The 72,089-nt window shown below is 34.4% G+C and overlaps 3 protein-coding genes across 3 annotated transcripts; all 3 read right to left on the bottom strand.

Moving 5' to 3' along the window:
• Window positions 1–579: 579 nt before the first annotated feature.
• On the bottom strand, window positions 580–2,672 carry LOC127791487 (BTB/POZ domain-containing protein At1g55760). Its single transcript, XM_052321394.1, has 4 exons — window positions 2,123–2,672; window positions 1,703–1,848; window positions 1,480–1,598; window positions 580–1,403 (listed from the first exon to the last, which is right to left on the bottom strand). Exons 1-4 carry the CDS (start codon window positions 2,245–2,247, stop codon window positions 798–800), a joined length of 996 nt encoding a protein of 331 aa, XP_052177354.1. The 5' UTR covers window positions 2,248–2,672; the 3' UTR covers window positions 580–797.
• Window positions 2,673–25,905: 23,233 nt separating this feature from the next.
• Window positions 25,906–60,353, bottom strand: LOC127791557 (uncharacterized protein At4g26485-like). Its single transcript, XM_052321540.1, has 4 exons — window positions 60,187–60,353; window positions 59,858–60,056; window positions 59,011–59,268; window positions 25,906–26,482 (listed from the first exon to the last, which is right to left on the bottom strand). Exons 1-4 carry the CDS (start codon window positions 60,341–60,343, stop codon window positions 25,906–25,908), a joined length of 1,191 nt encoding a protein of 396 aa, XP_052177500.1. The 5' UTR covers window positions 60,344–60,353.
• Window positions 60,354–63,172: 2,819 nt separating this feature from the next.
• Window positions 63,173–68,990, bottom strand: LOC127792396 (heavy metal-associated isoprenylated plant protein 41-like). Its single transcript, XM_052322872.1, has 6 exons — window positions 68,481–68,990; window positions 68,151–68,349; window positions 66,376–66,642; window positions 65,449–65,624; window positions 65,125–65,323; window positions 63,173–63,555 (listed from the first exon to the last, which is right to left on the bottom strand). Exons 1-6 carry the CDS (start codon window positions 68,653–68,655, stop codon window positions 63,276–63,278), a joined length of 1,296 nt encoding a protein of 431 aa, XP_052178832.1. The 5' UTR covers window positions 68,656–68,990; the 3' UTR covers window positions 63,173–63,275.
• Window positions 68,991–72,089: the final 3,099 nt, after the last annotated feature.

The raw sequence follows: 72,089 nt of genomic DNA, 5'->3' as shown, positions 1-72,089 counted from the left end.
ATTGCGAGATGTTGCTTTAAGAGAACTATCCAAATGGTGCATCAAGGGAATTAGTCCTCCCGGAAGAACCCTTCCAAGAGAATATCTTTTCCGAGGGATGATGCCTTTTCTAGGAGAACTATCCTCCAAATGTATGCTATAACAACTGGCTGAAAAATAGTTACTATTGTGATCTTTCATTTTGAATGAAAAATATATATACATGGCTGAAACCACTAAGAGATTTTCGTTCCATTTCCGCTGCACTTGCATGTTTTTGAAAAAATATTTTTGAAAACCAAATGAATCTCTTGAGGTATTTGCCTAGTGCGAGCGCTTCTTTCAACTAGGACATGATCAGTTAAATGTTTGACGATGATTCCCCGACAATTCCTTCTTTAACGTACAATACTGTTCCTTGTTTAGTAGCATTTTTGTAAACAATGTTATATGTCAAATCTAAAACATACATTACTGCTCCTTGTTTAATGTACGTAGCAGAATCCATGCATATGTTTGAATCCTCATAAACAACTAAAAAACTTTGGACTTCCCACGATAAAAACTTCATATATATCTTACATTTAACATATAATTACAATTTATAATTCCTTCATTCAATCGCTTACATCAACATCGATCAATCCATTTGTATCAATCCATTTGTTTCCAGAAAACAAATATTTGTACATTGTACACAAAACCCATTGCATTTTGCACAAAGAATATCCTTTGATGCAACAAATGATCTGCACAATACAATTTCTTTCATGGACCAAGACAAAGAATATATACTGAGATGATCAATTGTTCATCTTTCAGAAGCCTTTCCAGGCAGCCAGAACCTCATGGAAGATTTCAGCAACAAGTTCTCTGTCTGCACATTGCAGAAACGAATCGAATTCGTTTCGAATGTCGAATATCTTGCCAAACTTGACGAGGTAGCTCATGCAGCTGGCCTTGAGCTTCGGCAGCTGATATAGCGAGGCATTTTGCAGCCTCTCGAGCACATTCCTGGTGTCGATATCTTCGACAAGGCTGTCGTGGCACGCCTCTTTCAGCTCCGAGATGTCGTACTTGTCAGCCGCGCGAAGAAGTGCCAGCCGGTGGGCTAGAAACTCGTCGTGTCTTATGCTACCGTAGATGTAGTTGAGAAAGGCGCGACAAGCTTCAATGGACATGTCCGAAATGTTGATGGTAGACAGCTCCTTCTCTTTGAGGTCATGCGAAAACATGCTGCTGAAAACAGGCGACCTCGCGGCGAGAACCGCGCGATGCGCTCCAATGCTGCCATCGGACGCGTTGATGGCAATGTCCGTGTGGATGCTTTCGGATAGCATTCTCCCGAGCGAGGCTATGGCAGTCGCATTCGACTGGTTTTGCGCCGATGATCCTTCCGACCAGATGGAGCAAGGCTCCCCGCCCTGCAAGGTTTTAAGGAAATTAAGTCAAAAGGATGAGATAGAATGGTAAACAAATTAAGTAGTAACAAAATCGTACTTCTGGAGGTGTGGTCTTCAAATCGAGGAATTCGACTTCGATTATGAATTTTCCGGTGAATGGAACCTCAAGAGACCAAACAAAATCGTCGTTGGTCTTGAGCTGCTTGTCGATGACCTCTGCATAATCAGAGAAAACAAAATCGTGGTTAGAAGTAAACCATCCAAATTAGTAATAGTAGCAGTAATCCATCAGGCTGGCTGTAAATTATTAGATTAATCACCTGGGTGAATCAGAGCTTTTCGATCCCCCACAGAGCAAACCACTCGAATGTTAAAGGATGCAATTGGAGGCTTATTTCTCGTAGAATTCGATGTTTCTGGGTACAGTTTAATGAATAGTAGCCGGTTCTTCTCCACTGCTAAATGCCTTCAATTCAAACAACCAAATAAGAACAATTTGTACTAATCCTCTGTTTGGCTCCCAAGAAAATTCAACAAAATGAAGAAACTAGAGTGGAAATTTCTGGGTTTTCATCGTGACCCCCCACGACCACCATCAGAAGCCCTGAAAAGACTGTCTGGACTGTAGGCTATCCGAATCTTTACATTTGATAATTAAGATCTCACTTTCCCCTGTTTTCCCAAGAGCCAAACAGATGAAAGAATAGAAAAGAAAAAAAGAGGAAGAAATTGAAACCGACCAATTCCAGAGGCCGATCTTGAAAGGATCGGACTTGCGATAGGTGCAAGAAGAGAAGTTGTCGATCCGCCATTGAGCGAGGCGCGACGTCGTTTCAACGCGATAGGCAGAGTCACTGCTACTCATCCTAGCGAACGCCAAAGCCAACGTGATTTCATGGAAGCATTCAAAGATCCTTCCCTCCAGAAACAGCTCTCCGGGCTTCCCCAGGTTGCCTCTTCTTCTTACACATATATCTCTCTCTCTCTCTCTCTCTCCGGGTCACTCTGTACAGTTCTCACAGTGAGTGTTGTGTTGAAGAAGAAGAAGAAGAAGAAGAAGAAGAGGAAGCTCTAGAACCCCACTTGATATTGATATAGATATATTACAACTAGAAAGATTTCTATTTCTTGGAAAAAGTTTCCTGCACGCAAGGCTACTGGAGTTGATATCGCTTTACGCCATTGATGGTGAAGTGTGCAGAGTTATCAGAGACAGAGAAAGAGAGACGACGGCTTTGGCTTTATAATAAAAAAGCAAATTCAGGTTGGGCGATGTTTGGATTCTGTTTAATTTATTACGACTTGCGGACGAATGCCAATGGTTGTTTAATCACTTTATATATATATATATATATATATATATATATGGTTGTGTGTGGAGAAGGATTAGTGTGTATATCTGCTCGGAGAAAAGGAACCAAAGGTTTTGTTTTTGGTGCTTTAAAGCAAAGTATCTCTTCCTTCCAAATTAACATCTACCATTCCAAGCCTTATGCCTTGTTTGTTTCCCTTTCTTTCTGCATCCTCTCGGTCCAAACATAACGCTTAAAGATGGTTTGAACATAGAATAAAATAGAAAAAATTTGTAGTAGAATTAAAAAAAATAAAACTAAATACAGGCTTGTTTAAAAATTCTTAAGATTATTGCCATTGTAGGGTACCTACTGCTCGTACCCTTAATTTCAGCAAAGAAGATAAATTAGGGGTGGAGATTTTGTCTCACTATGTAGAGTAAGAAATCGAATCCACAATCTTCTTGTACGAATATAAATTTATCGTGATCTAACCACTTGACTCATACGTTGAAAGCAAGACTTATTTACAAATTCTTTAAAGTTAATGTAGTGGGTCGTGTCATAAAATTTAAAATTTGTCATTATTGTTATTACGACGCATTCATTATTTTTTGAGTAAATAATTAATCTAAATAAAACATAGCTTTGAGCAAAGAACCTTGTTTTTGGATCAACATTTGTTTGTTGTCTTCAAAGACAAGAAAGGAGCATTGCTTCTTTATTCCATGCCCAACTTTCAGGAAACTTGCAATACAAGGAAGGCATGTAACCTTTTTATAAATAAATTTCACCCTCTTTTACTCTTATTTAGTTGGAACCAAAATTTATATTTTGTATGTAACTTAAAATATATGTAATGTTACCCGTGATAGTTCAATACTTCAAGACTTCTTTTATATTTTTTAGATCTAGAGTTCAAATCTTAAATACATCTTATTTGTAGGATGACTTAAATTGATAATGCCAAAATAAGCATTGTTTTAAAAATAAGACTAGACCGGCCAATCAGACTGGTTTAACTGGGAATCAGTGGCCTATCCAGTTTGGTTTGTATTAAAAAATTAAATATTTTTCAATCCAGTCAAAATGCAGTCAGACCAGTGAACCAGGTTGACCTTGATTTTTTTCACCCTTCACTCACTTTTAAATCTTTAATTATTAATTAATTCTTTAATAACATATATAACAATTATATATAAAATATTAATTATAGATTAGTTAATAATAACATTTCTCATAATAATATATAGAATATTAATATTTCAAATATATATTAAAATATATATATGACATCATTTGATCGGATCACTCCGGTTTAACTAGTCAGACCCACTGACCCATGACTCAATTAATAGGCTAGTATACTATCCGATCCAATTTTCAAAACATTGAAAATAAGAAGTATATGCAAAGCTAGTCCTCCTGCACTTCAGTGGGACTAAGATGATAAATTCATCTTTCCAACGATAACTACAACTTAAATTAAATATTTTTTAAAGTAATATTTATTAAAATAAGTAAAATAAGATTGTATTAAAATAAGATTGAAATATTTTTTGAACTAAAATATAGAATGATTAAGATAAGATCGAGAAGCATTTCAAAATTTTTATTAAATTATTTGTTAAATTTTTAAAATATACTAGAAGATACATGCATTATTTTTTCTTATTTGTAAAAATCAAGATAAATTTATTCGAATGGATGAGAGATAAATTTATCTAAAAAAATTCAAATAACAAGTCATGTGATTTTTTTCAAAAATTATTAGATAAATTTAATAAATATAATAAAAAATACTTTTATCTGAAATATTTTATATATCTCACTTTTTTTTTTTTTGTTTATATCTTAATTAACAAATACTACCCAACTAAAAATAATTATTGTGATCTTGCCAAATAATATTGCAATGCTGATGGCCTACGTTCCTCTTTGCTCAAGAAAAATGCAATATCTTTATGAATTCCGTCACCATTTTTATTACTTCATTGGGATGAAAAATAAAAGATTTGTATATAATTCAAAAAAATATGTGTAATTTATTTGTGAGGGAAAGCTACGTTTAACACGTGTAACAAAATCTGCTACATTAATTAAGGAATGATGTGATCTGCACGCTTGTTTGGTTTCAAACAAAATAGAATGCCAATATATTATTGAGATGGGCCATTTCAATGCAATTGGTCTAGGGTAGGTAAGAAATTGACTTCAAAGAGAGCTGATGTTTTTTTTTTTTTTTTTTTTGATGGGTAGAAAAGTCTAGGTGCATCTATAAAGGTTAAGCTGGAAACCTAAGAATTAAGTATAAGAGATAAAAAATAAAAAAATAGCACAAAAAAGGCCCAAAAGACCTCGGTCTAAAAGATCCTCGAGATACTCCCTCGACAGACTCCCATAAGGGAAGACCAAAAAGTTTCGTTAAAAGTTGAAAGCTCTCTTGGAGAGCCTCTCGTGGGGCATTCCCATGATAGAGACATACAAACATATCTTTAAGATCTTTTTCACAAATTTGGTAACAGACTAAGATCAACGAAATCTGTGCTAATCTCGAAAAATCAAGAATCCTTATCACTCACTACTTTCCTTGGCTATAAATAGAGGATGACTCATTCTCTCAACAAAGACACTCCTACCTATTCAAGAGCTCTACAATTCTAATTAAGAATATAACTGAAGCATTGGAATATTTGCATAGATAACGCCTTATGCCCTCTAATCATTCTCTATTTTGCAAAATTCTTAGAGTTTGAAGAAAAATTCTCTAGCAAATAAATTTATTATTATGTATGATCAACAACAATTAACACTATCTATAAAAAATTGATTAAAAAGCCAAACATACTAACTTTCAAAATGGTGCGCACAAGATATCAAATAGTTGGTAATAGGCGAAGTAAAGGACACAATTCTTTATACCTACTAAGATAGTGAGAGACTCTCCCAACAAAGGCTCTTGGGGCCTCTGGTACTGCCCTACAGACTATCCCTCTAAGCGAGTATGAAACTCTCTGAAAGCAACATTAGAAAAGCACAAAATCAATACCACTACAAGAGTTCCTCGCTCTGGATCAACTCGCTTCCTTTCCACATTTATTAATCCAGACTAGATAATATATTGTTTACAGATTACGTGCATTGATATTTTATTCATGCATTGTTCAGTGATTTTTACTCCCTTAGTACAAGAACATTCAGTATTTTATGAGTATTGATATTTTTGATTAAACTTCAGTTATTCTTTCATATCTATTACTTGTTGAACTTTGTAGCTCACCTTGTACTCTTCACCATTCCAGTTCCTAGCGAGGGAGTACCAGATGTGGGACCTAGCAACAGTGGCCAGTAGTGTGCGTACGTGGAGCCGCTCAAGAACTAAAGATGTCTGAGAGTTGGTGTTATTTAGTGTCTTGTCAGTTTAGGAGTATTTTATATTTTCAGTTGAGGGATTACCTTAGACAGTGATTATGGTTTTATTTTCAGTTAATGTTGATCCTCTCTTGGATCAAAGTTACGTGACAGGTTGAGTGAGACGCTTCCATTTTTTATTAGTTGAGTTATTGCTGATTTTAGTTTCAGTTTATCAGTGAGTTTTATTTAATTTTATTTCAATTTCCCTGTAACATCTCTTCTCGGGTAGTTCTAGGAGAGGGGGTGTTATAGTATTGGTATCTGAGCGATGTTTTAAGGTGTCTCCCGTACACACATAGGATGTTGGGTAGAGTTAGGATTTGTGTCTGTCAGTTAGATAAGTTTTCCCAATTAGCAGTATTCTAACTCTAAGTGGTGATGCAGGAAAATGAGTGATAGAAGTGGATGACCTTATACTCGCAGTCAGGCTGCTTCTATTCTAGTTGAAGTTTTAGTGTCCATGCCTGGCTCACTAGGGGAGTCTGGTAGCGATCTACAATAGGGTATGGCTGAGATGCAAGGCATGTTGGCAGGCTTGATAAGGGTCATCGATACCCTAGTAACTAATCAGGTAAGGCAACCACAAGGAACACAAGAAGCAGGAGGCAGTAGAGGCAATTCGCCAGTCGCTCCAATTGTTCCAGTTGTGGAGGCAGATACAGGGAGTCGGATATTAAAGGATTTCATGGCCTTCCGACCACCAGCATTCCATGGAGGCACAGATGTAACAACGACTGAGAATTGAATGTTATCGATAAAGAAGCATCTTCGTTCTATTGGTTGTACAGATGATTGATGGGTGCGACTTAGCACATTCTTATTCAAAAGTGATGCTGAGAGATGGTGGGAGGCTACTCGCCAGAGGTTTGGTAACCGAGAACCCACATGGGTCGAGTTCTAGTAAGTGTTCAATGAGGCTTATTGTTTAGCATGGGTGAAAGAGAAGAAGGTCTATGAGTTCATTGAGCTAGTTCAGGGTACCAAGATAGTGGCCCAATATGAGGCGGAGTTTATAGCCTTAACTCGTTACGCCCCAAAGTTGGTATCCACTGAAGCGAAGAAGGCTGTCAAGTTTCAAAGAAGATTGTGAGCGAATATTCGCCATGCCTTTGGAGGAGCTCAGAGTGTGTATTATGCCACGATAGTCTAGCGAGCATATACTATCGAGCGAGATTGCAATGAGTGAAGGGCGACACAAGTAGCCAGGAAGGGCACAAGTACATCTCAGGGTTCATCCAATAATAAGAAGAGGAAGTGGATAGCCGAACTAAGAAATAATACAAAGAATAATCCATAGTGGAGTCAGTGTGGGAGGAAGCACGGAGGATTGTGCCTAGCTTGGAAAAATGTATGTTACAAGTGTGGACAAGAAAGGTATAGGAAGAAAGATTGTCCGAGGAATCAAACAGCACTCCCTGCACCAAAGGTGACCTATTTAGGGTGTGGACAAAAAGGACACACAACTAACAAGTGTACACAACCACCCCAGAATAGAGGCCAACAGGAGAATCAGAGGCCACCAGTAGTTAGAGGGCTAGGAGCGGCACCTATACCACCATTACTAGTAGCTTAGCATCCACCTCCCGCGGAGAGACCCCAAGTGTAGGGTAGGGTCTATGCTCTCACCACAGTGGATGCAGAGCAAGGCGACGGTACTATCCAAGGTATTCTATCTTTATATGGTCATGATGTGCATACATTATTTAATACTAATTCTACACATTCTTTTATTGCACTACGCGCAGTATGTTATGTTCCTCATTCCTGGATTTCCTTGCCATATCATTTGATTGTGTTTACGCCGAGAGATAAGATTACGGAGGCTAGAGAAATGTTTGAGAATTGTGAGATTGAGATACATGATAAGAAATTATTGGGGGATTTGGTAATTCTCGATGTTAAGGATTTTGATTTGATCCTTGGCATGGATTGGTTGTCACGGCATTATGCACGAGTTGACTGTCGACGAAAGATTTTTGACTTCGAACTATCTCAATAGTCTGTTCTTAGATATACTGGAGTCAAGCCTATATCTATGATTCCTATGATCTCAGAGATGAAAGTCGAGAAGCTGATGCGTGATGGATGTGAAGCTTATCTAACCTTTGTGACTACTAATGAGGGAACCAAGAGGAAGCTATCCGAGGTGTCAGTAGTGCGTGATTTCTCATATGTTTTCCAGGATGACCTACAGGATTACCTCTTCGGAGAGGAGTAGTGTTTACTATTGAATTATTGCCTGGTACACAGCCTATTTCCAAGGCTTCATATCAAATGGCACCCAATAAGTTAAAGTCCTGGTTAGAAGAATTAATAGAGAAGAGTTTTATCTAGCGCAATTCATCCCCGTGGGGTGCACCAGTATTGTTCGTAAGGAAGAAAGATGGATCTTTGAGATTTTGCATAGATTATCGCCAATTAAATCAAGTGACAGTGAAGAATAAATATCCCTTACCATGAGTTGATGACTTGTTAGACCAGTTGTGACGAGCTAAAGTGTTCTCCAAGATAGATTTGAGATTGAGTTACCATCAAGTGCGAGTTAGAGATGATGATATCTAGAAGACTACTTCAGGACACGCTATGGACACTACGAGTTTGTGGTGATGCCATTTGGGTTGACAAATGCCCCAACTATTTTCATTGATTTGATGAACCGAGTTCTGCGTGATTACTTAGATCGCTTCATTATTGTCTTCATCGACTATATCCTAATCTACTCACCTAATGTGGAGGAGCATACAGAGCATCTTACTGTGGTATTGCAGAGGCTCAAGGAAGAGCAATTGTACGCCAAGTTCAGTAAAAGTGATTTCTGGCTTACTCAAATTGGATTTCTAGGTCATGTGATGTCTAGAGACAGTATTTCAGTGGATCCAAACAAAACCAGAACAATTATGGATTGGCTAAGACATATGACAGTGATAAAGATACGTAGTTTTCTGGGTCGCGCAAGCTATTATAGGAGATTCGTTAAGGGATTTGCTCGTTTATCTTCCCCTATGACGAAGTTAACAAGAAAATGAGAGAAGTTTGAATGGAATGACGCATATGAACGTGCTTTCCAAGAATTAAATCAAAGGTTAACTATTGCACCAGTCTTAGCTATACCAAGAGGTAGAGAGAAATATTTCGTATACAGTGATGCCTCTCATTCAGGTTTAGGTTACATATTGATGCAAAAGGGTTGAGTTAATACTTATGCTTCCAGGCAATTGAAGAAACACGAGGTGAACTACCCTACTCATGATTTGGAGTTGGCAATGGTAGTATTTGCATTAAAGATATGGAGACACTACTTATATGGAGAGAAAGTTGAAATTTATATAGATCATAAGAGTTTACATTATCTTCTATCTCAGAAAGAATTGAATATGAGGCAGAGACGTTGGGTCGAGTTATTTAAAGATTTCGATTGTGAGATTCTATACCATCCCAAAAAGGCTAATGTGGTAGTCAATGCCTTGAGTAGGCAAGGAGCTTCTATAGCTACAATGACGGTTCAAGAATGGAATTTATTGGAGCAATTAAGTGCTTTATCTATTTCATCCCTAGAAGATAGATTAGTTGTGAGCTATGCCTACATGAGAATACAACCTGAGTTATTTTACCGACTCAAGAACCAGCAATCAAAAGATGAGAAGTTGGCCCAGATCTTAGTTGATATTGAGAAGTTTTCTCCTTTGGGATATACTCTACGGAATTATGGTATACTCTTATTCCAAGGACATATTTGTATAGCCGAGGATGGAAATCTTAAGCAAGAGATTTTGAATGAAGCACATAAGAACCATTATACTATTCGTCCAAGTGTTGTGAAGATATACCATGACCTTAAGCGACAATATTGGTGGAGTGGTATGAAGAAAGATGTAGCTAAATATGTTTCACAGTGTTCAGTATGCCAACAAGTTAAAGCAGAACATCAGAAACCCGCAAGTTTATTACTTCCATTACCTATTTTGGAGTGGAAATGGGATAATGTTGCTATGGATTTTGTGATGGGTTTACCCAGGATGACGAAAGGCTATGACCCTATATGGGTGATTGTTGATTGTTTGACTAAATCAGCCTATTTTCTGCCTATTAAGAAAACTTATCCATTAAATAGATTTGCAAGGATCTATATTAAGGAGATCATGAAATTGGGCGGTGTTCCATCCAGAATTATATCAGATCAAGATCCTCGTTTTACTTCTCATTCTTAGGGAGCCTTACATGATGCATTAGGGTCTCAATTGAGGTTTAGTATGGCGTTTCATCCACAGACAGATGGTCAGTTAGAAAGGACTATCAGGACTCTTGAGGACAAGTTGAGAGCTTGTGTTTTAGACTTCCAAGGAAGTTGGGATGAGCATCTACTTTTGGTAGAATTTGTCTATAATAATAGTTTCCATTCAAGTATTGGAATGTCACCATATGAGGATTTGTATGGGCAACCGTGTCGATCGCTGATATGTTGGGAATAAATTGGTGATAGGGCTTTGTTAGGTCCTGAAATTGTTGAGAAGATGTTAGAAAAGATCCGAGTGATCAAAGCGAGAATGAAAACAGCCCAAAATAGACAGAAGAGCTATGCAGACAAGCGGCAATGAGATCTCTAGTTTTTGGTAGGTGACCATGTTTGGTTGAGAGTCATGCCTATTAAAGGAGTGCGAAAATTTGGCGTAACAGGGGAGCTTAGTCCCCATTACATTGGTCGGTTCGAGATTTTGAAATGGATAGGGACTTTGGCATATGAGTTAGCTTTGCCACCCCAATTATCCCATGTTCATAATGTGTTTAACGTTTTGATGTTGAGGAAGTATGTGTCCGATCCTCAGCACGTAATTGATTTTCAAACTCTTAAAGTGGGAAAAGATGTGTCTTATGAAAAGATGCCTATCAGTATTTTAGAGCGTAAAGAAAAGACCTTAAGGAACCAATCAATTCCTCTTGTAAAGGTACAATGGCAGCGACACTCTTTAGAAGATGCGACATGGGAACTAGAAGAAGAAATGAAGAATCTTTACCCCTCGCTATTCGAGTAACTAGGTACGAATTTGGAGGACCAAATTCTTTTAAGGAGTGGAGAAATTGTAACGACCCATTAGAGAGCCTAGAAGTTATTTAAGAATTATTTAATTATTTATTTAATTCTTGGTTAAGAGAATTTGCCAAGATGGCAATTTAGAAATTTTTAAATGAGTGAATAGCATTTTAATGGCATTTAATTATGTGGAAATAAATTCAAGGGCATGCTGGTAATTTAGAGATTTAAATAATAATTAGAATTTAATTATTATTAGAGATTAAGTGTGGGTGTTCCCGTGCGTGAGGATTAGGAGTTTGAAGTCTCCAAGTTAACATAGAAGAATGAGATGGCTTTTAGGGTGGCTTCCTTACGTATATATACTCATAGAAAGCCATAGTTTTCTCACACCGCTGGAAGAAAGAGAGAAAGAAGTCTGTGAAAGTTGAAGAGGAGAATTGAGGAAGTGCTCTTTGTTGAGTTCTTCGTAAGAGAGGTTTCAAGTTCAATCAAGAAATTGATCGGAGTTATTAAGGCAAGTATCCAACCCCGTAATCCTTTCTTACGGGTTCCTTAAGTAAATCCATTTTCAGTTTTCAGTACATGTATATACATATACGTATTTCCATATTAGCGTATCAATGGCTTTCTTGTGCAAGTATCTTTCTTGTAATCTTTTAACTTAGGATCCATGTTTTACAATGATCTCAGAATACCAAGACTCTTTGTTTTGGTTCCTAGTTTAATTAGACAATATGTACATATATATATAAATACATTCAATATATCACCGTACAATGAGTTTTGATAAGTTATGCATGATTTTCTCATAAGCGTTTCCTTCCCAATACGATTGTTGATTCATCTTGATGTTATTCTATATCGATTGGGATTCTTCTTCCAAGATTTCTTTCGGAATGGTGTAGTAATGATAGATATTGTTTCAAATTTCAATCTCTGTTAGCGTTTATGATTGTTAAATTTAATATGCAGTCATCCTAATGGTTTCCCCCATATCCAAATGGATTAACCAAAGTTGTGAGTGATATTCGAATGGCATGAGATGTATCCAAATAAGTTCTTAATATTATCGCATTATCCAAATGAGTTCCTTATATTATTTGAATGAGTTTCTTAGCATCCAAATGGGTCCAAGTTGTTATTGTGTGTCCTATCCAAATGACCCTTCCTCCCATTCGAATGCATATTCTTTCATCTGAATGAATTTTGAATAATCTCCAAAAGTCCGTGAGTATCATCCAAATGCTACAATGAGGTTTTTCGAATGCCCTTGAGATCTCACATTCAAATGCTTAAGTTTTGTCAAATCTATTCGAATAGGGTACTGTACCATTTGAATGAACTTGCAAAATCACGTTTAATTTCTTGAGTTTTTCCAGATCTATTCGAATTGATTTTGGACCTATTCAAATAGTACTTGTGTGTAAGCCACTCACACCCAGATTTTCATGTTTTACATCCAATTTTGCAACCAATATTACAAGAACTCTAAAGTTAAGCGTGCTCGGGAAGTCTTCATATTGCAACCCTCAAGATAAATAATTAATTAAATCAATAAATATCAGTGAATTTTGTATTTCAAGGGAAAATACGAGTAATATTTGGATTCCAAAAATAGTAATAACTTGTGCATTTCATACTTTTGTGTGAAAGTTATGATATGGTTATATGTGCATACATCTTGTGTGAGCATGGAGCATGTTATTATGTGGAGCACCTCATATCGTGTACTAGCATGTATATGAGCATTGCATTATAGTATGCGCGTCAGGCGGCTAGTCCGAGGGGATCTCATCGGTTTCAATTATGAGCTGCTCGCCTGGTGACGACCAAGGGGCTAGGGGCATATTGCCCACGGTATGTGCTTACAATTTTTATGGTTGCAGGATTTAGATCAGGCATATATGTGTTTCAATTTATATGGGCCTATGGCCAAAGTTACATTACTTGCATTTAGTTTACAGAATACATGCATTGATATTTTATTTATGCTTCGTTCAGTGATTACTACTCCCTCAGTACAGGGATAATTAGTATTTTATGAGTATCGATATTCTTCGATTAAACTTTAATTATTCTTTCATATCTATTACTTGTTGAGCTTTATAGCTCACCTTGTACTCTTCACCATTCTAGGTCCTAGTGACGGAGTACCAGATGTGGGGCCTAACAGCAGTGGTCAGTAATGTGTGTACATGGAGCCACTCAAGAATTAAAGATGTCTGGGAGTTAGTGTTATTTAGTGTCTTGTCAGTTTAGGATTATTTTATATTTCCAATTGAGGGATTATCTTAGACAATGATTATGGTTTTATTTTCAGTTTATGTTGATCCTCTCTTGAATCAGAGTTATGTGAAAGCTTAATTGAGACACTTCCAGTTTTGATTAGTTGAGTTATTACTTATATCAGTTTCAGTTTATTAGTGAGTTTTATTTTATTTTATGTCTATTTTCCCGTAGCACATTTTCTCGGCCAGTTCTAGGAAAGGGGGTGTTACACCAACGACCCTAAAGGCCCAGAAGACCCCGTTCATGCTCTTGAAGCCTCTGCCTCCTAGGATAGTGGATCCGATCTAGACCCGGTTGACCTCGCCAGCAACATCTCAGACCTTAGCTTTTGTGAAGGATTCTGCTTTGGCTGATCCCAATATAAATAAATTTAATTGTTGTAGTTTGCCAACAATAGAAAGAAAATTCAATGAGTCAGGGGGAGCGCTGTGATGTAACTTCTTATCCAAATTCTAGGGAGCCTTCTTTGTTAATGAAAAAAAAATGGGAGAAAAAGGCATATTAGTTTCAGAAGGAGCTTCTTAGTAATTCAATAATTTATGTGTGCCTCTTTTTATGATTAAATCATAGCTCCTTAGGATAAAATGTTTTGTCATCCTCAAATAGGCTCATAAATCAAAATGGGCTGATTGTTAAGAAATGTGTGTTTTTATTTAATGAAAAATATTTTTAGTAAATTTGGATGAACAAATATTTTTTAGTAAATTTGGTTCATTAATGGTGTCCAAAACCTTTTAAGATATTTTTAAGTTGATAATCTTTTAATCAAATATTTGTTCAAAATAATCGAATATTTTATCAGACATGTGAGAGCCAATTGAGTAAGCCTTTTTGTGAAAATCAATTGAGTAAGCTTTGAGAGTAATCAAGTAATGCTTAGTTCATTTTCAAAATAATCGATTACATATATAAGAATAATCAAGTAAAGAAGTGATATACTCAACTATCTAAATCCCTTTACTCGAGTGTGATATGCATTTTTCTATCATTTTAAAATTAATCAAGTAATGTGTTTTTGTAATCAAGTAATAATCGATTATACTCGAGTGAATCTGCATTATAATCAAGTATCATCTAGTTAAAAATTTTGAGCATTTTTTTACTCGAGTGAAGTTCTTTTGTTAATCGAGTAATGTTATTTTATACTCAAGTAGATATCTTATATAATGGAGTAAGGATGAGTTGAAATCTGGCCAAGTCTCTAGACTAAAAATTAATCAAGTAATAAATTGGTCATACTCGAGTAATAAATTGGTCATACTCGAGTTGGCTCAATATATACTCGAATACATAGTGTATTTAATCGAGTAAGGCTAAAACTTAGTTGAGTATTTTCTGTCAGATTTCAAAAAATATAGCTATTACATTCATTAAATGCTCTTCAGACCTCAAGTGCGTACTTTTGTGATTTTCTAACAATTGTTTAAGGTTTGTAAAGACAAAAGTTGTCAGTTTTGACACAAATCAAAACTATAAATAGTTGCTGAGGAATGCTAAAGAAGTTTACAACACAACACACAAGAACTCTTTGCAAAAGCTTGAGCAAATCTTCAAAAATCTTTTTGAAGCTTTTTACTTCTCACGTTCTTTCAATATCATTTTTTTCTATAAAATCTTAAAAAATAGTGTTGTATCTCTATATTTTTAATCTCTCTTCTGTTCAAGAGAATCATTTGTAATCACTGTTATATTCTTTTACTCTTGAGAAATTCTTTCACGGTTTATTGTAAAATTGTGTAAAGGTTATGCCTAAACTTTGAAAGGCAGTTTGGTTATGACTGAACCAAGTTTTAAAAGCCAACTTATAAAGGTTAAGTAGTTAATTCTGGTTAAAAGTTACAAGGTATAGTAAAAGGTATAATTTGTGTATTTGTCAAAATCCTTTATGGTAAACCGAAATAGTGGATTAAACTTTAAAATTGAATCACTTTAAATCTTGTATGCTACAATCTTTACATTCTTATTTTATTTTAATTATTTAAATTTTATTTTTAAAGGATAAAAAATCTTAATTTACCCTTCTTAAGCTAATAAATTCTTTGCAATATATTATGTATAATTTTACTTTGCCCTACAAAGACAAGAGATTATAATGTGAGTGGAGAAATCTACTAGTTCGGATAATTTAATGAAGAAAGTTTGAGGACGTCTTTCCAAAGATGCGCACGCAATGTGTCTTCTTCTTTATGGGATGCCTACGGAGTCAAAACGCCCTCTCTAGCACAAACAAGTCCACGTAGGATTTATGTCTGCCATCTAAATTGAGTGCATGTATATGGTCACCCTTGTGATGGTGAAGTGATTTGGAATTTTTCTCTTTTGGATTTTATAACTTTGGCTTTCCAAGTTTGGATTTTTTTTTTTAAATAATAGATTGAAGGTAAATTTGACACATACTTGAGCTAAAAATATTTCTCGAAAGTACTTGAAAAAGATCTTCAGGAGAATTGATGATACTGGACCGATCACCGAAGTCTGCCTCGAGCCAAGTACCTGTAAGGGCGGGGCTGTGATCCCCCGAGAGAACTCCGACGCTCAAGTCAGTAGAAGAAATATGCTCAAAATGGAAATTGAACCAGTAGTCAGATGATCCGTACCTGTAGAAGTCGACTTCTATTTAAAGATGGGGTAAAGCACACTCTGAAGAGATAAGATAACTTCTAAACTGGACGTTGGGGAGAATCTCGGTTGACTGAGTCAACCTCGTTCAAAATCAAATATAAAATGAATGATGAAGATATAGGTGGAGAGAATCTCGGTTGACTGAATCAATCTCGTTTAAAATCAAATATGAGATGAATGATGAAGATATAGGTGACACGTGGCACTTCTTGAGACAGGCACGTGGCGGCACCATATTGGAGATCTCCAAGGGTAGTATAGTATTTTTGCCCTTAGTAAAATATTCCCTCATCAAGAATTTTTTTAGGACAATTTTATCGAGAAGACCTCCCGGTCTTCCCTTTTTAGGTTTCTCATTTTGAGATCGATATTAGGTTTGAAATCTCTTTTTTTTTTACACTATAAATATAGAAACCTAATTAAAATGCTTCCAAATGTACAAAGAAGATTGATTCACTAATGTTATGATAATAAAGGTTAAGGAATTTAACATCTCCTTTGATGAAAGGGCATTATAAGTAATATGATTATGAATAAAAATAAATAAAAATTTTAAAATTACAATAGTTTTTAATATTGTTATTTGTTTATAATTTTACATAAAATAAATAGACATTATAAATATATATATATGTATATGATGTGATACATGGCAAATCAAATGGCTTTGAAAAAGTGGCAGCGCAGTGAGGACAGTGGACAAACTTGGTGGTTGCTTACCTACCCATCCTCACCAAATTAAATCAGTAGGGCATGAAAATATCAAGGAAGAATATGACATAATTTGACAATTACTTTTTAATTAATTAATTATTAAAAAGGAAGGAGTTGATTGGTGTGGGGGCATTCATGGAATCTTTGAAAATAAAAATAAAATAATTGGTGGTGCTTTGATTGGCAAAGTATATTCATTGGAATGGACAAGAAACGGATCCTTGTAACGTAAACACCACGACGAGTGACGACGGTGCCAAATAATTTATGGACACCCCACGCCTCACTCTTTCTTGAAATTCCAATATTGCCCCGCTTCCAAAGTTGTTGTGATCTAATTTATTTTTATTTCCTTAAAATGCATGTGGATGATGCTATTTTCTATTTCTATATAAAATTATACATTGAAAAAATAATATATATTATATAATAATATAATGTGTAAGAGTAATTTTATATAAAAAATACTTTTATCCTATTTTTTAAAAAACTTTTTTTTTCTAAAAATATTTTATTAATACAAAATAGATATTGGAAAATTTGATAATGAATGTGTTATATATAAGAAAGTGGGTTCAAATCCAAGATAAACCCAAAAGGAGGAACCCAAAGAAAAAGACTCAAGATACTAATAATTCCCGAAAGACTCTCCCAGAGGCCACTACCTAGGAGACCCTCTAGGGCCTTTCCTAGGTAGTCCTGAAAGACTCTCCTGGGAGTATCTTATGGGTCCAAGAATACGTAAACTAACTTTCAAGATCTTTGCCTAAAGATGTATAATAGACAATTCCAAAAGACTCGGACACTTTTTTACTGGACAACTTCAATCTCTATAAATAGGAAGTTATTCATTTGATCAAAGTATGACCTAAGTTGCATAGAAATGGAAATGGAAATGAGAAATGAATACAATACGAAACGAAAATAGAAAAATGTCATTTTTTGAAAAGATAAGAAATGAAAACTCGAGAGAAACATGTAAATAAGAAAATATAAATTTTATAATACATTCAAATAAATTTTGAAAATAAATTCTAGAAAAAATTAAAAATTGAGTTAGACGATTTTTTTTTATCTTTTTTTGTGGGTGGAAATGTGTTTCTAAATCAGAATAGTATTTTTAATATTTTCTTAATATTATAAAATGGTCACAAAAATTTTTAAAATTACAAAAGTAATTCAAAAATATTTATTGGTGTTTCGAAAATAGAGAAACAATGCCCCCAAGAAGTTGTTGTGCATCATAGGGTATGACCAAAACTTCACACAAATTATATTTCTATTACTTCTGCATACTCTTTCAGAGACTAACTTAAGTATCAAATAGTTAGTACGGAAAACACCTCGAGTCCCTAACTTTTTTTTGTTTTGCAAACCTCTTGAATATTAGAAGGTCAAGATGAATACTCATCTACAATTATAAATTTATTATTGTATCTAAACAACAATAAAATAATTACCAACTTTTATTGATAATAAATATGAATATAAAAATGAACCCAAATAAAGTGAACAAAAGACACCCATTCCATGAATGTTCCGCAGACTAGGCAGAGGACTGGGACATGTTCAAGTCAAGCAGACCATGCGATCTGAAAGCTTTTCAAACGAATACGCAACAATACTTAAATCAATGAGGAAGTTTAGATTTGAAGTTAAATAGTGGGAGTAATGAGGACTGGCTACTAAGCTATCATTGTTCCTATTGATTTTTCTTTTTTAATTCTTATTCGCGCACCATTGTCCACAAAAGATATTAATTAAAGGGACGCCTGTTCAACCCACTTTGTTGGGCCTAAAATCTCTCTTTCTAAATACTATTTTATCAAACTAAAAAGGAAAAGTTAGGCACAATATTCTTAAAATTTATAATAATTACAAAAATATATATATATATTTTTGATATTTAAAAATACAAAATTACTTTTATAATTTAATGCTATATTGTTGTTTTTTTCTTTACTATTAATCAAACTTAGTTATATATTAAACTCTATTTTCTATCTCTCTCTTGGTTTGCCATGGATCTTTGTGACATAATGATGATAGTTGTAACATCTACTCTCTAGGTTCATTTCTTTGAACATTTTAGTGGTGATCGATAATTATTTTTTATTTATATCAAAAGAGATTAGAGAGAAAGAGAAAAAATATGAGAGAGAATAAAAAGTAAAATAGTTATTTTATCTCTTTGTTTAATAGTGATATATGCATACCAAAATCATAAAGCCCATTTACAAAGTCAACAAGAAACAAGCCCACAACTTATAATAAAAAAAAATAAGGACCAAAACAAAGAAGAAAGCCGCAAAGATATGAGAAGACCTAGTAAAAGACTTGAGAGACTTTAAGGAATATCTTGAAAGTGTGAGAATGATCTACAATCAAAAAAGTAAAAAATGTGAGAATGATTTATAACAAACCTATAATCAAAAGCGTAAAATGAATAAGAATGATATAGAATCAGAAACTCAAAAAGCATGAGATTGATCCAAGACAAACCTAGAATTAGAAACATAAAATGCTTGAGAATGATCTAAAATAAAAAAAAAAAACACAAAAAGCTTGAGAATGATCTAGGACAAACTTATTATCAAAAGTGTGAAATGCTCAAAAATGACCTAAGATTCACCATCCAAGAAGATGAAAAACTTCCAAGACATACTAGGGTCATATCAACTCATGTTTCTATTAAACCAATGGATCATATGAATCAGTCACACGCCGTAAATGTTATCAAGAAACTCAAAAATCCATTGACATAACAAGTTCCCTCAAAGGATTAGGAAGCAAGCATAATACCTTTCTCTTGAGAGTAAGTGTCGAGGTAAGTAAACCATAAACGATTCTGAATGGTTTATCACTCAAATGCTAAACTATGTTTCTGAGTTAAACACTTGAAGTTTTATTATTAACTTGTGTTTCAGAGTGAAACACTTAGAATTTTATTAAGTTGTAAGCATTGCTAACATTATATGTAGAATAGAAAAACAATATAAAGTGACATGATAAGAAAGAAGAAGAAACGAGATGAAGTAGAAAGTCATTTTTATTGCATTCAAAACAAAGAGTACATGAAGACAATAAAGGAAAGGAAACATACATTGGAGAAAGCAAAAAAAAAAAAATCCCTAAAATCTATAACCTAGCTAAGTTGGGAGGAATCTTCAACTAGGGCATGAAAAGACAAGGAAAAAGCTCTAAACAGGACTATCAAAGAGGAAAGATCGTTAGTAAGCATTTTTGTGTGACCTAATAACTCAAAGGATGGTCAAGATCAAGTTCACAACAACTAAACCAGATCCTTCGTCATGGCCAGATCATCAAACACCCAAATTTGTAAGAGTGTCGATCACCTCAAGATTCCCTTGGCCACATGAATAAGTCTTCCAAGAACTAGGGAGGTCCTCCAAGTCATTAACTAGGTTTGGGTGGATGAATCTTGTAAAATGACATTACCTAAATATGGGCAATTTCTTTATCTTCAAGTGTGAAAGAGACTTGGTGCTCGGTGTAATAGCATTCAAACCTGTGAGAAAGAGCTTTAGTCTTTGCCTGTAAAAAACAAGCCAAAAGACAGGCCAAACACTTACTCTAATAGATAGAAGGGACTAAGAAGAACAAGAGTGAGCTCCGTAGAATGCATGCCATAGTATTTTATTGCCACCATATATCCTCATATTTCTTTCATCCTAACACCATCATATGTAGTCAGCCTCAAAATCTTCAACCTACAAGAAAGGTTAACCAAAAGCCTACTAGCTCTTAACAAGTGTTGAAGGGTAAAAGAACCTAAGATTGGTTGCCAAATAATCTTCATGGATTCCTATGCAACCCTCGACCACATAAAAACTCTTAGTCCTCAAGGAAAGGACATAGCATGTGAGCACTTGAGAGTTCTACCACCAAAAAGCAATATATATTACTGAGAATCAATCTCATCTCCTAAGGGGTGAAATCAAAGAAGGAAAAAAATTCGTCTCTAATGCCAAAAACGGAAAAAAATACTTGTCTGATGTCAGAGACGAAATGAATTCTGTTTCTAAGGTCAATTTAGAGATGAAATTCATCCATCTTTGAGTTAGAGACATAATTTTTTCCATCTCTAATTTCAGAGACAGAAACAATATGTCTTTGTTCAAGGAAAAATGCCTAAAGCCAAAAACTTTTTCATTTCTAATGTTAGAGACAGAATTTATCTTTGAAGAAAAAAAATCAGGAACATAAATAATCCATCTCTAATTTAGTCTCTAAATTAGAGACGCCCGATTTATGCCTATAAATCCGTCTCCAACACATTTTTTACAATTATGTCTCAAAATACGTCTCTAATAGAGATAGAAAAAAATTTCTTCTCTAAAATCATTTTTTTTAGTGAATACAAGATTTCTTAAAGTGCTCCTAGTTCTTAGATTTCTAAAATAGGGACTTTGATTAATCGATTATGGACTAGTACATAATTTACTACTTTTGATTAATATGAGATACCAATGATAAAGGATGGTGAGTCACATGTCATATTACATGCGATGTAGATAGTAAACATGTTGATGGATGTTAATTAAACATTTGTTGAATGTGACAAAAATAACAAATCAAATGACTAAGAGGATTAATGATATGTTATAGTTGCGATTGTGTAATTGATTCTCAAACTTGAAGTGACACAATTGTTTTGCACTACAAAAAAAATGGCATTTAGCAGCAGTTTTCAGCAATCTCTGGAGTAATTGCCATTAAGTCATATTTTTTGTGGCGGTTTAGGAACCACCTCAAAATAAGTGATTTAGCGGTGATTTTTAAAATATTTAGCGACAGTTTCGGAATCGCTGAAAAAATTTCAAAATTTTTGAATTTTTGACAACCGCGCGCTCCCGACCCCTTGCTTGCCATGTGGCCGTATGTTCACGCTCCACGTGGCGATGCTAGAAATTAATTTCCCAATCTCCTCCCTTTCTCCGATTTCAAACTCGAGACCTCCCATACACGCGCATAAACCATCTAACCTACAAGGCCTCCTAGTTATATATTTACACATATAAATTATATACTGGTGCGGCCGAGGACCCACTTGGTCATGGCCGAGTAGGTGTGTTATTTCCTACTCTTCGTCGCTTATTTTTGCTCCTTTTAATGGCTTGTCTTCTTTTTGTTTGTGCTAATGTCTTGTATTATTTTTCGTTGTTGGTGTTGTTTGTTGTGTTCAAACGTACTTCTTCACTTCTTTAGCATTTACGTAAGGTAATTTCTCGAGTCTTTTCAATATGCTGAAGAGAAAACAAACACCACCCCCCAACCCCATGCACATTCCCAAGAATTCAAGCTCTCGGCTTCACTTCAGGGATTTCAAAAGTGTTTATGATGCCACCCCCTCGAGATATATGGTAAGATATCCTCGCCTTGACAAGCCTGACCCCTCGCAAGTGGATGAAGGCTTTCTAGGCATTCATTACGTTTCATTTGAGGTGGGACTTTATTTTCCTCTACCGCTTTTTGCTAGAGAGTGGTTGTGCTATACGAGATCATTCCAGCCTAATTCCACCCTAAAGGTTGGGTTCAACTAGTGGGCTTCTCAATCCTTTGTCATCAATAGGACGTGGTCCCATCCTTGATGCTTTTCAACTGCTTCTACCAGCTGCAGAAGGCTAGCAAAGATCTTCGACTCTACACCCTCCAAAAGATATATGGTGTCGAGTTATTTGTCAATCTTCCTAACAAGATTAATTGATTCGAAGGTCATTGGTTGGTGATAAAGCCCCCGCCCAATTGGGATGCTTCCATGTCTTAGAACCATAATGACGCTTGCCAAGTGTTCCCACCCCTCAAGGACATCCGAGGTGTATATCATCACCTCGTGGGGATGCTAACAACCCAAGGTCCTGTTGAATTGTCAAGCCTCTTGAGCTTGGAAAATTTCAGAGTCACAGGTTATAATAGCCCAGGGTTGTAACGCCAACTGCTCCTCCTCCACCCTTTGCATTTTCTGACTGAGAACAAAGCGACGTAGGGATGGCAGGGGCCAAGGAGGAGGAGATGGAAATACCCGAGCAATCTTCGTATCCTCTTTTCGATTCTTAGGAGGAAATCACTCCTGGGGGTAGATTTCCTTTTATTATCATCTTTATGGTATTTTTGTCGTATTACCTCTTCTATCTAATGCTTTACGCTAATTTTTATAGAGATGGCGGGAATAGGAAGACTGGTGGAATTATGCATGTGCCACTGTGAGAAGGAGGCACACGTTGCAGTAGCCGCTGGAACTTCCATTCGTCCTACTGAAGGATCCACCAGCTCTCAACCTCCTCGGTCGCTCAGGCCTACAGGAGTTTCTCCATCCGGAGTTGAAAGGTGTCATCGCCCGAGGGGTGACCATTCCAATGTAGAAGTCCCTTCTCCTATTAAAATCCCATTATTGGTTCCTCCATCACAGGAAGAAGCCTTTGATGCCCCCTCTCCTGCCCCCAGCTCTCAGGGAAGACGAAGCTTATCTTCCCATTTTGCTGGAGATATGGCTCGAGTGGATAAAGAATACCGATGCCCTGTGATCCTCAATAGAAAGGATCATTGTCACCTTGACAGTGAGAGGTCATTGGGATCACCTCCTATCATTCCCTCTCTAGGCGTGGTAAGGCACACGATGATTCTCGGGGATGGTACGAAGCTTAGTAGACGTGACTTTCAAGTTTCCCTTAGGGTGCTAGAAACAGGCTCTATCTTCCAACTTGGGATCGGTGCCCGTCTTATTTACTCTACTATTCTCCCTTGAGATGAGCAATGGTTTATTGGCAGTAACCATACCCAGGCTAGAGATGAGGTCGAACAATACCTAGTGCAAGTGCGTCGATTTTCTCTTTCCCTTGTTAAGCAAAGATTTCTGGGCGGCTTCCTTAATTAGCCATTTTTTTTATGTTGGGGATTCAGGGGATCATTGCCTCTAATGCGTGAGATAGGACATATCATGAGCAAGAGGAGGCCCAGATGGCGGAGTGGAGAAACCACCAATCTTACTGGAATGAAGAACGACAAGAACTGAAGTGTCACGCTCCCTGGGTGGAGGTAGGGAAGCGAAATGTGGAGGTAGAACTAAAGAGGATGAGTGCTCAGTTTTCTGAGGCTTAGGTTGGCACCTCGAGTCTCCAGGGAGAAATTCAAGATTTGTGCTCTAGGTTGGAGGTCGCAGAGCAAAAGAATGTCGAGCCGATGGCCATGCATGAGGAACTTCTATAAGAACACTTCTTGCACTTGGTTGCGCTAAAGATAAGCCATAGAGAGGCCCGCACCATTCAAGCCGAAGCAGTGAAGGAATATCATCTTTTGGCCGACTGCCAAGACAAGAAGGTGAGGTACGCTACAGGCTTTTTAAAGTACAAATTTTACATAGCTCGCACCTATTTGGAATCCCAGCATCCTGGGGGACTTTTCTTAAACTTATACTTACTCTAGAGGTTAAGGATTCTACCCGCGTGGACTGGCGTCAGTTTGAACCAAATGCTACCATGAGTCCTTCTTTGTATTTGGATTCTTTCATGGTGAATGATTTGGAAAATCTAACAAGCCCATGGGTGCTATATCCCTTCAACACTGGAGGTGAGGAGATGGTAGACGTTCTGCAAGACCTCGGAGTGATTGAGAAGGCTCTCGATGAGGATGTTGAAGCTGTGCTGAATACAATTGAAATTGAATAAGGGGAACTTTTAATGGCACCTATAGAGATTCCAGTCGCATCATTTGGGTCTACTAGGTGCTCATCCCGAAGATCCCGCTCTCGTGAATAGATTCCAGCCGCGTTATTTTTTTTTATTTATGTATCTTATACTTTCCATTTTCCTTTCAACAATAAAAGTTGTGTCTTTATTCTCGGTATTCGTCTTCCTCAATTTTCTTAATAGGATTCAGACCTTAGGTTTGTCTTTACTGTTTGGCTATGAGCAGGACGAAGGGTTTGGATTTATTTTTCAATGTCGGGCCCTATCTTTGGCAATCAGTTTGGGTTTTTCCCTCGTTGTTAGGCTACTAGTGAGGTAATAGGCGTGAATTTATTTTTCTCTCCTTGTTGGGCCATGAGCGGGGTAACGGGCTTGAGTGTATTTTTTCCAAGTTATCGGGGCGTGAGCGGGGCAATAGGCTTGAGTGTATTTTTCCCACATTATCGGGCTGTGAGCGTGTAACATCTTGCATCGAGCGATAGGAAGGACCGAAACAACTTACCCTGATGAGCCTACACGAACTTTTCAGGGGGTCACCCATCCTTGGATTACCCTAGGTCAAGCACGCTTAACTTGGGAGTTCTTTGCCAACATTCAGCCCAAAAGGTATCCAGCTGGTGTTGTTTCCTTCCTTACTTATCCTCGATATATACTATTCTCCTCTAGGCTCCCAGGGTATTACATTCTCCCCCCCTCGAGCACATAACGTCCTCATCATGCGACCTTACAACTGGTCCCAGACCTTCTCCCCTTTGGAGGCTGCCATCCTAGAAGCCTGCCAGGAGTTGCTCCTTGATCAGGCCTCGCGCCCCCGCGCCACTCCTTGCCCTCATTGGACCGCCTTCTCCAAGGGTCGGCTCTGATAACACTTGTAACATCCCGCATCGAGCGATAGGAAGGATCGAAACAACTTACCCTGATAGGCCTACACGAACTTCCCATGGGGGTCACCCATCCTTGGATTACCCCAGGTCAAGCACGCTTAACTTGGGAATTCTTTGCCAATATTTAGCCCAAAATGTATCCAGCTGGTGTTGTTTATTTCTTTACTTATCCTCGATATATACTATTCTTCTCTGGGCTCCCGGGGTATTACAGAGCGAGGCAATGGATTTGGGTGTATTTTTCCCTCATTGTCGAGCCGTAAACGGGGCAATGGGCTTGGATGAATTTTTTCCATGTTGCCGAGCCGTGAGTGGGGCCATGGATTTAAATGTATTTTTCCCACGTTGTCAAGCTATGAACGGGGCAACGAGTTTGAGTGTATTTGGGTTTCCTTTCTGTAAGAAAATCACGCAAATATATGCCAAACAAAATAAGAGTAATGAACACATAAGCATTTTTTACGTGGTTCGGCCAAATGTGCCAATGTCCATAGCCCCAATTAGGGCTTATATTATTGCTGATACTTTGTTAGATATGACATTCATGTACAACTTGAAATAATTCAAATTTCACGTCTTCCCGAGGGTTTCCCCTGAAAGGGTTAGTAAAATGCATGTGTTGGGACCAACTAATTTCTGTATGCAGTATGGTTCCTCCCAATTGGCTCGTAACTTCCCATCATCCTTGAGCGCATTGGTTACGGTGGACCTTCTAAATACTAGATCGCCTTCTTCCATGGTTTTATTCCTTACCCGAGAGTTATAATAACCAACGATTCTTCTATGATAAGCAATCATCCTCATGGCAACGTAGTCCCGTTGCTCCTCGATCAAATCCAAGTTCTCACGCAATGCCTCAAAATTCCCCCCACCATTATCTTCCTTATACGCCATCAGCTTAGGAGAGTTAGCTAAAATTTCAATGGGAATCAAGGCCTCCATTCCATACACCAGATTGAATGGAGTTTCATCGGTAGCAACTCGACTAGTTGTTTTGTAAGCCCACAAAATGTACAGTAGTTCATCCGCCCATGTTCCCTTGGCTCCTTCAAGACAAGTTTTTAGGCCATGTAATATGGTACGGTTGTTGACTTCCGCTTGCCCATTGGCCTGTCCATACGCCAATGAAGAAAATGTAGTTGAATCCCTAAGTTATCACAAAATTTTTTGAATAAGTCACAATCAAACTATTTTCCATGATCTGTGACTATAATTCTTGGGACCCTGAACCGAAACACGATGTCTTTCCATATCATTGCTTCCACTTTTCTAGCCATAATGGTGGCCAATGCCTCAGCCTCAATCCATTTGGTGAAATAATCAGTGGCTATCGGTAAGAATTTCCTTTAACTCGGTGCTTGTGGGAATGGACCCAAAATGTCTAAACCCCACTGGGTGAATGGTACAGGCTGGAATACAGGTTGTAACTGAGATATCAGGGCGAACTGGATTGGAGCCTTGTTGCTAACATTTGTCACACGATTTGACTTTCTTTAACACGTCTAATCGTAACGTGGGTCAAAAGAGACCTGCCCACAAAACCTTAGCTACTAGGGCTCTTACTCCCAGATGCTCACCACACACCCCACTATGGATTTCTACCAGAGTGTATTCGGCTTTCTGAGGGTCAAAACACTTGAGAAATGGCATAGTGAAGGCCCACTTGTATAATACCCCATCTATAATGGTGAACCTTGCAGCCATATTCCAAGTCTTCTTGTTTTTAGTGGATTATTAGGTAGTTCATTGCTAGTCAGATATTGATAGAGTGGCATTCGCCAATCCATTCCTGTTTCAACACATGTCACTTCATTCTCTTCAATGCTTGGTTAATGAAGCACCTCAACAAATATTGTTCGCCTGGTAGTTTCTTTAGTCGACGCTAGCTTAGACAAAGCATCAATGTGCCCATTGAGTGATCAATTTATTTATACAAACTGAAAATTCTAAAATGTTTGTTCTATGTCTTTTACCTTTCAAAAGTACTGTGCCATCACCTGTTCTTTGGTCTCATACTGCCCATGGAACTATTGAACAATCAACTAGGAATCACTATGGGCAATTAACTTTGTTATTTTCAATTTTCGTGCTAACTTCAATCTAGCAATCAGTGCCTCATATTTTTCCACATTGTTGGAGCTTGGGAAAGCAAACCGTAGAGAGTATTCTAACATTTCCCCCTCGGGGGGTATAAGTACTATCTCGGCTCTGCTTCCCTGTGAGCTGGACGCCCCATCCACAAACAGTAACCATTCGGTTTGCTTATCTCCCCTATCTCACTTGAATGTGTACACTCTACAATAGAGTCTGCCAAAGCTTGTCCCTTTATGGCTTACTGGAGTTGGAACTGTATATCGTACTTGCTTAATTCAATGGACCATTTGGTGAGACGACCAGAACATTCAGGCTTCTGCAAGATACTCCGCAATGGTTGGTCTGTAAGTACAATGATAGAATGAGCTTGGAAGTATGGCCTCAATTTTTTGGAGGCATTTAGTAGAGCCAGTGCTACCTTTTCCAATCATACTTCTATATAGACAATCATACTAGTTATAAAATATAAGAATAATCTAATCATACTTCTATATAGCTTATTATCCACATATACTTCCTCATTTATAACCATTCAAGAAGGCATTTTTTTTTTTTTAACATTCTGAAATATCTTAATTTCTTGTGACATGCAATGTCAATAATATCTTTAATGCTTCTAAGCCAGCCACGAGGGTATAAGTTTCATTATAATCTATTCATTTTCCTTGATTATACCCTTGAGCTACTAATCTAGCTTTAATTCTAATTTTGTTTATAAGCACCCATTTGGTTAGGTGATTCTTAGGTCTTGGAACCGATTGCCACACTTCATTTCTTTCAAATTGATTTAGCTATTCTTGTATGGAAATGATTCAACTTTCATCATTTAAGGGCTCCCTTAAAAACAACAAATTAACACTCATTTCTAAGAGATGATCTTGTTCTAATTCCTTTAGAAGGATCTCCTATGACCTCATTATCCTCCACATATTTTCTTTCTCTTGGAAATGATGGTTCTCTCTCTTTATGAGCTACATTTTCTTCATTAAGCATTTAACCATATTATCATTTGATAAATTTGATTCCTTTTGATCTAATGAGAATTTTTCAAATTTCTGACCTAATTCATTATCACACTCTTCCTTAGGTTTTAGAACTTCAACACTCAGATCATTAACTATAGCTTGATTTGATTCTTCTACTAAAAGAGTTTTCTAAATACTCTACATGTTTTACTTTGAGTAGAATATTCTAAGAAAATTCTCCATCACTCTTACCATCAAATTTGTCTATAGTGTCTTTACTATTATTAAGGATAAAATATACACTACCAAAAATATGAAATATTTGGTTTTCTTTCTTTATATAACTTATAGGGGTTTTCTTTAAAATAGGCTTTATGAAATCCCTATTCATCATATAGCATGAGGTGTTAATGGCTTAGACCAAAAGATTTTTGTCAAATAGCATAATTCTAGCCATTTCTTGTAAAGATCTATTTTTCTTTTCAACTACCTCATTTTGTTCTAACATTAAAAAAATTATGATCAATATCATTTTCCTTACAATAGTGCTTGAATTTTTCATTTCAAAATCTCCCCATGATCACTTTTAATTTTTGAAATATATATATATACCTTTATGAAAAGATTTTAAATGACTTAAATGTTTCACTTTTTGAAGCAAGACACATTATCCAAATGAACCTAAAGTAGTCATCTACAATGACAAGAGTATAATGTTTTCCATCTACACTTTGGATTCTCATAAGTCCAAAAAAACTAAATGAAGTAAGGTTAGAGACTAAGAGGTTGTGACTCTATTATTAAGCTTAAATGATATACTTATTTCTTTGCCTTTCATACATGCACCACAAACTTGGTCTTTTTCATATTTGACATTAGGCAATCCTCTAAGAAGATCATACCTACATAATTCATTAATGATAATCATACTAGTATGCCTTAGCCTATTATGCTATATCCAAGAATTTTGAGTAATAGATGATACTAGACATTTTTCTATACTAGAAAAAAATAAATCTATACACATTTTCTATCCTATTACCTATTATTTTTGTCTCATTTGTTTTTAGACATGTAACCTTACAAGAATTAGCATCAATGCATACTTTATGATTCATATCACATAATTGATAACACTAATCAAGTTATGTTTTAAGGCCATTTACCACAAACACATTTTCTAGCACACAAACAAATTTTATTCTCCCCCTTAATCAATGCATATATCAAAACACTATAATTCTCCCTTAATTTTAGAAATCAATATAAGTTTTCAACAAAATCATAAAAATTATAAATATAGAGAATTTAGGGATAGAAACATACCACTAAGATTTTATTAAATAAAATCGTTCTTACACTTGGTTGGTAAATCATCATTTGGGGTTAAATCCCTTTTTCATCCCCTTTTCCTTCATGTTTGATTCATCCGCAAAGATTTCACTTTAACTTCCAATTGGATGTCAAATAAATCTACAAAAATAAATCATTCACAAGATTTTGGTGCCCAAACCACTTTGGGTTCACCAATGTTAGCCTAGAGCTCCTCCTTAGGAACCCAAAATTGTTTAAACCTATGTGGATTGTTTCTTACAAAACCTTTGTTTACAAATTAATACCAATTGTTAAGATGTGAAGCAAATGATTTTTGTTTCCTCTTTATGAAAATTATTATTTTTTTATCCTTATGCACATTCTTACGAAAATGAGAAATTTTAGGTATCAAAACTTGCTTGGATTCTTGAGAATTAGTATAAGAAACATTAGTGGGCTTAGTTTTCTTAGGAATCCATTTCATTTTAGGTCCATAATATGATTTCCTTTTTAAAGGACAATTGTATGCAATGTGACCTAATTTACAACAATAAAAACAATTAATATTATGATAGGTGTGTAAATGTGAGCTTTTGACTTTTGCTCTTAGACTCTGAAAAATTTCAACACCTTTGTCATGATCATATGAATTTGTAATCTCCTCTTTTAAAACGGATTTCTCATTTAATAAACTATTTGAGGATTTCAATTCAAATTCTTCCAAAACTCTTTCCTTTGAAAATTCTTTATTGGAAGCAAGCAAATATTCATTCTTAGATTTTAAAACTTCCAATTCATTTGACAATAAATCTAATTGTTTTTTAAGAGTTTTGTTCTTTAAGCAAAGTTTTTCAAAATTGACATAAAATTCATTTAAAGCATTCAACAACTCTTCATTTGTAAAAGCATCATGATAATCATTTTTAGCATTCAAAGAACTACACTCATGATCATTTTCAATATCATCATTATCATCAAAATCATAGGTAGAAGTAGAGGTTATCTCCTCTTCTTCCTTAACCATGAAGCACGGGATGGGCTTTGAGTTTTCTTCCTCCTCTTTTTGTTAATGATTCAATGAATCTTCACCTTACACACTTTCATCAACATACATACAAAAATTGTTAGAGAGATAAATTGAATCAAGAGTGTCCAATATATCTTTAGCAATAGAGCACTTAGAAACTTTAGCATAAACATTATCACTTAGGGCATGTTGTAAAATATGCATAGCTCTAATATTTAAAGAAAAATTATTTTTGTCATGATCATTCCATTCCATGTTTGGTTTTAAAATAAAACCATTTTTCACAATATTCCACAAATAACAATCAATGGATGTCATGAAAACAAAAATTCTTTTTTTCCAAAAATCATAAAATGAGCCATCAAAATAAAGTGTCACATTAGTAGGATAACCTTTTGTCTGCACTCTCACCCTGCAATTAAAACACAATAAAAAAACACAGTAAAACTTTTATATATATTTTTTTATTTTGGTGAGAGGTTTATACTTATCTGTGTACGAGTGCAGTTGTAGTCCAAATTTAAATTTATATTTTCTGGATGAGTTCAAGTCGTCCACTGAGAGATTTATTTATGGCAAAAGAAAAAAAATATCACACACACGCACACGCATTTAGATGAATTGGCAACAAGATTTTTTTATAGATTTTTAGATAATAGATACTAGGAAATAAAATAAGGCAGAAGTTGAAATAAACGCTAAATGTGAGGATATGAAATTGGATAGCACTTGAATTAAGACAATTTCAACACCAACCCGTTGATTCCCAATTTTTAACAGACAAGATTAGCAACATTAATTTAATTTCAGATATAAGGGTTTGTTATTAAATGCAATTAGAGATTATGATAGTTCTAGTTTAAACAATCCCCATACATGATATGCAGTATTCTAATTTAAGCAACTACCATAAATCCAATTGCAATTAACACACAAAATAACTAAATTAATCATTTGGTTTTGGGTATGATAGCTTTTCCAGTTCTAGTAACTCTCATGCATGACATTAATGCTCTAAGTTATGCTTACGCTCCAATCCAAACCTAGAGATTTCTCAATAATTAATACACACTCATACTGAAATTTAAATTAATGTCACTCATTTAAAGCGCAGCTTTCTTTGGGAATCACTGGCGTTGGACACTGTCCTTGTCTTAACCCAAGATTAGATTTAACTACTCATCTCCATTTAAAAGTTAATTGACAGGAATTTAAATGGCATAATTTAAATAACGGAATTTAAATGAAATGAATTAAAATAGCAGAAATTAATCGGCCATTTAAGCGGTGGATAATAAAATGAAAGGAATTAAAATTACAAAAATTTAAAGACAGAAATTAACTGGTTAATAAAGTAACAATAAATGACATAAGAATTCAAGAGAAGAAAGAAAGAAAGTAAGATCACAAGAGAAAACAATAGAGAAAAGAAGAAAGAACAATAGCAATTCTCAAAGAGAATATCTAAGAAAATAACTAACCTTTGATTTAAGAATAATAATCCCCTTACAAGTGCAACCATGTAAGCTATTTCTAGCTCACAAGATGCAATACAAACCACATAATTTCAATTATTCAATTAGACATAATTATATCTAATGGGCACTCACACACTTAAAGTTAAATGGATTTTAGCTATAATACACACCTAAAGTTAAATAGATTTTAGCTAAAATACACACCTAAAGTTAAATAGATTTTAGCTAAAAAACACACATAATAAAACACTCATAAAACAAATATTTAAAAATAAAAAATTAAAAAATTTCTACAATTGGGTTTTTGATCTTCATTAGGATTAAAAATGCTTTGGACCTTCTCCAAATGATGTCTTCCATTGGTTGCTCAAGTTGGGCCTTAAACATGTACTGGGCCTTGGGCCTTCAATTTAATGGGCATGCGCTGGACTTTAATTATTCATGGGCTAGGTTTGAATTCTTCATTCTTCAATTCAATTTGAGTCTCCAAGCCCACCTTCTTCATGCCTTCAAGCAAGCAATTGAGTGTTATTAATAGATTATATATTATATATATATGTATTACACATGGTACATATATATATATATTACATGCACGCGTGTATTGATGTATATGTATTATATATATTTATATATGTATTATTATTATTATTATTATTATTATTAAATTTTACTTTAGAACTTCATTTAATTCATTTTTCAATTTAAACTTACATATAACCATAAAATATATATTAATATTTAATTTAAGCTAATTTTAAGATCAAAAGAAGGGTGTAATTATAACATAATTTTTACAGAATTAACCACTAATCATACTCCCCAACTTAAATATTGCTAGTCCCATAACAATTAGATTTTACATCGGCCAGTATTTATTCACAATAATTGCATGAATATAAAAATTTCAAATTCGAAATTGAAATGCATAGAATATACACAAGTTATCTAGCATATAGTCGAATATCCTAAATCAACTTTTTGGTTAAAGGTCATACAATCTCAGAAACAATAAGCAGGATAATTAATAAACCACCCTACTCCCTCAAAGTTTCGACTCCAAACCTTACCACGGATACTCTCTCCAATAAAAGCGATCCTTCAAGTGTATACACAAATGGGTGCACCGTTATAAGAGTAAATTGCAAACAAATTCAAACTCGATGCCATCCCAAGTACAATGAACGTACTTTCAAGAAAGAATAGGAAAATTAACATAGCTCCATGACTGAAATAATGCCCTAAATGAATAGCTTCTGAATTTAAACATGATTCCCTAATCCAAACTCGAATTCTGAGATCACATGATTTATAGCATTAAGAGGGACTAGACCGAGTTGTAATGGGGCTATGAGGTTAATATGGGTTGTCAAAGAAAAGGTAAAGTATGCAAAGGGTCAGCGTTTATTTTGAAACAATTCCGCTGAATAGCTAAGAGAATTTCTCTTTTTTTTTCACTTTTTTTCTTCTTTTTTTTTCTTTTTTCTTTTTTTCTTTTTTTTTAAATATGAAAATAGCTAGATAGACTAATTCCCAAAAAAAAAACACACTAGGTTGGACAAAATTCATATGATTATGGGTTAAACGAGGATAACAAAAGAAATTGTACTACAAATGTCTTAAATGGGCTAGCGATGGAAGTTAATTTAAGGAAAGAAAAAGGTTAAAGGCCCAAAATGAAAGAATTTGATCCCCCTATCATGCTTCTACAAAACGATATTACTCAGTCATCTAATTCAGAGTTTGAAACCAGTCAAATTCATCCGCTATCATACTAGACATTCAAAGCAATTTGATGTTTTGAAACTATTAAAAATATGAGATAAACAATAAAGCATATTTAGAGTAAGTGTTATTTCACTCAGAATTAATGGTTATTAGGCTCAAACACTCACTTGGATAATAGTCTCCACTTCTGTTGAGGGATTATACAGTGTACTAATCAGCTAATTACTATTACCTTTGACTTTATGACCGATAACCAATTTTTAAATTTTGAATACCCAATGAATGCAAATTACTTGTTCTAATGCATATACATTTTCAAATAAGAAATCAATGCATTCATGTTTCGTATTGCAAACTTAACCAATTATTAGTGCATAACTCCAAAGCTTTAGGAATAACGTTATTTAAAACACACATTTTTTTTTTAATAAGAGTAGATAAAGATAATCAATTCACACAAGACTATAAGCAAGTAATAGCAAACTTACAGTTAAACATGAACCAGATAATTCATAACTAGACCTTACACCCCCCAACCTGAATTACAGTAATAAAATAGGGTTGTTAGGAATACCTATAACTCCACAAGTCTATAGATTTACTGTGAACTGTTAAAACTCAAACAAACAAATGAGCATATCATATATATATATTTATATTTTCACACTAAAATAAAATTTTCATGCAAGTCATAAGATAAACAAAATGCGTCTTAAGAGTACAAAAAATACTCCTTACTCAGCCATATTATCATAGACTTGCCTAACAAAATTTCACAGTTTTTTTTTTTTTTTTAGGAAAAACAACCAAGAAAAATCCTACAAGTTGTACAATAATTAGATGCATCTTAAGAGTGCAAAAAGTACTCCTTACTCAGCCATCTTAATAAAGAGCACTCCTCACAGTGATAAATCTAAATTAATCAGACCCCTTAGGCGCTTGTTACTGATTACCTTAGACTAGTCTATTTGAGACTCATGAGGATCGTGCTGTGGAACACAAGCGTGTAATTTCTCTAGCAGCTCCTCAATGGCAAATGCTGAAATGAGAATCTTTCTTGCTGAAAGAGAAATGAACTTTTGGTCCATAGCCTGATCAAGAAAAGAGAGCAACCAATTGAAAAAAATGATTAACATTTAAAAGTCCAATGGGTTTGGTATAGAGATTACTCTTAGCCCAGGAGATTATACAAAAGATTTCTTCAAGTGTTCCAAAATCTCCTGGTAAAGCAATGAAGGCGTCTGACTGATAAATCTTACAAGTCATGCGCTCAAACATAGAAGTCGTTTCTATAAGTTGACCGCATGTAATCCTGGAAATATGTGGTTTAGCCAAAGGGTTTGGCATTACACCTACCACACATGATTTTCCAAGATGTGCAGCTTGTGAAACATAACCATTCAATCCACGACTTCCCCCTCCATATACCAAATTAATTTTTTTCTCTCCTAATTTTTGACCTAGTTCATTTGTTGCAAGTGCGTAACAAATATCACTCCCGAGTTGAAAGCCACAAAGTACACATATGGTATTGATTCGACGAACTAACTGGCCTTTCATGTTTGTTCCTTATGTATGCCCTGGAAAGAGGTTTGGCGATCAAAAGTAGCTATACAAAAATTCAACAAGAAATAAATACAAACAAAAATCATGCGTATGTACAAGTAGTTGTGATTGTGGATCACATCTTCCTCTGGTTTTACGTCTAGAAATGATTTAAACACTTTCTATGAAGTGGGATAGGCTTCCCATCTAATTTTCTTATAGATTGGCAAACATGGTCGTTTTTAGACAGATTCCCAAGACTATAGCGTTGGTGGTCACTTATGAACTAGGTCCATAAAGCAAGAAGTTCTCTTTGCACTATTCCACATGGATGCGTCTCAAGAGTCAATCGAATATCATCCAAAGACTCCTTACTCAGTCCATCCTTTATGAAACTAATTTTCTCTTCTCGATTTACGGACGTAAACCCCACAGATTTGCATCATGTGTTACAGGTCCATCGAGCACATTTGTGACAACCATTTACTCTTTTCGCTCTTCGTTTTTTCGCAAAACTACTCTTCCTTGAGCCTGGGAAGTGCTTAAAACTAGCTGAAGTTTTGCCAGCTAATCGAACTTTTACTTTAATCAACTAACGAATATCTTCAAGGATGTTATTATGCATTAGCAGCCTAAGTCTTTCACACCTAGCAGCATAAATTTTTTTCAAATCATTCTGCGGGAGAGATGGATAATACTTGCGAATTTTTGAGAGTTGAAGATACTTTTTAAAAAAAAAAAAAAAAACTATAATAAGAAGAAAGTAAAGAAGTATAAACTTTACAAAAGGGATGAGAGTACCTAATCAGAGAATAACACAAATGAGAGAAGACTGAACTCAAAGAAGTGTGGCTTGCCTCATGTAGATACGAGATCTCTTATAGGGCATTGGAAGTCACTATTCCTACAACCACACTTGGCTCAAGGCATGCCACGAGTGCAGGGTCACATCTGGCATCTTCTTTTTCAACGTTCGGCATTTCTTTTTTCAACGCTTGGTGCCTCCTTTTTCAACATTTGGCAGTGTGCCTCTTTCTTTATAGGGCGGTGTGGTTGCACTGCCCGAGAAAAATGACTACCACCAACGTCAATTCTATCTCCCTCTTTTTTTCTCAATTTTTTATTATTATTTATTATTATGTTTTTATTTAATTTTATTTTTTAGGGGCCCAATAAAATCATATATATCACACAAGACAATATTATCGAGTTAACCAAAATTATTTGCATAATGGATCAATTTCAAACACCAATAAATCAATTCTTAAGTACACCTTACCACCTAATTTGAATTGCGTATTGTCCTCAATCGGCAATAAAATGATAGAAGATAGGCATACTTGGCAGTCTTCAATGCATGAACTCATATGTAAAAATTTTATTTAGACAGATTTATCAAGAGATGCTTATTCTATTTTTTTTCTTTTTGTTTTTGTCTCAATCTCCCCAGCAACGGCGCCAAAATTTGGCTGCACTCTCACCCTACAATTTAAACACAATAACAAAAAACACATTAAAACTTTTATATATATATTTTTTATTTTGGTCAGAGGTTTATACTCATCAGTGTACGAGTGCAGTTGTAGTCCAAATTTAAATTTATATTTTCTAAATGAGTCCAGATTGTCCACTGAGAGATTTATTTATGACAAACGAAAAAAAAAATGTCACACATAGGCACACGCATTTAGATGAATTGGCAACAAGATTTTTTTATGGATTTTTAGATAACAGATACTAGGAAATAAAGTAATGCAGATGTTGAAATAAACACTAAATGTGAGGATATGAAATTGGATAGCACTTGAGTTAAGACAATTTCAGCCCCAACTGTTGATTCCCAATTTTTAGCAGACAAGATTAGCAACATTAATTTAATTTCAGATATGAGGGCTTGTTATTAAATGCAATTAGAGATGATGATAGTTCTAGTTTAAGCAATCCCCATACATGATATGCGGGATTCTAATTTAAGCAACTATCATAAATCCAATTGCAATTAATACACAAAACAACTAAATTAATCATCCGAGTTTGGGTATGATAGCATTTGCAGTTCTAGTAACTCCATACATGGTATGAAAGCTCTAAGTTAGGCTTACGCTCCAATCAAAACCTAATGATTTCTCAATAATTAATGTCACTCATTTAAAGCGTAGCTTTCTTTGGGAATCATTAGCATTGGACACTGTCCTTGTGTTAACCCAAGATTGGATTTAACTACCCATTTCCATTTAAAAGTTAATTGATATGAATTTAAATGGCATAATTTAAATAACAAAATTTAAATGACAGGAATTAAAATAGCAGAAATTAACCGACCATTTAGGTGGTGGATAATAAAGTAACAATAAATGACATAAGAATTCAAGAGAAAAAAGAAAGAAAGTAAGATCACAAGAGAAAACAATAGAGAAAAGAAGAAAGAACAATAGCAATTCTCAAAGAGAATATCTAAGAAAACAACTAACCTTTGATTCAAGAATAATAATCCCCTTACAAGTGCAACCAAGTGAGTTATTTATAGTTCACAAGATGCAATACAAACCACATAATTTCAATTATTCAATTAGACATAATTATATCTAATGGGCACTCACACACTTAAAGTTAAATGGATTTTAGCTATAATACACACCTAAAGTTAAATAGATTTTAGCTAAAAAACACACCTAAAGTTAAATAGATTTTAGCTAAAAAACACACCTAATAAAACACTCATAAAACAAATATTTAAAAAAAAAAAATAAATTTCTACAATTGGGTTTTTGATTTTCATTAGTATTAAAAATACTTTGGGCCTTCTCCAAATGATGTTTTCCATAGGTTGCTCAAGTTGGGCCTTAAACATGTACTAGGCCTTGGGCCTTCAATTTAATGGGCATGAGCTGGGCTTTAATTCTTCATGGACTGTGTTTGAATTCTTCATTCTTCAATCCAATTTGAGTCTCCAAATCCACCTTCATCATGCCTTCAAGTAAGCAATTGAGTGTTATTAATAGATTATATATTATATATATATGTATTACACATGGCACATATATATTAGATTATATTATATATATATATATATTACATGCACGCATGTATTGATGTATTTGTATTATTATTATTATTATTATTAAATTTTACTTTAGAATTTCATTTCATTCATTTTTCAATTTAAACTTGCATATAACCATAAAATATACATTAATATCTAATTTAAGCCAATTTTAAGATAAAAAAAAGAGTGTAATTATAACATAATTTTTACAAAATTAACCAGTAATCACCTTCCTTAAGAGCCATGGATCTTTTCTTAGGTTGTTAGACCTTAAAACAAAGAGTTGGGCTCTGATACCAATTGTTAGGTTTGAAATGCTATGGCACACACCAAGAGATGAGCTGAATTAGTATATAAAAATTCTTTTTCCTTAAAAATTCTTTTGATAAAAAGGAGATGTCGTCTATGAAGACCACGACTTTGTTAAACCTCAAAACCTTAAAATGGTACAATGAGGCATCAACTGTATGAAGACAACCTCGTTTTGACAATGAAGAACATAAGATTGAAAAATATGAAATATTTTTTAATGAATGGTTAAATATATGAATTAAGTGAGGAATATAGATATGCTTGAAAAGATAAATAAACAAAGAACACAAGTACAAGAGAACACAAAGGATTTATAGTGGTTTAGTTTAAACCAAACCTGATCCACTACCTTAGCTCCTCACTAAGGATTTTGCAAACCAATCCACTATAACCTCCTACTTTACCCTAAGTAACCCCTCTAGTCCAAGACTAGGAATTACAACCTCCTACTTACATAAGTAAGCCTCTAGCTACACAAGTTAGGAAATACAAGAGTTGAATAATAAGAGATGAATCTCTTAGTTACAATGATCTCTCAAAATGATACAAGGCTTGAACAAGATAATACAAATGATAATCAAAACCTTTGAGAGAGAAAAATTAAAGCACAAATATAATTTGAGAAAATGAATAAATTTTGCAAGCTCACTTCACTTCATTCACATCCATTAGCCTTTTCTAGATCATCCTTGATGTGTATTTATAGGTGTCCCATAACACTACAAAAAAATGGATTTTTTATGGCGGTTTTTTTGCGGCGGTTTTTCAATTGCCACAAAATATGTTTTTTACGACGGTTTGTCCAATATTTTGCATCGGTTTCGAAAAATCGTCGTAAAATTAATTAATTAAAATTATAAAATTAAATTTAGCGGCGGTTTTAAAAAATCGCAGCTAAACTCACTAATAAAAAATAAAAAATTAAATTTAGCGGTGATTTTCTCAAAATCGCCACCAAATTCATTAATAAAAAAATTCAAAAAAATTAAATTTAGTGGTGGTTTTGTCGAAACCGCCACAAAATTCAATAATAAAAAATAAAAAATTGAATTTAGTGACAGTTTTGTCGAAATCGCCACAAAATTCAATAATAAAATAAATCAAAAAAATTAAATTTAGTGGCGGTTTTGTCGAAACCGTCGCAAAATTAAATAATAAAAAAAATCAAAAATTAAATTTTGCAACAGTTTTAAAAAATCGCCGCAAAATTCAATAATAAAAAAAAATCAAAAATAAAATTTCGCGGTTGTTTCCAAATTCAGTAATAAAAAACTAAAAAAATTAATTTAAAAAAAATTAATAATTTAAAAATAAAATTAAATTAAATTTTAAAAAATAATCTATTTTTTTAATTTTTTAATCAATTAATTTATTTATATCAATTAATTTATTTAATTTCATTCAATTAAATTAAATAATTTATTTATTTTAAATTTATCAATTAATTAATTAATTTTAAATTAATTAATCAATTAATTTATTTAATTTAATTAACTGGTTTAAAACATTTTATGTTCAATTAATTAAGTTAATATGTTAACTCTTTTTTAGGTGTTTTGAGAGTTTAATTAATTAATTTAATTTAATTCAATTCAATTAAAAATTCAATTATTATTTTATTTTATTTAATTTAGGGCTAAGTGTAATTTCAAAAACTTGAGTTTGTGGGTGCAAAGTGAATTTTGAAAAATAGTGGTTCGATTACTTTATAATTAATATGCGCGAATGTATTATAAGGTGGCTTTGCAGATCAGCTGGCTTCGCGCGCGTATGCGCGTAAGGGTGGTCACGGGATCGAAACTGGGAAAATCACATTGTTGGAATAAATTCTAGCAGGCGCAATGGGCGCGCGGGGGCGGGGCTTGGCGCGCGCTTGATTTTGGCTTGCACGCAATAAATAGTGGAGGTTTCAAAACCAACACAAAAAATAAAAAAAACTGCCATTAAATTATTTTTATAATTAAATTTAATATTAAATTCAATTAAATTTAGTGGCAATTTTAAAACCGCCGCTAAATTTAAAAAACCGTCGCTAATTGCGACGATTTTCAAACCGCTGCTAAAAATATCACTTAGCGGCGGTTATACCAGCAGTTGATAAAAATCATCATTAAATGCTGCGCGACAGCTATATCAGCGGCGGTGCTAAATCACTTGCGGCGGTTAAAAACCGCATCTAAATGCCAAAAAAATCGTCGCTAAAAATCAAATTTTTTGTAGTGCAAAGTTTAAGAGAAATATAGTCATTTCTAACCATTTGGAGCCATTGGGATTTGAAAAAAATAGCCACTGGAGGCTTTCTGCAACAAATCTGTCGACAGTTTGATGACAAAACATTCTGTCTGTCGACAGTTTCTTGACAAATTGTTGACAGTTTCATGGCATTATAAGGAATGATTTCTTTTGATTTAAAAGATATTTTATTCAAAATTCATTTTGAATCAATTAAAAACACAATATTTCAAAATGCCATAAGAAATTTATCGCAAGATAGTTTGGCATTGGATTTAATTTTCGTTCAACAATTTTGATCAAATAGAAATATAATATTTCAGTTGTCATCAAGATTTAATTGTATGATGAAATTAATTTTGGTGTTTAATAAATCATATGAAAGAATTTTAGAGCACCAAGATAATAACCATAGATAAAATAATTTCATCATTTAGATGCAATTAATTTTTATCATCTAAATTGTTTTTTGTTTCCAAATCATATTATCAATTTTGTTTTTCATCATCAAAACTAAACACAAGATAAACACAAGAGTAAAACATCATTTTTCGGACTGTATTCCAAATGCGTATTTTGAAGGGTTCAATCGCATTTTGTATTGTCAGAAAACTTCAAGCACTTGTGCCAGCTTTTTTATGTGTGATTTCTTCTCCTAACTTTTCACAATCATGTCATCAACATATGCTTCCATTGTATCACCCAGCAACTCCGTAAAGACTTTATTCACCATGAGTCGATAAGTGGCCTCGGCATTCTTGAGCCCAAATGGCATGACTTAGTAACAATATGTCCCATTCTCGATAATAAATAATGTTTTCTCCTAGTCTGGAGGATACATCATTATTTAATGATACCCTGAGAAGGCATCCAAGAAGCTCAATAGTTGATACCCAGATGTTTCATCCACTAGACGGTCAATCCGAGGTAGCAGATAAGAATCTTTGGGACACTCCTTGTTGAGGTTGGTGAAGTCCACACACATGTGCCATTTTCCATTGGGCTTCTTGACCATGACAACATTGGCCAGTTATTCTGGATACAACACTTCTTGAATGAATCCTACCCTAAGTAATTTATTGATTTCCTCTTCTAATGCTGGTAGCTTATCTGGGGCAATATTCTGCTTCTTCTACTGGATAGGCTTAAACTAGGGATCTTCATTCAGGTGGTGACATATCACGTTCGAACTGATCCTGGGCATGTCATTTGGTGTCCAAGCAAATACATCTAAGTTTTCTCGAAAACACTTCACAATCTCTTCTTTTACGGGTTCTAGAAGCTGTGAGCCAACATATGCCAATTTCTTGGAATTGATTTCACTTAAGTATACTGCTTCTTTCTTTTCGACAGGTTGAGGTTTATGGGTGGTCCCTTCTGCCAAGGATTTATGTATGGCCTTCTCTGCTATAGATAAAGTCTCCTCAGTCCTTTTTCCCTTTGTAGATGACACATAATAGGTTTGTGCCTTCCTTTGATCCCCTCGAACCTGTCCCACTCCTGCAAGCATGGGGAACTTTATCAATAAGTAACAGAAGAACACTACGACCCTCATATCATTGAGTAGTGGTCGGCCCAAAATCATGTTGTATGCTGCCGAAGGGGCTTTGACCACCATAAAGTTTGCCTGTCGAGTCACACTTTGGGGTCTGTGTCCAACATGATTGGTAACTGAATGGACCCTACCACTAGGACAGCCTATCCGGTGAAGCTGTACAGGGGGAAGAACATTTTTCTTAATTGGTCATGAGATATATGCATTTGCTCAAAGCAGTTCCAGTAAATTAGATTAACAGAACTGTCGCTATCCACCAAGATTCTACTAATGGAGTGTTTGGCAATAACTGCAAAAATTACCATTGGATCATCATGTGGGAGTATTATATCACCTCTATCGGTAGGAGTGAATGTAACTGGCTCCTCATCATCTCTAACCTCCATCACTGAATTAATCTAGTAGGCCTGACAGGCATATGCCTTTCACGAGGCTATAGTATCTCCAGCTAGGTTTTCATCGCCTAAAATAACATGAATGGCTTGGTGGGTTGGTTCGTTATCTAGAGAGCAGTCTTGTTTGCGATCATTTCCCCTCTCCTATTGCGTTTGGTTTTGCCTTTCATGCCCCTCATGCATGTCTTCCATTCATCGGGGTTCCCGACCTTCTTCTTCTTCATTCCATACATATCTTTGTAGATGTCCTTCCTGAATGAGCATTTCAATCTGATTTTTCAATTCCCTACAATGATCTGTAGAATGTCCCTAGGTCTGATGGTACCTGCAATACTTCTCTTAATTTTTTCCCCTGGGTCTATCAACTTTTTTACTCAGCTTGAGGAGACCCTCCCCATCTATTGCTGCTAGTATGGCTAATCGAGGTTGTAGAAGCCTGGTGTAATGATTAAACTGAAGTCTAGGGGCATTTTGCTCTCCTAACCCTCTCCTATCGTCGTATAAAATCTTCTTCTCCTTCATATTTCTTTCTCTTTTGTTCCCTATCTTCATTTCCCCCTACTTTTCTCACGATCTTAGTGTGGAGGATATATTTGTTTGCTCTAACGAACAAGTCTGCCAGGGACGTTGGAGGATCCAAGGAAAGTGACTCTTAAAGTGAGGTGAGTCGTGTCCCTTAAAGCATAGCAGAAACTACCACCTGGACCGATAAGTCAGGAACTTCAAGAGTGGCATTGCGAAATCTATCCACAAACTAACGTAGAGTTTCTTTATTCCCTTGCCGGATATTGAGCAAGTATGTGGCATCTTTTTTTCTTTGACTATTAATCACAAAAGCCTTAACAAATTATGTTCTAAGCTGTCCAAATGAAGAAATAGAGGTTTCAGGTAAACTATTAAACCATGTCTGAGCGTGCCTCGATAGTGTTGGGGAGAAGGCCCGGCACATTATGTTGTTGTCCCATCCATGCAATATCATCAGCAACTTATAGTTTTGAATGTGATTATAAGGACCATCATTTCCAGAATAAGGGGTGATTTAGGGCATTTTGAATTTTTTAGGCAACGGCTTTTCCAATATATCTGCAGTAAAGGGACATTTTCTGCACTAGTGTTCCTCTATGACAGTGTAACATCTCGCATCGAGCAATAGGAATGACCGAAACAACTTATCCCGATGGACTTACGCGAACTTCCCAGGGGGTCAACCATTCTTGAGCTTCCCCAACTTAAGCACGCTTAACCCAGGGGTTCTTCGCCTAGATTCAGCCCGAAAGGTATTCAGCTGGTATTATTTCCTTCCTTACTTATCTTAAATATATACTAACATTTTCTAGGCTATTGGGGTAATATATTCTCCCCCCCCCCCCTTGAGCACATGACATCCTCGTCATGAAACCTTACAACTAGTCCCAAATATTCTCCTCTATGGGGGCTGTCATCCTAGAAGCCTACCAGAAGTCGCTCCTTGTACAAGCCCTCGAGCCCTAGCGCCACTCCCTACCCTCATCGGACCGTCTTCACCAATGGTTGGCTCTGATACCACCTGTAACATCCTGCATCGAGTAATAGGAATGGCTAGAACAACTTACCCTGATGGGCCTACTTGAACTTTCCAATGGGTCACCCATCCTTAAGCTTCCCCAGCTCAAGCACGCTTAACCCGGGGGTTCTTTTCCTACATTTGGCCCAAAAGCTATCTAGGTTATGTTATTTCCTTTTTACTTATCCTCGATATATACTACCCTTCTCTAGGCTCTTGGGGTATTACAGGCGAGGATCAATTTTTTCCGCTCAAGCACTTCTTCAACTACCCTTTTGTCATTCCGTATACTTACTGTTGTTTGGTTATCCTATCTTGTTAGCATACTGGCCATAGTTTCATGGTATCTCCATCTTTGTGGGCTCCTAGCCTTGTTTTCATTCGCGAGTTTTCATTTCTTTTGGGGACAGTATGAGGATTCTTTCTTGGCAGTGGTGATCTTGGCCTATCTTCCCAACAAGGAGAGGATCGAGAATGAGAATCGAGAGTGGCTTCCTGATAGGAATCAGCTCCCATATTAGGATCAGATTCATGAGGCGACATAGGCTCTAGCATAAACCTTATCAAGGTATCAGACAGTGTACCTCCAGGCATCATGCTTTGGAGTATCCCTGTCATGTCTCGAAGTTCCTGCATACCCTCAACATGTTGTTATCTCAATGCTTCTTATTAATCCCACAAGACCATACGCAGTGGTTGCCACGAAGTCCCAGCTTGATCGGTGGGGTGTGCTTGTGAGAAAATGTTAAGTGGAGGTAGGGCTAGCTGGTACCCCACTTGCCAATTCGAGAAAGCATAGTGGTCACCTCTCTGTGGCTGAGAGTTTGGAAGAGGAAGAGGTGCTCCCTATGGATGAGAGTCCTGTGGAGGTGGGTGTGCTCCTGTTGCTGAGAATCCTATGGGGGCAGGCGTGTTTCTACACCTTGAGAGAGAGTTCGTCGATGTCCACGGGTATTTACAATATCTTAAGTTGACTTCTTATCCTTCTTCCCACAGACAACGCCAATTGTTGTTACTAAAATACCATAATCTATTTTTAATCATGGGAGAATTTGGGGTGCGTGGTTGATCATAGGAGTCTCGTTCAAGCCTCGTGAGCGTTTTGAGAGTCTTATCACCAATGTGCACTGAGAGTCTCATCATTGCGTACTGAGAGTCCCGTCACCAACACGTTGAGAGTCTCGTCACCAACGCATTGAGAGTCTTGGTGGCTGAGGGAGTCTAGTGATTGAGTGAGTCTGATGAACGGGAGAGTCTGATGACCGAGTTAGTCTGATGAATGGGTGAGTCTGATGAACGGGTGAGTCTGATGATTGAGTGAGTCTACAAAATGAGGGCACCATTAGGGGCGCGGGTGGGTGTCCCATGATCGAGTGAGTTTGCAAAACGAGAGCATCGTTAAGGGCATAGCTAGGTGTCCTTGCATAAACCCTCTAATGCCTAAGTTAATTCTCGAGAGTAAGAGTGCTAAAACGTACTAAGAGTACCCAAGAGTCCGTACCTTATGTTGGAGGTGTGGCCTCTTATTTATAGAGGAGGGAGAGGGGAAACGCGTGGCGACTGCATCGAGAGTCTCGCAGCTCATTTCGTAGATTTCGCGGCCCATCTGAGAGTCTCAGAGCCTATCTGAAGAGGTGCGAGTGATACTCACTCAGTCATGACCGAGTCAGTGCTTCATGTCTTGGGTCACTCTGTGAGGCAACAAGAGGGGGAGAGGAGTCTCCCTACTCACTCAGTCATAACCGAGTGAGTAATGAAAGGAGAAAGGGTTGGTCCCCCCACCCACTCGGTCATGATCGAGTAGGTCTTCTTCCACTTGTCTTTAAGCGTCTTCTTTTGTCCTTTTTCTTAGTTCGGTCGTATTTCTGCTCCAAGGCTTGGACCCACCCCTCAACTAGATACAGGTGCAATTTTCAGGACATATCAATTAGATTAGTGTCTAGGTCCTCCAAATGAGGTGGAAATAGCATACTAGGATATTGTGATAGTGACTATGTTGCTGACCTTGACAAGAGGAGATCCTTAACAAGATATGCATTCACGCTATGAGGGAATTTAGTGAGCTGGAAGTCAAATCTCCAGCACATTGTAGCACTTGTTAGTGTTGATGCCCTAATTCTAGATTTAGATGGCATCAGGCATTTATATTTATGGGACTAATGATGTAATTCTTGTAATATGTAATAAAATATGTTTCCATATTTAAGGTCATATCTTCATTCATAGCTCTCTAATAATTACATATGAATAAGTCCTTAGATTTCCTATTGAAGGTCTTATTCTTAAGTGTTAAGAATGTGTGACAATTGACCTTTGTAATAAGGATATCTTAATGGTTATTTTCATTCCTTAGACTTCTCGGATAAGGACTATGATTAGTCAAGTATGGACTGACACATGGGATACTGCCTTTGATTAGTATGGTATACTAATGATAAAGGATGGTGAGTCACATGCCATAATCTATGAGATGGATACACTATACATGTGGGTAGGTGTTAGTGGAACATTTATTGAATGTGACACACGTGATAGATCACATAACTCAGAGGATCTATGGTCTATCATAGGTTTCGATTGTGTTACTAGTCCTTTATGTAATACCTCAAATTTTTAAACTCAAATATGAGGTGATACCTGAGGTTATTAAGTTCTAATACTTAAGGAAATAGGTTATTTCAAAGGATTATAGAAGCCTTAAGACAAAAGTTCAATTTCTAAACCAGGGGTAAAATCGTAAATATTGAAGTTCGAGCAAAAGTGTAATTTACCTAAAATCTTAGGGTACTAGTGTAATTTATCCATTCTCTGGGGACCAAAAAGTGCAATTAAAAATGGCCCAGGGACCAAGTTACAAGGGGTCTACGTGTAGTTACCCAGAAAGTTAGAGTCAAAGCATCGTTTCTTGAAACCTTAAAATATCTCATCAAAATATTTTTGCTTTGCTTAGCCTCCAAATGGGACACATGGCACGTTTTGGTTGGATGCACATGGGTGGCAATGGTGAAACCTGATCACTTCGCAACACGTGGCGGATTTTGATTCTTCGGGAAACTCTATAAATATGAAGCCTTTGTAACCTTCATTTGGACATTCTTCAAGAGGGGAAAGAAAGGGATTTTGGAGAGGGGAAATGCTACAAAAATAGAGAAAATGTTCTGCAAAAATTGGGGGAGAAAATTGGAGAAGAAATGAGGCTTGTCAAAAATTTCATGTCTCTATTGTAAAGCATGCCAAACGCCATCGAAACCTGGAGATAAGTTCAATTTTCTTTTACAATCTTGTAAAGAGATGAAAGGGGAGTCTGTAGGTTCAAACGACGGTTGAATCGGAGCTAAAACGAGGGAGTTATGGCCAAAAAACAAAAAGGAGGCGGAGCTGGGATTTTCCAAAGGGTGGCGCATGCAGCTCACGCGTCGGCTAGGGGCTGCATGTGTGGGCGTGTCATCCACCTTTTGGAGGAGTGTGAGGACGCGTCCGACCTCCGTTTGACCTGAAATTTTCACCATTATTCTCCTATTTTAAGTATCTACAACCCCATGTAAAAATATTTGAGGTTTGGTTCACTGAAATGCGTGATTTCTATAGAAATAGCCCCTAGTGCTCAAAACCATGTTGTGAATAGTGCTATCAAAGGGAAAACAATCGAGGTGAGTGATTCCTACATGTTTTGTGACACTTTGAGCATTTGTTGCTTCACTTGTGTGCGGATGTTGTCTTACATATCATGCCTTTATGGCTTATGCGTCATACTTTCCCTTGGTTATGCATATTCCTTCTGCTTTGTCATATATCATGTTTGTGTTGGTGACTGTGGCTAGTTGTTAGGACATCATGGAAGATCTCGTGCTCTTGCGGTGAGCCATGATCTTATGCTCTTACGATGAGCTACCATGATGACTGCGGGGGTGATTGCAACACCTTGGCATTGCTACCACAGGGGTGGATTTCATAATAACATTATTGCATTTGCACGCACATACCATTCTTTTTCTAATTCACTCACTTAGATACAATATCTAACTTGGGTTGATGCCCCTGGAACATATCAGGTGTTTCAGGTTCTAGTTCAAAGCGTGGGCAAGGAGGTGGAGCTTCGCTAGCTTTGGGTTTGATTTATTATGTACTCGTGTAATGGTACAACAATGATGTATTGTAATGGCAGCTAGGGTATTCAAGTTTGTAATAAGTATAAGGGTGCCTTACAGTTGTACTACAGTGATAAGTTGTGTCTTTTGGGGTATTGAGAGTCTTATACATTTCTTGTAATTGTAAAGAAAATCTAGTGGAAACCCCCTTATCTAGCTTTGGTTAAGCTTTCAAGTTCGATTTAATGCTTCTGTCGGTAAGGGTTTCCATAATGCCCGTAGGTGATGTCTTCTTAATTATATTTCAAGTTATTGCGTATTTGAAAAAGCGAGGCGTCACACTTTGACCAAAGGAAACACAGTTGTCTTAATTGTGTGTTGGTGCTAGGGATTTTCCATTATTAAGAACCATAATGTTATCCAGTGAGAGATTCACTGTGTGGTCTCTGTGTAGTGACATATGGAGGCAGGTGATTGCCAATGGGATTTATAAACCTCCGGTGTGAGGTAAACATCATATGCAATTAGTGGTCTTGATTGTAGAAACCCTTAGCTAGGGTACACATCATTGGAAAATGTTCCAATGTCGGAAAGAGTTCTGATGTGTCGTGTCAATGTCACCACACTAATTTTGGCATAGTCATTGAGTTAGTGAGTTTGATCAGTCCATGACTCTCTCCATGGTGGACACTAGCATTTTTAGATTAGGACTAAGAGCATCATGAAAGAAACTGACCACTCTACATTGTTCAAAAGCATGATGTGGGCAAGTGTGAAGAAGGTCCTTAAACCTCTCCCAAGTTTGGGCAAAGTTTTCATTGGATTTGCACACAAAATTCATTACCTCATTTTGGAGAGTGGCAGTTCTATTGGTAGGGAAGTACTTTTTTAGGAAGGTTATTTGCATCTCTCTCTGAGTTCCTATAGACCTAGGTGGAAAAGTGCTTAACCACATCTTAGCCTTATCTTTCAGTGAAAATGGAAAAAGTTTCAATCTTATGACATCCTTATTCACTGTATAATCCATGCAAGTGCTACATACTTCCTCAAATTCTTTCATATGAGTGTAGGGGTTCTAAGAATCCATACCACGAAAAGTTGGCAATAGTTGGATGGTGTCAGGCTTGAAGTTGAACCTGTGATGATTGATAGGAAGAATAATGCATGAGGGAGTTGTCTACCTTGGAGGATGGAGATAATCCCTAAGAGCTCTGATCATTTCCTGATCAATGGGATCAGGCTCACCATGGTCACTACCATGTGCAAACATGTTATTATGTTGAGACATGAGTGAATGTAGCAATGAAAGTTCAAAATCAGGCAGAGAGGTTTCTGCTTGGTTAGAATGAAATTCTTGTTCCATAAGTCTACTAGATCTAAGTCTCATACACAACACCAAACTAAAAAGAAACTAAAAACTGAAGGAAAGGAAACAATAAGATAACTAAAATAAACTGGGAATGATTACTTACTTACCTTAATCTCCCCAGCAACGACGCTAAAATTTGTCGCATCACTCACCTTGTATTTTCACTTTTTATCATTTTTTCAGTTATAACGAAGATTATTTAACAGCTCAAATCATCAAAAAAATAGTGAGGTATTTAGATTCACCAATGCATGAGTGTAATCGTAGCAGAAATTTATATTTTTCGGGTGAGTCCAGCTCGATTCACAGGGAGATTACTCATGAAAGGAGGTAATCACACCAAATCAATTAGCTTAAAGAATATGAGAATTGTCTAAACTGACAGTAATTGACTGATGTTTGGATATGGTGAAATCTTGGGTCAAAACAATTCGAGTGCCAAGCTCACTTGATTCCCATATAGCTTTCTTAAAAATAACAAAATGTTCAGATTGCTTCAGGTTTAATCATTAAATACACCACTGAGACACTACAAAAAAATTGATTTTTTGCGGCGGTTTGAAAAATCGGCGCAAAACATGGTATTTTGCGGCAGTTTCAAAATCGTCTCAAAATATGATATTTGAGGCGATTTTTTTAAAATTTTGCTGCGGTTTCATAAAACCGTCGCAAAATTCAGTAAAACATATTTTTTTGCGGCGGTTTTCAAAAAACCGTCGCTAAATTTAAAAAATAATTAAATTTAGCGACGATTTTTGAAAAATAGCCGTTAAATTTAAAAAAATTAAATAATTCAAAATTAAAATTAAATTAACATTTGCGGCGGTTTTTAAAACCGTCGCAAAATTCATTAAAAAATTAAATTTAGCGACGATTTTTGAAAACGGCTGCTAAATTCAAAAAATTAAATAATTCAAAATTAAAAATAAAATAATATTTGCGACGGTTTTTAGAAACTGCTGCAAAATTCATTAAAAAATTAAATTTAGCGGCGATTAATAAAAACTGCTACTAAATTCAAAAAAATAAATAATTTAAAATTAAAATTAAATAAAAATCTTAAATATTAAAATTCATTATTTTCATTAAAAAAATTAAATTTTGCTTAAGAAAATAATTAAAAATTAAATTAATAAAAATAAATATAAAATCTTAAAAATAAATTTAAAATTGCATTTAAATTAACAGCAAAATTCATTAAAAATCTAATTTAAAAAATAAAAATAAATTTAACAAAATTTTAATATATAAAATTTTAATAATTTTTAAAAATATATAAAATCTTCTTTTTTATTTTTAATCAATTAATTTATTTTTAATTTATTCTATTATTCTTTTAAAAAATAATCAATTAATAAATGTTTTTAATATATATTAAAAAATATAAAATATAATTCTAAAAATTAGTTGTTAGATTAGTATATAATATATATATATATATGTGTGTGTGTATATATGTTAAGGGGTTCTTTATAGATCAAGCAGTTCGCGTGCGCGTGCGCGCACAAGGGGTCCTGGGTTCGAAACTTGGGGAGGGGAAAGCGCGCTGGGACTTAATTTCCAGCATCGCCACGTGGCACGCAAGGGTTGGGTGGGCAGGGCGGTCGGGGGTAGGCTAGGCGGGTCAGGCCCTAGCCGGGCTGTCCTGCGATGGCAATAAAAAAATTAAATTTTTAATTTTAGCGACGGTTTTGAAATCGCTCCTAAAATTAAAAATTTAATTTTTTTTATTAATTTTCGCGGTGGTTTCAAAACCGCCGCTAAATATTATAGAAATCGCCGCTAAATCACTTATTTAGTGGTAGTTTCTAAAACCGCTACAAAATTTAAAATTAGCGGCGGTTATTCCAGCGGTTGCTGAAAACCACCGCTAAACACTCTGTGACGGCTTACTTAGCGGCGGTTAAAAACTGCCTCTAAATGCAAAAAAAATCGCCACTAAAAGCCGATTTTTTTGTAGTGAGATAATGATAACTCTAGTTCTAGAAATCCCCATATATGTCTTGATTGCTATTTAGTAGTGAACCTAAAAGGTCACACGCATATCAGGTATGATGGTTGACTAAGAGATTAAGACTAAAATCGTTATTAAGAGTTAATGGCATTACCATTAAGAGTTAACGGATTGAGTTAAATGATTAATTAATAAGGAGCAATCATCAAGAGTTGACGTGAATGCCATTAAGAGTTAACTGGGGCTTTAGTGTCATTATGAGATAATGAAAGTGCTATTAAGAGTTAATAACGGGCCTAAATGCAATTTTTGGAAGTTTTGGATAAGGGGACAAAACTGTCTATAGCCTAGGGAACTGGTCGACGGCCAACAACTCCTTTCAAGCGGTCGACCATTCCTACTGTAGAGGTTGCGAATGCACGATCTTTTTATAGTCTTTTGCAATCGAAAGCGAGGGCACATGGTAAGGGCACGTGGCGAGGGCGGACGAAAGGAGGATGACATGCGTCCTTCTGGTCTCCTCCATGCCTCCAGGGCGATTTTCATGTCTTTTGTCTATTATGAGAAGATTTGGGCGACTAGCGTTTTTGTATATTTTGATATATAAGCTAAGAAAGGAATGCAACTGTTGCATCAGTGTTTTTCTCCTAACCCTAACCCGAGTTCCACTCTATCTTCAGAGCTCAAAGGACTCTCTGAATGCCCTCATTCCATTTCTCATCTTGCTTCCTATTAGCTATTATAGTTCATTGTTCTTGATAGTGAGACTATCAAGCTTGAGAAGCTATTTGATTTGAATCGATTTTCATTTTAGCCATAATCTCCCTCACTCTCTCTGTCTAGCACAAAGAAATAGTAGTGGGATTCACTATCGCAACGGAGCGTGGACCTAATAGGCCCTTCGTAGCTTCGGGGGACGATTTCGTTCTAACCAAAAAGGAGTACGGGAGCTATCTTTTGGAGCAATTGTTGTTGCCTCGGGTAGAGATCAACCTCTACATTGGCCTTCCACAATTGAAAGGTATAACATCTAAACCCCTTATGACATGGTTTAGATTTAAATAGCATATGGACATAGAAATGAGTCTTACAAAGGCGTTTTTGGTTTATGTTTCCGTTGCCATTTGTTTGGTTTTTCGAAAAAAAAAAAATTGAAAATCCGATTAAACCCTTGCATTGATACTCCAATAGTTCGTGTTTCTCATCAGCACTCTCCTCTACGGAGGCCAAGTATATGGCCTTGACTGAAGCCTCTAAAGAAGCAATATGGCTTCAAGGCATTTCCCAAGAGTTAGGAATTGTTAAACTTATAACTCAAGTTTATTGCGACTCATAAAGTGCAATACACTTAAGTAAGAATAGTGTTTTCCATGAGAGAACCAAGCACATAGATGTGCGATTGCTTTGTAAGGGATATAATAGCAAAAGGTCAAGTTAAGGTTGAAAAAATTAAAATAAAAATCAACCCAATTGATATGCTGACAAAACCTATTCCAGTGTCTAAGTTGGAGCAAGCTTTGTCCTTGCTCAATGAGCTCCAAATGTAGTTGGGAGACTTTGCAGGAGTCTCTGGTCAAATCCAAAAATCAACCAACTTGATTTAAGGTGGAAATTTGTTATAATTGATTCAATTCGTTGATCTAATATTATGTTTTTATATGTTTTATGCATTATTTCTTTGTTTCGGTCACTGCCTTGATGATCGACACGTGTAGGATTAGATTGCTCTCCTTCATTTTATTGTCACCATCAATCTGATTGCTATGTAACCTTCCAATATATAAAGCAAAGTGAAAGAGGAAAGGTCCATTCGACTATTCATCTCTTTTGGTAAGCAAAAACCCTATAGAAGTTGAGAAACCCTATGCTTGTATCGTTCTTTCTGGTTCTGTTTTGGTCTGTGTGAGAGAGTTCTTGATTATTGTTATGAGTGGGATTGCTCGAGCTATTGAGCATGTACTCTGGTTTAAATCATAGATATCGGTACTATATGTTTGTGGTTTTTTCTTTTGATACATTCTCTATAGTTGATTTCTGTAAGTCTCTTATTCTTTGATCTAGTGGATTGATTAGGGGTTGAATACTCCGTCGTGAGTAAGACCTATTTACAGATCCGAACACGTACGTGTTGTTTCCTTCTTTGTGTGCGTGAGTTGGCGTTTACTATTATGTTCTTTTGGATTCTTGTTTTTCTTTCGATACTGTGGCATTGTTTGTTTTGTTATTAAGCGAACAGGTTTAACACTATTTGTGATAAAGACGAAAGGAGCTTGTGAAGGAGAATTGAAAAGTTTGGGACTTAGCACAAAAGGAACAACTTGTAGCAATATCTTTCCATAAGGTTAAAATTACTGGTATGGTCTTTTCATTGTGACTGAAAATATGCACATGGTTGAAACATTTGAGTTTACAAGAGATTTTTCATTCCATTTATGTTGAATTTACATATTTTTGAAAAGTGTTTTCAAAAAACCAATGTGTCTTTTACGATACTTGCGTAGTGTAAGTGCATCCTTCAAAAGACAAATCACTTTTACATATTCAAGAACTCTCTATAATTTCTTTTACAATCTCCAATAATCTAACTTAAATATCAAAGTATTTGCATAGAAAATGCCCTAGGCCCTCTGACGATTTTCTTATTTACAGAATATTTGAAACTTGAAGACATTCTTTCTCGCCCAATAAATTCATTATTGTTTTCAAGTGACACCAAATAGCATAGAAAGTTATTATTAGTTTTGAAATGTGAAAGTGATCTTACAATTATGTCAAATCTAAAGGGGAGTTAGTGCAATTTATCCTAAATTTGTTTGACCTACAAAACTCATGTTAGGACCAGCAGGGATCAATTACTAATTTTTAGGACTCTTCAAAGCTCAACTTCAGTGCTCAATGGAGGAAAAATAGGAAGGTTACAACTTTTTTTGAATGACCTCTGTAATGCATTAAGAAGAGAATTTTGAAGAAGAATAGATCAATATACCAATTTTGTCTATTTAATTTCATTATATTGTTATTAATTTGATGTGTTAATAAGCGATCATAAACCGTTCACATGTGAAAAATTGAAATGGTAGGTGGAGTAGGCCCCCACTGGTTGGAGGGACAGGTGGAAAATTCAGGATCCTGTTGTTCGTCAAAAGGTCCGACGCAGACAATTCCAACACTTGGTTGTTGGGTTTAGTTGCAATAATAATAATAATAATAATAATAATAATAATAATAATGATAAATATCATAATTGATAAATGATCAATTAATATTCAAAATCAATCAAGATGAGTTAATATGATCAAAAAATAAAATAAGATGAGATGAGTCTCGTCTTAAAATAAAATTATCTTTTAAGTGAGATAATTTGATCATTAAATAAAATTATCTCTAATTGAGATAATTACATAATTAAAATTTTAGTTAATTTTTATCTTCTGAATCTTATTAAATAAGGTTTTTTTCTCTATAAATAAATGTCCCTATATAAGATTTAAGAGACATAAAAAATCACATAACATCATATACTATGAGTGTTCTTGTTAGGAGAGTGGGTATTTGAATTGTGGCTAGAGTCCACTTTTCGTCCTGTAATTATGTGCCTGATCTGAAAGTTAGAGATGGCTTGTGGCACGATAAAATTCAAGATCCAAAATTTTTACTACTAATCAAATATTTATCTTTGTGATATTTACGATTTATATATAAAATAACTTACAAATAATGATGTGAAGAAGTGTTTTAAGAAGATATACATTTGCCGTATTCTTAAATAATGTGTATTTATTATATTATTATATTTTTAGTTTTTAAACATTTTTATTAATAAGAAAATTCTATATATTTATAAGCACCGAAGCCCTTTATAATACAAAAAATGTGACGTGTAACATAAAAAGTATATTGTACATATAAATATTTATTGGGTACCATATAAATATTTTAATACATGATATATTTATTAATAGTTAATAAAAATATTTAGAGACTAACTAATAAAATTTAATAAATGTTTATTATATGGAAATAAAAAATATGTATATTTTTTGACAAGTACCTTTAAAACCACTCATTAGGATTATCAAAAAAAATAAAAAAATAAATGTGTCGGATTTTAAAATTGAAGCTGTTTCCAAATTCAATGAACCCAATTTCATGGGGAGCAGCCAAGCTCGTGCTTTGATTCGTATATAGAATTTTCTTCTCCAATAGGAAAATATTATAACCATAAATAGATCAAATTACTTGATGATTTAACTCCAATTAAACATAAAATTAGTGAAGTTAGATCAATTCTTTATAAATTTAAATTGTTATTAAGTCAATTAGATAAAAGTTTACGAGTTCGAATTGATAACAAACCAGTTTGAAAAAAAGTCGGAATCAACTCAATAAAAAAATAGGTCTAAATGAGTCAACACGAAACTCGAAATTAAAATTGACCCGTTATGACTTATTAATATAAAATAGATTCATATATTTTTGTTATTAGTATTTTGATAATATTTGAAGTTGTATCACGAATGATGGATATACTATTATGAAATTAGTCATTTAATTAGTAATTTGTGGGTTATTTTATTTTAATTTTAGTTTTAATATTTTGGTTAATACTTAAATTTAAATAGTTATTTAAATAAGTAAATAGGTCAATTGGTCAACCTGATTTGTATTTGTTAACCTTAATAGGTATTTAACAAATTAACCTATTTACTTAACAAATTCAAATTTAGGTTAACAGTAATTGAATCTTAATATTTTGGCATTCCAACAAAATATACTTAAACGTGGTTTGTTTTCATCTAAAACTAGATATCGACCAAATGTGATTTGCGAAAATTTTAAATTAATTTGTGTATATATACTTATTATTTAATTTTTAAAATTATTTAAAATAAAATTATTTTTAGTTCAGACTGTACTTATTTTTTATAATTCGGGTATAAAATATTTTAAATACTCTTTAATAAAATGTATAATAACAAAGAGTTAGTATGGATATTTAAAACATCTTAAAACTTGAATTATAAGAAATAAGTACAATTCGAATTGAAAAATAGTCAATTTAATTATATAAATGTATTAAAATATTTTTTTTATAAAATTAATTAATTTTCTACACACTAATCTAATAAAATATTTTGAAACTTTTACTTATTTAGATATGTAATCTATCAATAAAATAAGTAAAAATATGATCTTAATGAAAGATTAGAGAGGCCCAATTCGAATTTTAAAAATAAAAAATTTTAAATATTTATATTCAAATTTTAACAGAATTTTCGAATTCTTCTCTTAAACAATTCAAAGTATAATTAAGGCTTGGTGGTTACAATTTGGTTAGTATTCTTTAAATAAATCTTAATTCATCACTTTGCAAATTGACAGTATAAGTTTAAATTTATATTTTATATTTAAATTTGAAAATTTATTATAATATTATTATAATAAATTGAGTTTTTCTTAATTAGGCTAAATCCCTCCAAAGTTAAAGATGCCAAGCTATATGATTTATCACCTAAGACCCATAATTTCTCTTAATTTCTCTGGGCCTGTAGTCATTGGGCCTTTTGTATTTTATCTAATGGAGTAAGTATATTTTGTTGGGCCTTCTGTTTATTTTCGGGCTTTTTATTTTTTGATAAGTTGAGCCTTACCCCATGCTCCTCTGTGGAGCCTTCATTTTTAATAAAATATAATTAAGGATAATGTTAATTATTTTCTTAAATGTAACTTATTTTTTAAAATTATTTTAATTAATTATTAATAAATCATATTTTAAGATATTTAACTAGCTATATAAATTATTTAAAAAATAAAATAAGACAAAAAAATATAGAGACGTTTAATGAGACAACACTCCAAAAACACTTCCTAATGGTCTCGCACTCTCAAATCTTCTATGTATTCCTCCGACGTGAAGCTATACATCACAATGTTATCGAGATAGACCACCACGAACTTGTTGAGATAGTTATGGAATACCTGATTCAAAAAGTGTAAAAGGTGGTTGAGGCATTGGTTAAAATGCTCTTATTTGCATCTTAACTATTACATATATACACTGTTGTTAGAATCTTACGATTCACGATTCGAATCGTACAATTTGACTTGATTCATATAGAAATCGAGTCGAATCTATAGGGTGAATCTAAAATGTCTTAGAATAGTACGATTCGAAATTCGAATCGTACGATGTGACTCGATTCATATAGAAATCGAGTCAAATTTATAGGGTGAATCGAAAATCCCTTAGAATTAACTATGAATCAGACGAATCAACCGTGAATCGCATGAATAGCACGATTCGTCCAATTCATGCAACTTCGTTTGCATGTGCACTTTAATCAAATATTCGTTCGATTTGGCTATTTTTGAAAACAAAGAAGATGGTGAAAATGATGATGTTCTTGAACTTGAAGATGAAGATAATTGATAACTAGTGAAGATTATGGACAATGGAGTTTATTAGTAACCTTATAGTTGTAGGTTCTTTTTTTTTTTTTTTTCCTAATTTGTTATTTTGAAAGTGGTTTGGTTTGGTACAATTTGAATTTAAAGGTAACATGAATATACTTTTTCCTTTTGGTATAATTTTAAACTTAACAAATATATTTAGAAGTTTATTTATCTATTTATATTTAAAAGAATTGATCATGGTGGGCATATTATTTATTTTTTATAGATATATATTATTTATAGTTGAAATTAAGAATATGTACCGAATCTTACGATTCGATTCGATTCTTGATTCACGATTAATAAAATAAGGATTTCGATTCTCGATTCGAATCTTAATTTAACTACTGTGCATATATATATGTTATAATCTTATAACATATGTACTAGTTATTTGCATTATCTTATGATCAATTTGAGTACATATGTGTGTGTATATATGTCGCAGAACATTCAGTTTTCAATTAAATGTCTCGCATTGTGTATCCAATATATATTAAGAACACAAGGACTTGTAAAGATAAAATTGAACATGACATAAATAATTAAAGAGATTTAATTTAATTTCTTGCAGAACTTGAAAGTAGAGCATTCTCCAACTGGGAAAGTCTCGTCGCTTCTACTGCCATGGCCTCTCTTGTTTATATAGCCCGGATATTGATATAAACTGAACACCACTTTCTCGGCCAAATCCAGTCCCACATCCTCTGCCAAATCTTCTATGTTCCATTTACTGAATGGGTGAGCCGTCTTGTGGGTTATGTGTACTTGGCCACTCTCTCTCAACATTTCGTAAGCATTTATAAGAAATCCCTTCACTACATTGCTGTGCAGCCTGAAAAAAATTAATTAATCCATATACATCATCAGAAGGGTGGTAGTCTACGTGGTTAATATTGGGTGCAAAAGTTTAATGATTGAGGAGTTTGGAAGTCACTTTTACTATTTATTTTATGATTTGATGGTATTTCCAATCATATGATCCAGATGATTAACAAGGCAGAGGCCTATAATATTGTTAAAGAAGTTCTCGTAAAGGTTTACTAAGTTAACCATATAATTGGGTTTCTCCCATTTTAGTGAGAAAAAAGGGGGAAATAAAAAAAAAAGAATATATATATATATAATAAAGAAATGATATTATATATATAATGAGAATATATATAAATCTTCATATTTCTAATTAGGCTAAATCCCTCTAAAACATACTACTCGTATATCTTTCCACCTCATACCCAAAATTTGTCTCAATTTCTTAACAATCCCTAAATTAAGAACAAGTTATTCTCTCAAAATAATATACACATACACATAGGGGGATGATGAAAGCACCAAAAAGGATATTTTATATATATATATATATATAACGAGAACTATTAATAATGTTGATCCCTGGCTCATTGTTTCTGAGTTGTTGTACTTACTCAATTTGGAAAGGATCGCTTTCACTGAAAATGAACCCTGCATGAGGGAAGTTGAAAACTATTCTATCGAACAGCTTGGAATCAAGGCGGGGATCTCTCATCATCGCCGTGGCATCCACTTGGTGCAAAATGGTGCACCCCAACTGCTCCAGAAGCTGCAGATTAGCCCTCGCACTTGGGTGCTTCTCCTCGAGCAGCTCTTCCATTAAATGTTTTCCAACATTATATTGAATCCAACGTTCGAAGTTAGCAACTTAATATATATACATATATATATACATCGAACTGATTGATGATTGATTCAGAAACATGTACAGTAAATGACTAACCTCGAGAGTCCAATGAGGTAGCGACCATGTTGTGAGCAGAGCCGAATACAGTGGCTAAGGAAGCTGAGAATGAGAAATTTCCCTCGCCCACTAGCAGGATCTGGTGCCTGCTGCTGTAGTGCTGAATCCACCTCTCTTGTACTTTCTCATCCTTCATGCCAACAGCCCCTTCCATTCTTCAAGTACGTATTTGTTTCCTCAATCACTTCAGAACAGCAAATACGTGTGTGCGCGGGCGCTGTATCTTCGAAGCTGAAATGAAACATGAATTTATAAGGCCGCTGGCTAGGGTTAATTAAGTGATGGATTAAAATGGGATCATTTACACATCATTCACTCTAATTCCGAAGAGTCCCTTGTTTCTGGTTCTGGGTTGGAACCCTGGGGAGAGGTCCGCTGGTCTTCCTTGAGAGACCCTTCGAATGGAAATAGTAGTCTGTATTTGAGATTAATAGTAAATTTTAATTGTTTCTCAATTCATAGTAAATTGTAATTGAGATTAATAAATTTTAGTATTTAACATTTAATATTTATTAAATCAACAAAAAAAAAAAATTGACATGTGAACCTTAGAGTAATACCTTGTTATTTTTTTTTTAATTTTTTTTTTTTTTTGGATTAGGTTGAGATAATGGATTTTTGAGTGCCAACAAGGTTAATTAGAAATAACACATTAATTTCGGCATGTCACAGGGATTGTTGGATGGTTTTGCTTTGGCTTGCTTGGGTGTTCTCTATCTCTATGATTCTATCACAAAGACGATGCACAAACATTAAGTTGCTAGGCTCTGTTTGGTATTGCTTGTGATAGAGGGTAAACATTAAGTTGATAATATTGTTACAATACTTACCTGCACTATAGGCGTGTTAGCTAAATTAGAGTTCTATTAACTATAGTTTAGAGTAAATTATATAAGTTAATTGATTTTGTTTCCTCTTTTGTATATTTCTTTAGATTATAAATAAATATTAAGCTGTATATTGATACAAATATAATATATAGAGATATAAATTTCTTTCATATCTCTATCAAAATATACAAATGTATCAGAGCTGGGTAGATTTGGGTCAGGATCTAAACTATAACTAATTAATACAACTTTAATTTAGCTAACACAACTATAGTATAACTAATATTGTAACAAATATATTTTAGAACCCAACTTATGAAAAGCTTTTAGGGTATTTGGTTTATTAATGTAAAAGTTTATTTAAAAAAAAATAGAAATCAAAATCTCAGTAAAAAGGTTGTGAAGTTCCAAAAACGAGTTAAGTTTCTTATTAAAAACATTTTTAAAAATTATACCAAACATTTGGACTTTTTGTGGCTGCAATTAAAATTGGAAAAAGCTATACCTACAAACAAGTTCAACTAATAACTATCACATTAAAATTGGAAAAAGCTATACCACAAACAAGTTCAGCTAATAACTATCACAAACTAATATGACATATGCAAAATCATGCTAGTTTTACACTAATTTATACTACAAGAAAATAGGTTATTTGAGACGGATTTTAAGATGAATTTCAAGTTTGAGACGGATTTTTGAGATTGATTTTGAGAGAGGTTTAGAGATGGATATTTTCTATTTTTAATTTGAAATGAATTTTGAAATGGATTTAAAATATGAATTTGAGACGAATTTTTTCAATCTCTAATTAGAGACAAATTTTTTCGTCTCTAATTTGAGACGAATCTAAAATCAATCTCTAAATTCATTTTGAATTTAAATTTAATTAAAAAATAAAATTAGAGACTTAAATCTATCTCTAAATCTATCACAAATTTAAATTTAATGAAAAAAATAAAATTAATTTCTTCCAAAATTTTAAAATTAAATATAATAGACACAATATACAAATTGAAAAAAAAATCATGAATAAATGTAAATTCATTACAATAAATCTATGCAGTATTAATAATAATACACATTGTTCATTAATAATAATACACATTGTCCAATGATGAATCCTTCTAAGATCTACTTAGATATTGTCTTAAATGTTTTAAAATATGATGTTTTATTACCAATTAACACAAATGTTTGAATGGTGAAAGTAAAAGTGTATAAAATACACTCTAACAAGTGTCTTAATGACACTCATTAACAAAACCCATAATAGAATAGAATAATAGCAAATTTTAAGTGAAATATTAATTTTTTACATTAAGATATAAAAAATGATCTACTTAGATATTGTCAATTAGTAAACTTAAAATTATTGTTTAAATTGAGTTTTCCTTAATTAGGCTAAATCCCTCCAAAATTAAACATGACAAGCTGTATGATTTATCACCTAATACCCATAATTTCTCTGGGCCTGTAGTTATTGGGGCTTTTGTGAGTAAGTGTATTTTGTTGGGCCTTCTGTTTATTATTGATATTGAGCCTTACCCCATGCTCCTCTGTGGAGCCTTTATTTTTAATAAAATATAATTAAGGATAATGTTAATTATTTTCTTAGATGCAACTTATTTTTTTGAATTATTTTATTAATTAATTATAAATAAATCATATTTTACGATATTTAATTAGCTATATAAATTAGTTAAAAAAATAAGATAAAAAATATAGTGAGGTTTAATGACCACCTTGGGGCAGCACTCCAAGAACACTTCCTAATCGCCTCACCTCCTCTAAATCCATTTTGATGCTGCCCTGCTCAATGAAATGGTTGAGGGTTCTTTTCCTAAGCAAAGGAATATCTTTTTTTTCTTAAAGTGATTCTCTCGTGGTCTCAAATGTTTTATGTATTTTTTTGACACAAAATTATACATCACAATATCATCGAGATAAACCACCACTAACAGGTCAAGATAGTTATGGAATACCTGATTCGAAAAGGTGCAAAAAGGCGACTAGGGCATTCGTTAAAATGCTCGTATTTGCATCTTAACTATTACACTCGAAATAATTATTTGCATTATCTTATAATTTGAGTAATAGCAATACATATATGTTTGTATATATGTCGCAGAACATTCAGTTTTCAATTAAATGTCTATCATTGCATATCCAATATATATTCAGAACCCAAAGACTTATAAAGATAAGATCGAACATGACATAAATAATTAAAGAGATTTAATTTAATTTTTTGCAAAACTTGAAAGTAGAGCATTCTCCAACTGGAAAAGTCCGGTCGCTTCTACTGCCATAGCCTTTCTTGTTTCTATAGCCTGGATATTGATATATACTGAACTCCACTTTCTCAGCCAAATCCAATCCCGCATCCTCTGCCAAATCTTCTATTTTCCATTTACTGAATGGGTGAGATGTCTTGTGGGTTATGTGTACTTGGCCACTTTTTCTCAACATCTCATAAGCATTCTTAAGAAACCCCTTCACTACATTGCAGTGCAGCCTGAACAAATTAGTTAATCCGTACACATCATCAGAAGGGTGGTGCTCTTCGTGGTTAATATTGGGTGCAAAATTTTTATGATTTGAGAGGTTTGGAAGTCACTTTTATTATTTATTTTATGATTTGATGGTATTCTAATCATATGATCCACATGATTAACAAAGTAGAGGCCTATGATATTGTTAAACAAGTTCTAGTAAAGGTTTACTAAGAGTAATGGATAATTAAATATCAACACTACATTCCATTACTCTCGATAAGCAAGTTGAGTTTCTCCCTTTTAGTGAGAAAAAAAGGGAAAATAAAAAAGAATATATATATATATATATAAATCTTCATATTTCTAATTAGGCTAAATCCCTCGAAAAGGTACTTGTTATCTATCCACCTAATACCCAAAATTTGTCTCAATTTCTTAAGGATCCCTAAATTAAGAACAAGTTATTGTCTTAAAAGAATATACACGTACACATAAGGGGATGATGAAACACCAAAAAAGATATAAATATATATATATATATACACACTATAAGGAAAACACTTATTGAGACATTCTTTTTAGAGTTTAAGGTTTAGAGCACTTTAAAAACACTTATTATTAAAAAATATCCTATAAAATACTATTTTAATCCATAATTTAAAGAAATATTTTAATAAAATAATTCTAATGAGACGCAGCGATGCACTGCCCTAATAGAAAAATCTAATAGGGTAGAATTTTTAAAATGTCCTACTAAAATAATTCTAATGAGACACTTTGTTGAAGTGTCATAATAAAATAATTTTAATAGGACAAAATTATTAAAATATCTCAATAAAATAATTTTAATGAGATAATTTGATGAAGTGTCCTAATAGAAAAATCTAATAGGGTGGAGTTTTTGAAATATTCTAATAAAATAATTCTAATGAGACACTTTGATAAAGTGCCCTAATAGAGTCGATTTCCTATAAAATTAATATGTGCACATATATTAGTGAGGAGCCTTGCAGATCAGGTGGTCACATGCACACACAAGAAATGAGAGGTTTAGGGTTCGAGCCAAGCAGGAAGCGAGCATGTTAGCTGGAGTTATTTTTTAGCTTGCCATGCGACCATTTCATTGGGTGCTGAAACGTGAAGACGGATATTTTTTTTTAAAAAATAGGCATAAATAAGGTCCGAAACGGAAATAAGAAACGTTTCAGAAACGGGGAAACGGCACCTATGAAGTGTTTCCGTGCAACATAGATTAGAACCACATTTATTTTTGAGACATTTTTAAATGTTATTACAAACTTAAATTTATAGTTATTTTCTAAATATTTTTAAATATCATTACATGTAAAATTAAGAGAGATATCTTAATGGATTTACACAGCATTTTGTAAGTGTCTCAATAAGCTTTTGAGGCATAATTACACGGGATACTTTTATTAGTGCCCTAATAGCTAAAATATCCCCAATAAACTACATATTGGGACATTTTTAAGTGACTCATAATCTCAAAATTGTTGAAGTGATATGTATAATGAGAACTATTAATAATGTTGATCCCTAGCTCATTGTTTCTGAGTTGTTGTACTTACTCAATTTGGGAAGGATGGCTTTCGTTGGAAGTGAGCCCTGCATGAGGGAAGTTGAAAACTATTCTATCGAACAGTTTGGAATCAAGGCGGGGATCTCTTATCATCGCGGTGGCATCCACTTGGTGCAAAATGGTGCACCCCGACTGCTCCAGAAGCTGCAGATTAGCTCTCGCACTTGGGTGCTTCTCCTCGAGCAGCTCTTCCATTAAATGTTTTCCAACATTGAATCCAACGTTTGAAGTTAGCAACTTAATATATATATATATATATATATATCGAACTGATTGATGATTGATTCAAAAACATGTACAGTAAATGACTAACCTCGAGAGTCCAAAGAGGTAGCGACCATGTTGTAAGCAGAGCCGAATACAATGGCTAAGGAAGCTGAGAATGAGAAATTTCCCTCGCCCACTAGCAGGATCTGGTGCCTGCTGCTGTAGTGCTGAATCCACCTCTCTTGTACTTTCTCATCCTTCATGGCAACAGCCCCTTCCATTCTTCAAGTATTTGTTTCCACAATCACTTTAGAACAGCCAAAACGTGCGTGCGTGCGTGCGCGTATATGTATCTTAGAAGATGAAATGAAACATGAACTTGACGAAGGAGAGTGAAGCTACAGAATTGGGCCCTTTGCTCGAGGAAAAAATGATTGGGATTTGGGAATGTGGGGTAATGTGTGTATTAATGCTCAATCAAAGTATCAAAAGACAGCTTTGGATAAAGAAGAAGAGGGGAAAAAGAGGAAAGGGAAAGGGAAAGGGAAAGGGAAAGGAGGGAACTAAAAAGGAAGATCATACATACATACATATATATATATATATATTATTTAAATACTTAAATTTGTTATTTATAAAAATACTTTTTATTAATATCTTATACTATGCGTGATATTAATATAAATATATAAAATATTCATAAAAATATCAAACTTAAATATTTAAGTAACATTGTCCACAAATTAATTTCTTCTTGAAAAGGAGAGCAAGGAATAAAGTGTTTTTTTTTTTTTTTTTAAGTTTGGATCATAAAACAGTATTGGGCTTTTGATTTATATTTATAATGGGAAAGCATCGTATTTAATTTAGTATAAATATTTATTTTTGATGTTATGAAATTTTGTTAATAAAGTATTTTTTTTAAATACTTTTTGTGTATCTTGTTTAAATATAAAAATTAACTCCACTTTCAAGACTTGTAAAGATAAGATCGAACATGACATAAATAATTAGAGAGATTTAATTTACTTACTTACAGAACTTGAAAGTAGAGCATTCTCTAACTGGGAAAGTCCGGTCGCTTCTACTGCCATGGCCTCTCTTGTTTCTATAGCCTGGATATTGATATATACTGAACTCCACTTTCTCAGCCAAATTCAGTCCCACATCCTCTGCCAAATCTTCTATTTTCCATTTATTGAATGGGTGAGCCGTCTTGAGGGTTATGTGTACTTGGCCACTCTCTCTCAACATCTCATAAGCATTCTTAAGAAACCCTTTTACTACACTGCTGTGCAGCCTGAAAAAATTAGTTAATCCATACACATCATCAGAAGGGTGGTACTCAACGTGGTTAATATTGGGTGCAAATTTTTATGATTGAGGAGTTTGGAAGTCACCTTTATTATTTATTTTATGATTTGATGGTATTCTAATCATGATCCACATGATTAAGAAAGTAAAGGCCTATGATATTGTTAAAGAAGTTCTAGTAAAGGTTTACTAAGGGTAATGGATAATTAAATATCAAGACTACATTCCGTTACTCTCCAGAAGCAAGTTGGGTTTCTCCCTTTTAGAGAGAAAAAAGGGGAAAATAAAAAAGAATTTATATATATATATAAATATTCATATTTCTAATTAGGCTAAATCCCTCAAAAACATACTTGTTATCTATCCACCTAATACCCAAAATTTGTCTCAATTTCTTAAGGATCCCTAAATTAAGAACAAATTATTCTTTTTAAAGAATATACACGTACACATAGAGGGATGATGAAAATACCAAAAAATATACATATATATATATACACTACAATAAAAAACCATTTATTGAGATATTTTTTAGTGAATTTTTTAAAAAGTTTTATATAAAATACTATTTTAAAAATAATTTAAAGAAATGTCTTAATAAAATAATTCTAATGAGACACAACGATGCAGTGCTCTAATAGAAAAATCTAATATGGGATAATTTTTAAAGTGTCCTAATAAAATAATTTTAATGAGATACTTTGATGAAATGCTCTAATAAAATAATTTTAATATGGCAGAATTTTTGAAATATCTCAATAAAATAATTTTAATGAGACACTTTGGTGAAGTGTCTTAATAAAAAAAATCTAACAGGGTAGAATTTTTGAAGTGCTATACTAAAATAATTCTAATAAGACATATTGATGAAGTGTTCTAATAGAGTTGATTTACTATAAAATTAATATGGGCGCACATATTAGTGAGGAGCCTTACAAATCAGGTGGTCACACGTGTGTATAAAGAATGAGAGGTCCAGGGTTCGAACCAAGGGGGAAGTGAGTATGCTGGACGCTGGAGTTATTTTTCAGCTTGTCACGTGGTCGTTTCATGGGGTGTCACATGATTGCGTGCGGAGAAAAGGCCTTGCAAGAAGAATCAAGTAAGGGAGAGAGCATCACATGTTGTGAAGAGAAATTGTGTAGAAAGGAAGGCCTTGTGGCGTCAAGACAGTTAGAATCACATTTGTTTTCGAGGTATTTTTAAATGTTATTATATGCTTAAATTTATAGTTATTTTTTAAGTATTTTTAAATGTCACATGTAAAACTAAGAGAAATATTTTGAAGGATTATGCACAATTTATAAGTGTCTTAATAAGTTTTTAAGGCATAATTACATATGACACTTTTATTAGTACCCTAATAGCCAAAATGACCTAATAAATTACATATTTAAATGTTTTTAAATGCTTTTAATCTCAAAATTATTGTAGTTACTAGAACTAATAATAATGTCAATCCGTAGCTCATTGTTTTTGAGGAGTTGTACTTACTCAATTTGGAAAGGATCGCTTTTGTTGAAAGTGAGCCCTGCATGAGGGAAGTTGAAAACTATTCTATCGAACAGCTTGGAATCAAGGCGGGGATCTCTTATCATCGCGGTGGCATCCACTTGGTGCAAAATGTTGCACCCCAACTGCTCCAGAAGCTGCAGATTAGCTCTCGCACTTGGGTGCTTCTCCTCGACCAGCTCTTCCATTAAATGTTTTCCAACATTGAATCCAACGTTCGAAGTTAGCAACATAATATATATATATATATATATATATATACATCGAACTGATTGATGATTGATTCAAAAACATGTACAGTAAATGACTAACCTCGAGAGTCCAAAGAGGTAGCGACCATGTTGTGAGCAGAGCCGAATACAGTGGCTAAGGAAGCTGCGAATGAGAAATTTGCCTCGCCCACTAGCAGGATCTGGTGCCTGCTACTGTAGTGCTGAATCCACCTCTCTTGTACTTTCTCATCCTTCATGCCAACAGCCCCTTCCATTCTTCAAGTATTTGTTTCCACAATCACTTTAGAACAGCAAATACGTGTGTGTGCGTGAGTGCGCGTATATCTATCTTAGAAGATGAAATCAAACATGAATTTGACGAAGGAGACTGAAGCTACATAATTGGTCCCTTTGCTCGAGGAAGAAATGATTGGGAATGTGGGGTAATGTGTGTATTAATAATGCTCAAAGTATCAAAGGACAGCTTTGGATAAAGAAGAAGAGGGGAAAAACAGGAAAGAAAAAGGGAAAGGAGGGAACTATAAAAAGGAAGAGAAGTTGGTGAAGAACGAGGAGGAGAATAGCGGAAGGACTGTCTGTTTGAACTCAAAGCAAAGCAATCCGCAACTCTTTTAACATTCCCTCCTCACGTGTCTGCATACATACATACATAATTCCGAAGAGTCCCTTGTTTTTGGTTCTGGGTTGGAACCCTGGGGAGAGGTCCGCTGGTCTTCCTCGACAGATCCTTCGAATGGAAAACTCTCGATTCATAAATTGTAATTGAGATTAATGAATTTTAGTATTTAACATTTAATATTTATTAAATCAATAAAAAAAATGATATGTGAGCTTTAGAGTAATACCTTGTTTTTTGGTTTTTTTTTTTTTTAATTTTATTTTTTGAGTTAGGTTGAGATAATAGATTTTTGAGTGCCAACAAGGTTAATTAGAAATAACGCATTAAGTTCGGCATGTCACAAGGATGGTTGGATGATTTTGCTTTGGCTTACTTGAGTGTTCTCCATCTTTATGATTCTATTACAAAGACGACGCACAAACGTTCCAAAACTCCAGCTTAGGAAAGACTCAGTGTACCGCGAGGTTGCTAGGCTCCCTTTGGTATTGCTTGTGATGGAGGGTAAGCATTAAGTTGATGAATATTGTGTGTTGCTAGGTTCTCTTTGGTATTGCTTGTGATAGAGGGTAAACATTAAGTTGATGAATATTGTATGCTGCTAGGCTCTCTTTGGTATTGCTTGTGATAGAGGGTAAACATTAAGTTGATGGATATTGTTACAATACTTACCTATACTATAGGTGTGTTAGCCAAATTAGAGTTGTATTAGTTATAGTATAGGGTAAATTATGTGGGTCAATTGATTTTGTTGCCTCTTTTGTATATTTCTTTGGACTATAAATATTAAGTTGTATATTGATACAAATGTAATATATAGAGATATAAATTTCTTTCATATCTCCATCAAAATTATCATGGCATTAGAGCTGGGTAGATGTGGGTTAAGATCTGCCAAAACTATAGCTAATACAACTTTAATTTAGCTAACACAACTATAGTATAACTAATATTGTAACAAATATATTTTAGAACCCAAATTATGAAAAAAATTTAGTGTATTTGGTTTATTAATGTAAGAAAAAAATTTTGAAAAAAAATAGAAATTAAAATCCCGGTAAAAAGGTTGTGAAGTTCCAGAAACAAGATAAGTTCCTTATTAAAAAAAAAATTTAAATAATTATACCAAACACTTGAATAATATAGAAAAACTTGATTAAAATGGTTCGTGCAAAGAAGATAGATGCACTAATGTTATGATAATAAGAGTTAAGGAATCTAACATCCCCTTTAATAAAAGGGCATTATAAGTAATATGATTATGAATAAAAATAAATAAAATTTTTAAAATTTATGAACGTAATGCTACTTAATAATTAAAAATATGGATAAAGAGATGTGCAATTCCTTATTTTAATTACAATAGTTTTTAATATTGTTATTTGGTTATAATTTTACATAAACATAAATATACATTATATATATATGCATATGATGTGATGTATGGCAAATCAAATGGCTTTGAAAAAGTGGCAGTACAATGAGGTCAGTGGACAAACTTGGTGGTTGCTTAGCTACCCATTGCCACCAATTGCCACCAAATTAAACAAGTAGGGCATGGCCCCCGGGCACAGCTGAGTTGACAAAGGTTGAGCTGGGGATAAATCTTGTCAGGTTGATGATTATCAATGTGGGATCGAATCTTAGAGGCAGTAAAGCTGCCTTTTGGGGTTGACAAGCGTCAGTGCGTGTAACACTTCAACCTCTGGTCGGTTCGAGCATATCACGCGATTTATCTTTGCAGTGTTGTCTTAGGGGCGGGCTGGCTGCAGACGCTCGTGATGGTACGAGAAAAAAAAAAAAAAAAAAACAAGCAGGGCATGAAAATATCAAGGAAGAATATGACATAATTTGACAATTACTTTTTAATTAATTAATTATTAAAAAGGGTTGGTGTGGGGCCATTCATGGAATCTTTGAAAATAAAAATAAAATAATTGGTGGTGCTTTGATTGGCAAAGTATATTCATTGGAACGGACAAGAAAGGGATCCTTGTAACGTAAACACCAGGAAGAGTCACGACGGTGTCAAATAATTCATGGGCACCCCACGCCTCTCTCTTTCTTGAAATTCCAATATTGCCCCGCTTCCAAAGTTGTTGTGATCTAATTTATTTTTATTTCCTTAAAATGCATGTGGATGATGCTATTTTCTGTTTCTATATAAATTTACACATTGAAATAATATATATTATATAATAATATTATGTGTAAGAGTAATTTTATATAAAAAATACTTTTATCCTATTTTTTACGGAGCTTTTTCTCTAAAAATATTTTATGTAATACAAAATAGACATTGAAAAATTTGATGACAAATGTATTGTATACAAGAAAGTGGGCTCAGGTCCAAGATAGACCTAAGAGGAGAAAGCCCAAAGAAAGAGACTCGATACACTAATAGTTCCCAAAAGACTCTCTCGGAGGTCACTACCCCGGAGATCTTCCTGGTCTTTCCTAGATACCTCTGGAAAACCCTTGTGGGAGCATCTTATGGGTCCAAGAATACGTAAATTAGCCATCAAGATCTTTGCGTAAATATCAATAATAGACAATTTTGAAAAACTCGGATACATTTTTTCTAGATAGCCTCAATCTCTACAAATAAGAAGTAATTCCTTCGATCAAAGTATGAACTAAGTTGCATAGAAATGAAAACGAAAAATAAATACAATACGAAACGAAAATAGGAAAATATCATTTTTTTGAAAAAGTAATAAATGAAAACTTGGGGGAAACATCACTACAAGGAAAATGGATATTGCCGGCGAATTTTCCCCGACAGTTTTAACAACTGTCGGGAAAATAGCATAATCCCCGGCGGTTATTAAAACCGCCAGTGATGTTGACCCATTATCAGCGATTTAATAAATCGTTGGTAATATTGGCCTATCCCCGGCGGTTTTAAAAATCGCTGGGGATATATGATTTATATACCCCTGCGCGCTCCGCCCAAATTAATCTTCCCCTCACCCCTTTCTCTTCCAAAATCCCCCTTACAAACCCTAACTCTCTCTCGCTCGCTCTCACCATTGCCTCTCTCACCATCGCTCACTCTCAGTCACTCTCGCC

This window comes from Diospyros lotus, chromosome 15 (assembly GCF_014633365.1).
Source record: "Diospyros lotus cultivar Yz01 chromosome 15, ASM1463336v1, whole genome shotgun sequence".
Classification (NCBI taxonomy): Eukaryota; Viridiplantae; Streptophyta; class Magnoliopsida; order Ericales; family Ebenaceae; genus Diospyros; species Diospyros lotus.
This window is presented reverse-complemented; position numbering and strand designations above follow the sequence as displayed.

Bases quoted from the DNA above. Each gene is read 5' to 3' on its own strand.
- LOC127791557 (XM_052321540.1), bottom strand. From the start codon at position 60,343: ATGAAGGATGAGAAAGTACAAGAGAGGTGGATTCAGCACTACAGCAGC. The intron at 59,269-59,857 runs GTAAGTACAACA...AATTTTTTTCAG, and splicing joins AGCGATCCTTTCCAAATTGA to GCTGCACAGCAATGTAGTGA. The intron at 26,483-59,010 runs GTTCTGCAAGAA...GTGATAACTTAG, and splicing joins GGAGAATGCTCTACTTTCAA to GGATTCAACTACATTTTCTT.
- LOC127791487 (XM_052321394.1), bottom strand. From the start codon at position 2,247: ATGAGTAGCAGTGACTCTGCCTATCGCGTTGAAACGACGTCGCGCCTC. The intron at 1,599-1,702 runs GTGATTAATCTA...CTGATTATGCAG, and splicing joins AAAAGCTCTGATTCACCCAG to AGGTCATCGACAAGCAGCTC. The intron at 1,404-1,479 runs GTACGATTTTGT...AAAACCTTGCAG, and splicing joins TGAAGACCACACCTCCAGAA to GGCGGGGAGCCTTGCTCCAT.
- LOC127792396 (XM_052322872.1), bottom strand. From the start codon at position 68,655: ATGGAAGGGGCTGTTGGCATGAAGGATGAGAAAGTACAAGAGAGGTGG. The intron at 68,350-68,480 runs GTTAGTCATTTA...ATTTAATGGAAG, and splicing joins TACCTCTTTGGACTCTCGAG to AGCTGGTCGAGGAGAAGCAC. The intron at 65,625-66,375 runs GTAAGTAAATTA...AAATACTTGAAG, and splicing joins TCTACTTTCAAGTTCTGTAA to AATGGAAGGGGCTGTTGCCA.